We start from the raw sequence: 72,089 nt of genomic DNA, 5'->3' as shown, positions 1-72,089 counted from the left end.
TAGATTAACATGGGTTGCCTCAACCAACTCATGGCTTTTAAATTTACATAAAGCTAACAGCCTGTAAGAAGCTTCCTTTTTAATGAAGGACAACAATTATAAAAAAAAAGTGAGAGCAAGATTTAAGAGCTTACTTGATTTGTTTTGTGTTTCTGACGTTGATTTATTTTTTTTCAAAGGCTGTGTCCTGTTTAATAGAGCAAAAGAAAAAAACAAGCATAGTTCAGCTGTCACACCTGGAGCTTTATCCTGCATAAGAATAGAGACCGTTGAAGTTACTTTCTAACTTGTTTTAAGTTTAAAATGATGCAAAGTGCAAAGTTACTATCTGTCATTAATTACAACAATCCCAAAATACACGACCAAATGCTTTATTATGTTCTGTATTTTATTTCCCTTTTCTGTTGCATGTTGCTTGGACATGCAAATATAAATTTTTCCTGTACTCTGTACATGTGGTAATATTAATTCTACTACTGTTTCTATTTTATTTAACTTTCTCAATAAGACATTTTAAAAATCTACACTCTATTTGCTTAATGTGTTACATTTAATATACAAAACTAAATATACTTTTGAGTGTAGTTTGGGGCATCAATGTGCCTTAGGATTGATTGACGCTTCATTTCAACAGTGCTGGTTTAAATTCTGACAACAACAGCCTTTATTTATTTAGCACATTTTCATACATTTACAAAAAGAAACTTAAAACAGAAGAACAGTTATTTATAACAGTAGAGAATCTTAATTTCCAGCTTAATTACAAACTATGGTCGGATAGCCATGGAGGACAGGAAAATAAAAACTCCAGTTGGTGGGATGGAGAAACTAAACCTTTGGGGTTCCAAGGCCAAATACCCCTGTATGTGCCAACATTACCAAGTAATTCTAATACAGCTATCTTCATCTTCGCAGCATTGTAATCTCAGGTGGCTGCAGCATACTTAGGCCATGTTGCAGTGGTGAATGGCACCACAACAGTGTACCGGGAAAAAAAAAAGAAAACACACAAAAGGAGTTATAAGCTGACCAGCCTAATAAACAACAAGTACAACCCTTTACTTTGTAAGAGACTACGAGAAATTGGTGGACAGATCCATGGATTATTTTAAATAATAACAGTAATATCCAAAAAGAATTTACATCTGCAATTACGTTAAGATAAAACACTTAAAATAAATCCTGCTTCACCTCTAGATGCCTTACTTTTGGCATATCAAGCCATGGCCTATGCAGGAGACATTCTCGCATCAACTCTTGATTGTCCTTGTTGGTCTAAAGTAGACATCTTCTGCCAGTGGTGACAGCTGTCTGGACTCAGGATGACTGATTTTGAGCTTTCAAAGAAGTGCAAGCCAACAGGTCTCAAGTGTATATGATTTAATATTTTGGTCCATATGCAGGAGAGAATCAAAGGGTTAGGTTTGACATCCAAGCCCAGTTACGCATAATGGTAAGATCTTCTTCCAAGAGCAACCATCTAGTACCACTGGTTGGGCAATTGGTATGATATTGCTCTTAACATATTTGATGATGGGGCAAGCAAACAAGACACAAGTGTGACATAATTTATCGTCCATACTGATAAGGCAGGTATCAGTAAGCATGTTGTTGTGCGAAGATGATTGCAGAGTGCTACTTTATTAAAATCCTGTGTAAAAAGGGCAGCTCAGCACCTAAGGATAGTATTTATCTATTCTTGTGATGATCGATTCAACCAAGGGGGGCTACCGAGTCCCACTGACTGAATAACTGAGACAATCCAACAAGACTCAGGTTAGCATAATGTGAGTGAGTCAGGTGAATCTGAAGACGTCATCATACTTACTGATAAAACAAAAGCAAAAGAACAAGGTGAAAGCAGTGGCTGGAAAAAGAAAAGAAAAAAGGTCAAAAACGTGCAGCTCAAGAAGCTAGAAACACACTAGGAACACAAGACCTCAACAATGAGTGCTGAGTAATTGGAAACTGCAAGCTCCTGTAAAGCGCTCTGATTCGCATTGAGCCTCCACTCAGAAACAAGGTCATGCTTTAGCTCTACATAGCATCATGGGATGCCACAAATTGAAACTCTTGCTAGTAGGTGTGAGATGAATTGCAGGAAGGTAAGCAAATAAGGGGAAATTTCTTGAAAGTGTTTCCTGAGCTAATTTTGGATGAGCTGAGGGACTGGATTGAATCCTCAGTAGCTAAAGGCAGATACAGTATTGCGCAACTGGTAAAATGCAAAATGAACTTTTACCCATTTAGTAGGTGTAACATGAAGGTTAATCAAAAGCTGAGTAGCTGAGATCTAGGAAGCCTATAGCAAAAAACAGGTCAACTCAGTACTCAATGAAAATATTGGACCCCAGAGTGGGTCAACATGAGAAAAAGTCTGACGATTGCATGAAATATTCTGTTCAACCCTAAACTGATTTTTGTCTTATTATTGGAGCTAAACTGGCACAGTGAGTAGAGCTTGTGATTCAATGATCCAGCATCCTGCCAATTGATAATGAATGAAGTTGACGCCAAAGTAAACAAGACTGAAAGATGAAAGACTTGATGCCAGAACTTGCAAAGTTGGGTTTGATAAATTCTTTTGGAATGTAGCAAGCTTTTATGTATGTCCAGTATAACTGGATGATTTTTTTGTTATCATGGGTTTAAAGATTTTCATCATCGTTATCATCATTATGATTTAGGTTTTCTGGTTATTTGTGACTGCACTAGTGGGTCTTACACAGAAGTAGCCACAGTCTTTCATCATTCAGAGTCATTTACCCCTGTGTCCATTTCACTCCTTGTTAATTGTCATTATTAGGAAACAAATAAATGAGCAAAGTCCACAGCAAATGGTGAATTAATGAGAACATGATAAATGACATTTAAGAGCTTAAAACCATAGCAAAAATACATACTTCTAATATGTACTTACTATATTTCTTATTAATGAATATCTCACACTACTGCCCTTTTCTGTATGCAGAATAAGAGAAGAGAAAAAGACCAGCTAATTAAACGGTAAAGGTCAATCAGAGGAAAATTGACTCACTGATTTTAAAACTGGTTGGAAGAAAAACTGCAAGCATTGGAAGCCACAGGTCTGGCTCTGAAAGTAGCTCAGTATGAGTATGTGTGTATGTGCACAAGTTTGCCTTGTAATGGAGAGTGATTCTGCATAGTGCTGGGGTCTGCCTTGAGTCCATTGCTTCATGCAGCCCTGTACTAAAAAAGCAGATTAGGGAAATGGAAGGAGGATTTTGGCATCAAAAAATAACTGATATACTTAACCTAAATAATGTGCCAACCTTTTGGGTTATTTGCTCATTTTTCATTAAAAGGCAAATAGATGTCTGGTGATGCACAACAAAGTTAAATAACATTCAGAACCAGGTTTCATTTTTGTCTGTACAACCATGGCTCATATGTCAACTGTGGAGAACAAGCAAAGTTATTTTTCATTTGGAATTCTTCTGTTTTTTTTTGTTTTTTTTAATTGTGACCTCTCTGCATGTCTTTGTGCGTTTGTGGTCTGGGTGTTTCACAGTTTTGCAGTGAATTGTCACTGTCAGCTTTTATCTTCTTAGGTTTGCCTAGTAACCAAGGCAGGAAACTGTAACAGAAAATAAATTAATATTTATGTCTAATAAGCATTTATGAATACTTACCAAGACTGTGAATATGTGTGAGTAAATTCAACAACTCTAACAAGTGTCATCTGACTGCGCCAAATGTGTCTCAGCACATAGTCTTGCCTGTTTAATGTTCATTGTTGAAGGTGTTATTTGAAATATAGACTGATAATGCTAAGCAACAACAGTGATCGTGTGGTCAGCCATAGGCCATCTATAAAAGGAAGAATACTGTATGAGTATGTGCTCGATTGATTGGTCATCCAAAGGGCATCTGCAATAGAAGGGATGCTGTATGAATGTGTACTCTCCTCATAATGTTTATTTTTTATTATTTTATTATTGCTTCCTCTATGTTCCTTTTATGAGCCATCACAAGTTTGTTTTTGTATCTAAGACTTGGATCACATTATATAAATGTAATGTTGTGTCAAACTGACAAAGCATAGTGTGACTCAGTATTAAAAAAGGTCCACACCTCCATATTCTAAGCCACTTATATCCACTTACCTATCTCAGTAGCACTGGGAACTCAACCCTGAACAGGGTAGCAATAGATCAAAATGATAATATATTACATTAAAACGTTTGGCAGCATTTAGGTGCAGAGCTGAAGTATGGTCTGATGCTTTCTCCAAGTCCTTATTGGTTTCCATCTGGCCTGGGGTTTCCCATTCATGGTGAGAGCCAGCCATGGGTACAGCTGGCCATATTACTGTTTCTAAATGTAATAGGTAACTCACTGAATGCTTTGGTAAAACCCCTTTTGGTTTCATCTCAGTATTTGAATCAGATTTTTTTTCAACATCTGCTGTAATATTAATAGAGGTTGACAAGTAAATGCTAGGTGCCAGAAGAGCTCAGGAAATTGAATAGTTAGACATGTGAGATGTTATCTCACTCAGTTCACTGCTTAAGCATTATGGCACACTCAGTCTGTAAAAAAAGCCACCTCTACCAAGGTACTCACTGAATACGGAAAACACATTCAGTTCACTCTTTTAACTATTGTCTTTCTTGAAGGATTGTGTTTTATTTTCTGTCAAACAGTCAGTCCATTTTTGAATTTGATAGGTGAATAAATCCTGCGTTGAGCGCAAGGCAGGAACAAAGCCCCAGATGGGATGACAGTCTATTACATGGAACATTCACACAGCCACACTGGGCAACTTTAGACTTGTCAGTGAGCCTAACCTGAGTATCTTTAGGGTGTAAGAGAAAGTTTCTGGAAAAAAACGAGTGCAGACTTGATATAGACAATCAGGTTTCGGTTTTTATCAATAGAAATTAATTTCCAATTAAATGTGTTTGTTTATTCTAGGTTTTTGGCTTGCTATTATTTTCTATTATTATTTTGCTGATCTCATTTCAGTGATCATTATTCATTATTATTCATTTTGTGTATGTTTCTTGATTTGTGTTAGTTTCAGTTTTTGACTTTTGGGAGTCACCTTTTGAACCTTTTCAGTATGTTTCTTATTGCCGTGGCCGTAACTCCCGGAACTAAAAAGTTATGCCTCAGTAGGCAACCGAGGAGCTGTAAATCCTCTTCTTTGCTGTGCAGTCATTATCTTCAATACATACCTTCATTGTACTGCACAGCTAATTCATCATCATCATCATCTTCAATCAATATCATTTATTGGTGATTACCCATACATTTTACTGTATTTTTATTAAATTAAATTATTACGTATTTACCCTACTTATACAGTACCAAAGAAAATGACAGCGCACACCAAAGAAGATGCACTTGCATGAATTACAGTACATATAGGGGTAACATCAGTATTTTACATTCTAGCACTGCAGGAGGCATAGCAGTACAGTACAGAATACAGGTTTACCTTTACATAATTTTTTTTAGGATAATGTATTAAGTTTGAAATGAAATTAAAGTGTTTTGGATGCTGATATAGGGTTTAAACTATAAAAATAGACATTTTTTGACCACATCCAAAGTTCACAGTTGTTCACAATTTGCCTGTGCTCTAGGAACGTAACCCCTGCTAATTTCGGGGGTCGTCTGTAATTCCACAGTTGAGTCCTATTTAAGTCAGGCACTAGTAGGCTGTGTCTACTCTCTACAGCTTCTGATGGGCCCAGCTCTGTTCTTCATCCACAACTTTATTACCAGTCAGAGAAAGCCATTAGGCTATTGGTTTGTGTATGTTTTCATTTAAGAATGTCATTTCAGCCAGCCACAGGGTATAATTTATGAGAGTGGCCCCAGCCCTTATCACAATCCCCTTGCTTTAGGTGCCAGGCGCTTGCAGTCACATGCATATTAGTTGTAGGGTCTTTTAAGACAGAAAAATGTTTATTGGGCATACATTGAGAATACTGGGCAGCAAATACCCCCATGCCAACCCAATGGAGATCTTATGTTGTTTATATTATGGTAATATATTGGATTATCGGTTTGGTTTTGTTCTACTTATCTATAAGTTTTTGTTTAAACTTGTGTTTCTTTGCACATTGTGTATGGGATGAAGAACCTTATAAAAATGAATCTGTCTATCCAGCTATTTTCCTAATCTGCTTATAGCTGTGCAGAGTGATGGGATCTCCCAACAACATCTGGCTAAAGACAGAAACCAGTTCAAGGCATCATAGATAACATAAAATTTAAAATTTACTCTTGACATATAGCTGGGATTACCTGTGAAAGCAAAAGGTTGATGTATGAAAATTAGCCCAAAATCAGGACAATGTTGCTATAAAGTAAAAGTCTATCCAACTGTGGAATATAAATGCTGTGTGAGTGAACCGGGAATTTGCACTTCGTCACTCTGTTTATTTTTTTCACTGGCAGGCAGGGCTGGAAGTTGAAGAGATTTAAGATTTCCTCTCATCAGTAAAAAACACATGGCCTTTAACCTTGATAACTTAAGCATAGCTTTATATCACTTTGCTTGTAATCAGTTTTAATAAGTTTGATAGCTGACCTCAAATCATTTTTGTATTTTACAAAGAAGTGCACAGCTGCATTTCCGTCTGGCCAAGATTAAATTCTGTTTTCCAATTATCTATAAGCACTTTATTCTTTGCACTACAGGGTGTCTGTGAGACAGCATTTTTTGAGGAAGCAAAGATTGTTTAGATGACTTCTACAGAATGTCACTTTAAAACATGCACTTTTTACATCCTAAATCTTGTTTTTAGACTTTAAAATGCACATTTTAGCATTTTTTCTTTTAACAGTAAATTGTTACATAACTTGCATTACATTTAATGTGCTCTTATGCTCAAGCCTACATAATATAGCAATAGTTTCAATGTGAATGAGCAGTTTATTTTATATTTTCCTCTTCCTGCTCTTTCTGACAAAATGAGTTTATAGCTCTTTTTTATGTTTGACCATACTTTAGCACAACAGCGTCTTTGTGGTGATGAGGAGTTTGGTTGGGATCCAGACATGGAAGTGCAGCTGTTCACAGCTGATAGATGCAGTTAGCCCAAGTTTTATAATCAGTGTGTCTGCACGCTTATGGAATCTATGCAGCTAAGTACAAGCTACATCAAATGTAGATCCGCTAAAGTATTTGTGTGTTATTTTTTGGCCCTCGTTACAAACAAGAAATAATTTTACATTTTAGTTTGTAGTTTTTCTTTGTTCTTAATTGACAATGCCTGCTTGGCTGCTTACTATCATAGACCTTACTTTTGGATTATAGTGAAATCTGTAATCTGTGAAGTTTGCCTGAAGTTTCACCTATTAGGGTGTCCTTGTAGCTGTTGTATTCGATAGCTCTACACAGTATAATTTTTCTTGCAAGGAAAAAGTTTTATTTAATCATTACAACAAACCTTTAAATTGTGTCTAAAGCTGCTTTTTTTCCTTTTTTTGTATGTCAGCGTCTGCCACAAGACTGCCATTTGCTGTAGAGGTAACAAAGTGTTTGCTTTCTAGTTATATAAACATCCTAATGGAACTTTCTTTATCAGTGATTACTCTTAAAAATGTCACAGGCAGAAAAATGCACAAAGTAATGTATATGACATCATATTTAATAACAAAGACTGAGCCTTATTTGAGATGCACATTACAACACAGGAATTACAATGTCTTATTGTGCGTTTTAGCCTTGTGATCATTATGATCACCTCTTGTTTTATAACTATCTGGTTGTTTACTTTGTATTATTTTGTTAAGGTAATATTTCTTTTTTTTTATTTATTATCATTACAACATTTACAGCTACAACCACCATTTTGTAGGTCGTTCTTTTAATGTCCACTGCTGTTCTGCTAATAATAAACCATGGCCTGAACTAAAAGTTTAAAAAAAGGCAGAACTTTATTTGTCTCCACGGGTAAATTTGGCTTTTTTGCAGAAGCTTTTTAAATAAATAAATGCATACATAAATAGGTAGACACGTAAATAAATAAATTCTGTATACATGCACACTGTCTGAATGCATACCAGACTGACCATAAAAAAGAAAGAAAACTTCTGACTTGGCAGTCCCAGTCCCAGTGAGGCATTATACAGACATATTACTGTTGGTATAAAGGAGCCCCAGTAGTGTTTCTTGACACTTCTGCTGAATTATTTGTTGACTAAAAGTACTCAATGTTAGTGTGTCAAAGATGTGCAGAATTGTTCATAATCGCACTCAGCTTTATTTTAATTCTCTCCTTTGTCAAGTGGTGTATGCGGCAACGCACTGTATCAGTGCATGCTCTTAACCTTCTCCTTCTCCTCCTTTACTAAGAAAGGTTGAGCAGGAAATGGAGAGATACCATAGTAAAAAATAATTAGAAGATCAAGGCCAAAGTAATAAAAATACACTAAATTGCCAAACTTAAAACATTTGCCAAACTCATAAAAAAATCATGCACAAGACCTCAATCCCTGATTGTTTAAATTAAAAACAAAACGTCATGAAGGCCATTTAGAATATCCACAATCTTGGACGCCAGATACACCGTGGCATCAGTTTAAATACCATTGCATTGATGATGCAACATATTGTGACTTTTAAGTCACCATCATCCTCGCAAAAAAGTGTTTTTGATGGGAACTGAAAGCTGAACATGGTGGCACTCACAGGAAAGAAAAATGGTAGCCTGCTGAAATGAGGATGGTGTGATTTGCTTTCTTATTTTACATATAATGTTATGATAAAAATACATACCTAGAAGAAACTTGTCTTATAAAAAGTTTTGTGCTTACCATGTACCGGGTCAGAACTAGTATAAAATCTTAAGAAAACCTTGTTCAACTGTGTGTATCTGCTCCACTCACAGAATACCAGGTCAGAACTAAAATAAACTAAGAACCTGTACATTTAAGTTGTAAACACACAAAGATAAGAAACAAGTGTGACCTCGCCTAAGGGCTACAGTGAAATGCTGAGCTGGTAGAACCTTTTATGGATTTATGTCATACCTAAACAGGATTAGTCAAAGGGCATGAGGTCTGAACTAAGTGAGTTGGCCCCACACTACGAAACCCCATTGGTCCAAGTGATACATCAATATAGCAAAAATCAAGGCTAATAAAATAGCCCGGTTGTCTTTGTGTCGCATTCCATCATTCCATCCAGAGACCGTGACAAATCAGACACCAATCAACTTACCAAGATGAATAGCCACTTGATTATCTAAGCATATTGGATGCTTAGAGTCCTAGCAAGACAAACTGCTATCTGTCCAGGTTATATTGATATTATTTTGTCACACTCATTACTTAGCTTATGTTTCATGGAACATTTACAGTTAGAGAAAGTTAATTTAAAATATAAGAATAAAAGTGCTGTTAAGTGTAAATATGAGGGCTATAGTGGATATTTGGAACGCTGTGTTCAGGTTGATATAATGAAGAGTATGAAAGTGACAATAATGTCACTTTATAACCTTTGCCATGATAAAATACATTTAAATATAATGGGAAGTGTAAAAGCAAAAAAAAAAAAACAAAACAACAAAATAAAACTGAAACCAGAATCGGCAATCTTCAAAACGTAAGAAAAAAATAAAATGCCTCAGGAAAAACATAAAAAATCTTGAGTAAAAAAATCAAAGAATTTGACACATTTTGTCTGTCTTACATATGGACACGGACACATTGTTGATATCTACAACTCCTGTTGATCATCACTTGGATGTGGTGTATGACATGACAGTCTTTCAACTTTTAAGATGGTAACACACTGTTTTGTACTTTCTAGCTTTAACATTTTGCAATAAAAAGCATAAATAACTTTTATTTAGTGAAAGGAATTATTTTAGTTAGTCTTTGGGACCTTTTACTAACTACAAATCTTGTCTCTTGATTGAAATACTAGTGTTTGTTGAAGCCTCTGCCTAACAAAAGACTTCTCTTTTGTATTGTCCTTACAAATTAGTCCATAATCTGCTGATCTTTGACAAAATCAAACTTAAGTCTTCAGGACTTGTTGTTTCCCACCTCAGGTCATATCAGTGGTTCCTGCCTTATGCTGAATGTTGCCTTGATAGGTTTTGACCACCACAACTCCTATTGGGCTAAGCAGATTTGAAAAAAATTATGTTAAGGAATGTTGAGTTGTATTGTATTGAAACTAGTGCTGTTTAGAACACAATATAATAATAGTTACACTTAGAAGCAGTTCTTTAATTTTGTGTGGGCTTTCATTAAATACAAGTTATATGTGAATAAGGATTTATTTCCCTATGATGGGTAAGGAATGATTTCTTCATCAAGACTACACTAGGAGAATATTAGCATGATCCCAAACCTGCATAGTAGGCAGTACAAATCAGTATGCTTCATGTCAGTGCTAGATAGCATCCTGTGATATAACCAAGGATTTGCTACAGGACCCGCATTGGCACAGTTGTCTATAGAGAATATGGAGCAGACTTCCATTGACATCCTAGAACGTCTTCTATATTCTGTTACACAGACAGGTCCTGGGATACAGCTGACCAGGAGGACATAATTTAGACTTCCTGACATATTTTTACCCAGTTACATTTCCCCAGAGTGACAATAGAGGTACTGTATTTGGTGCCCCGAAAATATTGCGTAAATTTTACTCTCATTCACAGTGACACCATGTGTGAACCTATGAACAATCATTGAAGAAGAAGAAGAACTGTAACAAATCAATGAAGTTAACATAAGCCACATGATATCCTGTTTCACAATCTAGTAGGCCTCCTGTTGTCCAATTTTTATGGGTCTACCAGGTGCATTCTGACAGATGATGCAATTCTCCTGCAAACATCATTAACAGCATCATTTCACTGTCACATTTTTGTGGCCATAATGTGCTACAATGTACCAGGATAACTGCTCATCTTAAGTCCAACAATATGGCCCCTAACTAACTCCTTTGTGTTTATGAGTAACAAATGCATAGCCAATACATTCATGATGTGCTATGACACCAGTGTAAACAGGTCACCATAATTCATCACTGTTTTGGTATTGCCATTTTCTGGTGAGTTTGATGTGCAAGTATCGACTAATGGGCAAGAGGGCACCAGACTTGCAGAGCTAATAATTTTCAAACCTGACCATATTAGCCTGTCATACAGTTTTTCATTAAAATGTGCAATTTCTTTTAGATGCAACCTTTTTTTTTGTCATAGAATCAAAATTACAATGTGTTTGTAGTTTTGCAGTACAAAAGCATAGCCTGAAGGTCACTTATACTAGGTTAGTTCTCATGAAGAAGTCAGTAAATGTATAATGTGTATACATTCGCCCAGTATCTCCATGAGTTTTCTGTGGGTATCTGGATTTCTTCTGATGGTGTAAAGAAAATGTGATAGGTAGCCTGGTAGATAAAGGGTTAATAGGAAATAAAGTGCTATACAGAGTAAGGATTACACCTTATAATGCCTTCGAAAAAGAAAAAGAAAAAGAAATAATCACACAGTGCTGTGATGACACATGCCACTGCCAGGTCGTGAGAGGTTCTGTAAAACTCCATAGGGTGTCTTGGAAGGAAAACACAGGGATACCTGTTAGGCAGAGATGGAGATACAACCTGGTCAAATAATACAGTTTTCCTCTAGGATGGTAGGAAGAATATGACCTAGCAGATGCCAGTGGTTTCTAACCCTCTGATGAAAGAGAGAGTGAGGCCGTAGAGTACAGTCCCATATTAGCCCTTTTGCAGATTAGGGATACAAGAGAGAACAAACAGTTGCAAAAAATAGCATGGTGTCTAACCTTAAAAGGAATGAGATCAAAACCTTTGTCATAGCCAGATTTCCTTTGAGTCAAGAGTGGAGGGGTGAGTCGTTCAAGAGCTCACTGGCAGAAGGAAAAGAGAATAAGTGGGTAAGCCACACTCTCTGCAAAGTGTCATGGCCAGTTAGAGGGCAGTTTGTCATTTCATGTTATTTTGGTGATGTTGTGTTCTCCCTTTGTTGCCATCACCCTTTGTTCACTTATTGAATCTCTCTCTTATAGTTTTCCTTCAATACCTTCTTTTAGTTTCAGTAATGCTGTGTTTTTGACTCTGTGTATAGTAGTATCTGGAAGTTAATCTGAGCCTGTTATTTTATGAAGTAGCCTGCCTTGGCCACACAATTACGCTCACAAGGAACTACTCTGTCAAAGGTACAGTAGGTTTAATTTTGATTATGGAAGAGGAGGTGAAGATCCATGTTTTTCAAACAGAGCTTGCAATGATAAATCGTCACCCTTTTCAGACATTATTTTATCATGTGCTTTTCTTGTTATCTGCAGTAAACCTGTAGTAAATTAAATTTGGGATAAGTGTAGAATACTTTTAGAAGCACTGTACACTAAATCAGATTTGCTGTTGATGCCCGGTCGTCCTGATAATGGAGCCAGGCTCTAACATTTACTGCTCTGTTACAAACCACATACATAAATGACTTAACCAGCTGGCCTATGAAATGAGTCCTTCAATAAAAAACATAGGGACACAGAAGGAAACTTCTTAAGGGCAATTTTTTTTCATGTAGAGGACATGGAATAATAACCAAGTAGTGTAGTAGGAACGTGGGACTTTGCAAACTTTTCAAAATCGACTCAATGTTACTTTTGAGAAATGAAGTGAATGAGATTGGCATGCTTGTTAAAATATATGATCTGTTTTTGTCAAAATCTTTCCACTGTTCTAATGTTCTAACATTATTGAGATCTTCTCTAGTTCCTAGACAGTTTGAACATCACCTGTCTGCTTGGCTGGTGCTGTCACTTCTCTGTAACAATTGTACATGGTTGCATTATTAACATGAATTCAGTTATAATATTTTGTCTCAGTAGTAGTAGAAGTATTGCTACATGTGCACTGTACCTTGAAACTCTTCTTTGCACTGTTTTATGTTTAAAGGCATTGAAAATTGCTTTCAGATAATTTCTGTGCATTCGTGGATTTTTTTATTAAAATGATTGAATACATGTAAAACATGCGATTATATATTATACTTCAAACTTTTCACAATTGTCAAACATGAAAACATTTTTGTTGAAAAATGTCAAGATACTTTACCTGTTTGTGTTATAAATGGCAGTCCTTACACTAAAACTATGAATGTCAGGTATACTAATGCAGCGAAGACATACTATTTTTCAGCACTAAAAAATATTTTTGATAAGTTAGCTAAATGGAACCTTCAATATCTTGTATTTTTACCATTTTACAGCAATTTTTTACCACATTCCACCCATTTCTACAGACTTAATCTTAGTGTACCATGTATTTATATTGAAAGTTAGGTTGTCTATCTCCAAATGTCAATGACACTCAAAATATTTTAATTGCAGGATTTGTGTGGGAATTAGCAGAACTGTTATGGCCACTTGTTCCACCTGCTTGTTGTTTTCTTTTCATACAGAAATGAAAGCACATCATGCTATCAGTCCTTTGAAGCATGAATTAAGGAGTGAAAGCTTCATCTGTCTCCTTTCTGACCTCACAGGGTCCTTCTACGGATGTTTCCATGCTACCAAAAAATTTATAACTGTTGATTCTTAATGTTTTTCTGTGCCATTAGTTAAAAAAACAGTTCAGACTAATAGTCACCTATTTATCTTTAAAACAAATACTGCATGCTTATGTACCATATTAATGCTTTTACCCAAGGCCATCCATCTCCAGGGTTTAAAGCTTCTAATTGTGCATCAAAAGGTTTAGTCCTATAAACCAAGATATTCACTAGTGGACATTTGTTTTTTTTGGATGTAACCAGTATTATATGCTCAAACCCAGTTAATACAATTCTGGATAATGGAGGGCTAGTGCCTGTTTCAGCAGCATTGGATGCATGGCATTAACAAGTCCTATACAGGGTGCCAGTCCATTAGAGGGGCCACTAATGCACACACCCACATTCACACTCACAGAGATGCCAACTTGCATTACCAATAAAACTCTGGGTTGTGGTAATTAAAACCCTTGCAGATGCAGGAGTAGCATTACAAATTGCACGGTGAGCACATGTCTCTCTATTATAAACAAAAAATCTTTGAAGGTGACAAGACACGATTGTCTCAGAGACACTTCCACGTCCCGCGAGACAAGTCTTCATGCCAAGCGATGTAACCACATCCGGGGCCAGAAACCCTGTGAAACAAGAGCTTATGCAAAGAGATTTACAAAAGTCCTGTGTGGTCATGACACATTTCTTGTAGAGAGAAAGAAACGATATTCACTCACAGGCAGTTATACGTTGCATTGTCACAATGTAATTCCAAACACGGAATCAAAATTCAATGCGATATTGATGAAAAGGTAAAAGCGAAAAGAGATCAAATATATGGACATAGGTGATATGACAGAAGTGCGACGTGCAAAATGCAGATCACGTGGCATGGCAGCAGCAGCAGCAAGCCAGCAGCTGATTGAGCAAAGAGGAGGTAAAATAAAAACTGTATGTGTTGCCCATTGTATCACTGTTTAAAAGGGGGTGTCGCAGGAGCAATCACGTCTCCATGGGGTGCGTTTAGCCCCAATCTTCACAATGCGAGTGGCAGAGATGCAAAGTGTTTGGCATGTAGTGCAGGCAGAGGGGAGGTGGGTGAGCGAAGTGAGCAGGGGGCAATGCCTCCTAGTAGACTTTAAATTCAGACATTGGATCTATGAGACATTGTCACCCCGGATTTAATTAAGCTTGAAAATGCAAGTTCATGTGTTTGTATCTTGTTATTGTTCATATAATTGTGTTGATTATATCTGACTGTGAGAAAAAGAAATGTTAATTTCAGTTCTCAAGTCAGTACTCAGTAACTGGTGGAGTAAAAAGTAGCTACCATATATACTCGCGTTTAAGTTCTCCCACAGATAAGTCAGGGCTTGATTTTACCATATATTTTCTGGCATGTTATAAAGTTAATATAAGTCAAATGCAGAAAACTCCCGCTATTGGTCCAGGAGATTATGATATGCTAACGCCCACCTGAGACAGTGACCACGGAGCTCACTGCCTTTTTTTTCTATGTATTGTGCCTACATGACCACACAGTAATATTCAAGTTTGCACTGTTTCATGTTTTTTGTATCTCCCACCCTCATACACCTTTATCGTAAGAGCATCCTTTATCTACGATGGAGAGTTTGATCAAAAGAAAATATGAATTTGATTTTAAATTAAAAGTCGTTGAAGTGGCGAAAGAAATTGGTAACTGCGCTGCTGCAACAAAATTCGATGTGTCTGAGAAACTGGTGCAAAATTGGAGGAAGCAATAAGATGTCAAAAAACAATGTAAGTGTTGTATTTTTGAATGGGCATATAAGTCAGGGTTTGATTTTATGATCGATTTTTTGGGTTTCAAGACCCAACTTATACGCGAGTATATACAGTATATCAAAGATTTGCTACCATAGGTTAAAGTACCTCACTAAATGAGTGTCCAAGGAAGAAAGAAACCGTAATGGTTATGAAAAATACGTTATCCTAGAAAAAAAAGTTGACAATGCATGCAGCAGTGTATTTCTTAGTTTATACTCTATAAAAATGCAAGAATCCCATTGTGGCAAATCAAGTTTAAATTACTGATCTCCCAAGAGGTGGACTCTGCACCAGTTAATCTCATGAATGTGTGGTATGAAGGTAATTGGACCGATGCCAGCAAGGAGTACATTAGACTGACGCATTGCTGGCTTCTGCAGGAGGCTGGCTAGACTCTTCCACCAGATGTTGGTCTTTGGTTAATATGGTACCTGATTTAAAATATGTTATACAATTCATCCATCCATTCGTTCATTTTCAAACATGCTTAAGGGGTCACAAGGGCAGAAATCTATAAGAGCAGCACCTAGTACAAGGCAACAATTAGTCCATCTCAAGGCAATTTCACCTAAACACACACACTTGGACATTTAGGGTTATTTTAGAGTAACCCAACAACTTGCTTGTACTGTATTTAGATTGTGACAAATGAGAGGAGACCACACAGTCCGTCAAGCTTGTTTGTTGTGGGAGGAAACGTAACCCCCTATACTTGTCTTTCAGTAGTATTTAAAAAAATGTCCACTCATCACAGAGCTAGAAAAAAAGAAAAAGGAGAAAATTTGGAATTAATACAAGAACTGGCCTGTTTGATGGCAGGCCTTTTGAAGCAGCTCGTTTTTTTCTACATTACTGTTTTGTTCATTTTGTGGTGTTTTTTGGTATGTTTGTGTACATGAGCCAAGTATATTAATGCTAAAATTCTAAATTTCATCTGGTCTGTATAGATTATTAGTGATTTTAGTGTCATACATGGTCAACTCTTTTACATTGTATTCAAGAATGGATTATCTGGTTATATCCAGTTTACTCATCATAATTCTGAATACCAGGATAGTTGTCATTTGCACTGTTTATCATTGTCTTTTATGAGTTAGCTGAAATGATTACTTCAGTTCGTGGCCATTTTAACATATACTTAGACCACATTTGATTTTACACTACAAGTACTAATCAAATGAAGTTGACATTTCAAAATTAATAATAAGTAAATATCCAGTGTTTCCAGGTATGTACATTACCAGATCGATTAATATACTAACCTGATGACACTGTGTCCCTGAAGAACTAGTTTCCCACACTTGCTAGATATTGTATGATTCAGCTCTCATGTCACCTTGTTTGAGTTACTTATTTACTCCATTGCATCACTGGCTGACAAAAGCAGGATGAGAAAGAAACAAATATAGTGAACTGTTATGTCAAAAGGTCAGCACTGCATGTATCTCACCTATTAACTAGCTCTGACATGTAGCTTACCATGTACAAACATACAGGGCTCTTACCTCATTGTACATTATCTCCTCATTAGTCTATGATGAGTGGTTTTAAACAATAAGGCAGTAAGTCAAACTACATAAAAAGGCATTTAAAAAAAGCAATGCATCAAAGACATACAGGTTTAATAAAAAGCAAGACTAAAGCAAACTGAAAAATCATAATTTGTTAATAAATGAAAAAGTGAATGAATAAAAAAGATTAAGAATAATCACATTTTTGAACATTACTTTGATGGGAGAACAGAAGAGTAGTGACTCTATCACCTTTGTCTATGATAAAGTTTTAGAAGGTTCTTTCTTTTTGTTAAAGGAATTAGCTGTAAAAGCAGCTAAGTCTATTATGTGATGAGTATAGCTAAAGGTGGGAATCTAATAGAAACTGACTATGTAGCCTATTGTTAATTTCCCTTTATTCATTTTTAATAGACATCTTACAAAGCCTATATGTAGTCCAGAGTCTCATCTAGGATTTTCTGTTCCTCCATTATTATTTTTTTTATTTGCTTTAAATGAAATGTGTTTACTGGCTGAGATATGCCCCAAAAGTATACAAAAGCTCCTGTTTTCTTGTTAAACTTACACATGCAAATACATTTTTCCTTCTGCTCGTCCATTATCTAATCTCTTATTCAGTTCAGTCATGAGAAACAAACATTGGATATGGTGATAGTGAATAACAAGTTGAGCAAAATAATATATAACACCTAAGAAACAGAGAGAAATCCATGACATCTAAATGAAAAATATGAAAATTATTAGAGTGTACTTTACATAGTATGATTTTTAAAATGGCAGTATACATAAAAATGCAGTGTTTTCCAGATGTTAGCGGGTCACAATGAAGTAAACCATCTCATAACCTTGAGTCAAAAACATCTAGATTTTACCTTGAAGGCCTGCTTGATCATCTTGATCAGTTCTTATTTATAGGCTGTTATGCACAGAGAAAACAGATGTGCCGTGTTTTCAATGTGTGATTTTTCAAAACATGCTAATTGAATTGGGCTATAATGTAGTACAGTAGCTAGCAATGCTACCTCACACTTTCAAAGCCTTGGGTTTCACTCCAAATCTGGAGATGCTGGTTGTGTGGAGTTTACATGTTCTCCACATTTCCTGGGTACTCTGGTTTAATTCCTGTATCTCAAAGACAAACAGTTCAGCATCTTTGTCACATCTAAACAGGCCAAATCAGAGTGAGTCAATGTCTTCTCCTGTGATTGTCTGGAATCCGCTCCAGGCTTAAATGTGTTAGAGGATGGATCGATACTAAACATTTTTAATAAGATTCCTTTAGTGAAATTTTTTATTTAAAAATATAGATTACCAAATACATTAAAAGAAAATTTGGAAATCAACACAGTTTAATGCAATACATTTTTATATAGTGCCCTCCTAAGAGAAAATGTACAAATATAAAATGTGACATGTAAGTCCCTGTCTTGCACCCCAAAACATGAGGCTGAGTCTCAGTACTTTAGAAAAACCAACTTTATTCAGCTTGAAATAGGAACAGCACGGTTATTTATTTTAGCGTGATCTACCACTCTCTTATACACAGACACAGCAATCATGCAGGGTTTTGGTCATGTTAGTGGCCAAATAATACTGTTCCCTCCATTTACAATGTTCCTTGCATCACTCATTGACGGCAGGTCAAACCTGTGTGGACTGGCGAACGTGGTTTTTTCACAACTAGACTCCTCCAAGGGGACCTGCCAATAACCCTTTGTGAGGTCAAATGTAGAGATGTATGAAACCTTCCCAAGCTTTTCTAACAGCTCATTTACACGTGGCATCAGGTATGGATCAAACCTGGAAATCTTATTCAAATGCCAAAAATCAATATAGAACCAAACCGTCGAACTTTGAGACAAATGTGATTGGGCTTCACCATTCACTTTTGCTCGGCTGAATAATTCCTAATTGGAGCATCTGTTGGACCTCCTCCTGTATCACTTTCCTTGTTGCCTCTGGTAGGCAATATGGGGGCACTTGTATAGTCACACCAGGTGGAGTGACAATCTTGTGTTCTGCAATTGTCGTCCGGCCAGGTGTTACCTGAAAAAACGTCCGGATTCCCATCGATCATTAATAGCAATTCCACTTTCTGGGTGTGAGTTAAATCATCCCCAATGGTGACCTCATTTGGGGGAACCACTACGGTTGTTACCAGGTGTCGCAGGCGGCTGGGGGTGGAGCCCAGCCGGGACGCCCAGGAGGACCGGAGGAGGGCTTGTACCTCCTCCAGACCACGAGGGGGCGACCGCCCTGGTTGTATTGGGGGCCACGGGTAGAGGGCATGGAGGCCCAACCCTGTTTGGGCCGGTGGCCACCGCCAGGCGGCGCCCTGGTGCCTGAAGAAACCTGGAGCCCAGTACTTCCACCACACCAGGAAGTGCTGGGGGGAAGAAGACAGGGGACACCCGGAGGACTTCCGGGTGTGCAGCCGGCACTTCTGCCACACTGGGGCGTGTCTGCGGAGGAATGCTGGGAAGCAGCTCGAGCCCATCCGGGTTCCTATATAAGGGGCTGCCTCCCTTCATTCAGAAGCAGAAGTCGGGTGGAAAAAGGACGGAGCTGGAGAGAGGACTGGAGGCGGCCAGAAAGGCATTTTGACTGTGAGGCCTGGACTTTGGGGGATCGGTGCTGGAGGCACTGGGACGTGCACAGAATTTGGTTGTAAATAGTGTGTAAATAAATGTGTGTTGGGTGCAACAAACGATGTCCGTCTCTCTCTGTCCGGGTCAAGGTTCACACAGGACAACTCCTTTAAAAGATTAATATGCAAAATCTGTACGGGTTTCAGTCACCTGGGAATTCTGACATTATAATTCACTGGGGATGTACACTCTTCTGTCACTGCTGGCCCTTGCCATTCGGGCCAAAACTTCAGATGGGATCAACACAAACACGTGATCCCCCTTCTTAAACTCACTGAGTTTACTTGTTTTGTCATAATTATGTTTTTGTGCCTCCACCGCAATTAAGGACAATCTAGCAATGTGTTCTTGCAGTCGACAAACTTCCACCCAGGGGTTGCCTCGTGAGTCCGCCTCCATTCATTCCGAAAAATGTCCAACACCCCCCTTTTCGCCGGTCAAATAATAGAACAAAAGGACTCATGCCAATGGAAGCCTGAGGGGGCCTCACAGACCGCAAACAGGAGGAAAGGTACTACAGTGTACCAGGAAGTTGGATAGTCATGGGCTACCCGCCGACTCATCTGTTTTAGGGTTTTATTAAATCAATCAGTCAGGCCATTTGTCTGCGGATGATAAACCGTGGAGTTTAACTGCTTAATTCTGAAACATTCGCATAGCTGCTTCATGATGCGAGACATAAAGTGTGTGCCCTAATCAGTGAGGATTTCACATGGGATACCAATATGTGTGAACAAATCCTAGAGTGCTTTTGCAGTAGTCCGGGCATCTGCCCGTCCCAGCATTGCTACTTCTGGGTATTTCTGTCAGGGTGCCAGTCTCTGCTTCCTCCATGCTTGATGCAGAGTCGCCCTCACCTCCCACTGTTACCATGTCCGATGCAGCATCACACTCACCTCCCACTGCTATTTTGTTTTTGTCTGTGTCCATATTGAGTCTCCGGTCTGTGGAGGCTGCTGATGCGTGTGGCAGCGCGAAATATTTTACCAGCTGTCCTGGATTCATCCCCCAGCTTGCTGGACAACTCTGGTTCAATTTCAAATCTGTTTCCTTGACTGACATTGTCTGGGGTGATCCCCTCAGTATCCACAATGGGGTTAGGTGTTCTGCAGCTGGGAAGAGGGCATTCCTTTTTCCTATTAGGAATGGCCAGGGTAAGGTCTCTGATACGGCAGTCCAAACCTTAAAGTTTTTCCATTTAAATTTTAGGGGGAGTAATATAGTCTCAGGTTTTAATGTTACCATGGACGCAGTGGATGCTTACTTTGTCAGTGGCCTTATAAGGGATCTGCCGGAGCAAGTCACGAAGGACTACGCAGAGGTCACTACCAGAGCCCAATAGCGCAGAGAATTCCCGTTCGGCCAGCATAATAGAGACCTTAAAATTGTCCTCCTTTAACATCTTGGGGGAAACTTGCAAGCCGCATACCTGGGCTAGACCGATAGCCATTGTTTGCGCAGGTGGGAGGTAACACCAGGTGTCCCAGTTGATCACAGTGAAGCACGCATTTGTTTTCAGTCGACTAGATTACTGTAACGCACTCCTCTCAGGACTACCCAAAAAAGACATAAATCGTTTGCAACGAGTGCAGAATGCAGTTGCTAGAATCCTAACTAGGAAAAGAAAATCTGAACACATTTCTCCAGTTTTGATGTCACTACACTGGTTACCTGTGTCATTCAGAATTGACTTTAAAATTCTGCTTATGATTTATAAAGCCTTAAATAATCTCGCCCCATCGTATATATCGGAATGTCTGACACCTTATATTCCAAATTGTAACCTCAGATCCTCAAATGAAGGTCTCCTTAGGATTCCAAGAACAAAGCTTAAAAGAAGTGGTGAGGCGGCCTTCTGCTGCTATGCACCTAAAATCTGGAATAGCCTGCCAATAGGAATTCGCCAGGCTGATACAGTAGAGCACTTTAAAACACTGCTGAAAACATAGTACTTTAACATGGCCTTTTTATAACTTCAATTTAACTTAATTTAACTTAATCCTGATACTCTGTATGTTCAATTCTTCATAATAACTATTCATGGTGGCTCTAAAATCCATACTGACCCCTACTCTCTCTTCTGTTTCTTTTCCGGTTTCTTTGTGGTGGTGGCCTGCGCCACCACTACCTACTCAAAGCATCATGATGCTCCAACAATGATGGATGGATTAAAAGGCAGAAGTCTACGTGACCATCATCATCATCAAGCCCTTCCGTGAGAATCCTAAATCCAAAGAGGACTGTTTCATTTATATTAGGTAGAATGCCCAGAGGGGACTGGGCAGTCTCATGGTCTGGAATCCCTACAGATTTTATTTTTTCTCCAGCCGTCTGGAGGTTTTTTTTGTGTTTTTTCTGTCCACCCTGGCCATTGGACCTTACTCTTATTCTATGTTAATTAATGTTGACTTATTTTGTTTTCTTATTGTGTCTTTTATTTTTCTATTCTTTATTATGTAAAGTACTTTGAGCTACTGTTTGTATGAAAATGTGCTATATAAATAAATGTTGTTGTTGTTGTTGTTGTATTTCCTTCTGCACACCACAGTTGTAAAAAGCTGTTATCCGAGTGTTTGTAACTTTTTTGTTAGCTTAAATAAGTCCCACCATTTTTATCTGACAATATTGGAAATAATATGGTGTGGCTGCTGCCACATTAATGCTATTTGATTTTGCTTTTGTCTCTTACCATCCTCAATGTCAACCCTGTAGCTGCCTATGCGCACTTAATATGGTGGGGGTAGAGGAAAGAAAAAAATTAGGTGCATTGGGCAGAAGGTTGTAAAGAAGAACTTGTGGAGGGGTGTGGTCTGTTGCTGTGGTTTCCAAGGATTGTCATGGAGAAAGGACACCAGGATATAGATAAAAAAGACCACGAAAGCTAAGAAGAGGAGGAAAAAAGAGAAGAGAAAAGGTTTTCAACACACACTAGTAAACGGGACAAAAAAGTGGCAAACTTTGACTATCCCCAGTTAGAGAAAGGATTGCCTCGCCTGCTTATGGAATTGGCCACCTCAAACGCATAAACAGGTGGGAATGTCAGGAGAAATTAAAGTAGTTGAGATAAGAGCACCTTATCTGGGGTAGCATGTTTGGAGACTGGTGGGGAAAAAGAAAGCAAGGAAAATGGACTAATATTATTATAAGTGTCTGGAAACTGCCTGGATTTTGGGGTTTGGCTGATGCAAAGGTTTTTTTTTTTTAATTATTTACATACTGTATTTGTGGGGATGTGGGTTGAGTGAGGTGTGTTAATGAATTTGGTTGTTGCCATTTATATTTGTATTTTTTTATATATAGGATTAATCTAATACAGGTTTTTTCACCTTGCCTGTTTCTCATGGTTATTGTGCTGAGATTGTGTAAATTATATTAGTTATCATATTAGTATCGCAGGAAGGGGTCCGAGGGCATTTTGAGGTTGACCTGCTATCCGACTCACATACACCACTAAAAGTGACGTGTAGCAATATTGGCCAGGAAAGGTCGAAGTGTTATAATGGTATATGGCAAAAATGATCCCAAAGTAAACTATTTTGCCTCATAAGATACAGGAGCAACCTATGACTACTTAATATGAGGGATGGTCCATGTGATGACGGTGATAATGAACTTGTCCTTAGGTAATGTCCTTAAGATACCCACTATGCTTCTGAATTAATAAATATTCCTCTCTGTAATGTTTTCCTTATTCCTATATAGAATTACACCAAACCTTCTCAAACTGAAATGTGCATGTATTTCCCCCAAACTTATATACAACATATTTTCATGTGATTTAATGAATATACTGTTTAACTTTTTACTATATTTTTGAAATAAAGAAAGGAAATGCAAGCTGTATACTACTTAACATGTAAATTATTTCAGCTGTCGATGACACTACATTATAGTTGTAGTTGTTCACTATTCGGAAAGGTAAAAAAAAATTTTGCAAAAAGCCAGTGATTTTTTATAGAATGCCTCTGGATTTCAGTCAGTAAAGGCAAAAATTGCCTGTTAAAAATGATTTCCTAACTTGACCTCTAACTTCTCATATTAAAAGATGCATTTTCTCCTCAAGAAATGCTGCTCTTTGAATGTCTTTTGTTGTTCATGCTGTAGCAAGTAAAAATCCAGAAGATAGAACCACTTCCCTGGGACCAAAAGTCATACCACGGTCAAAGTTGTTTAGGTCATTTTACCACCATATTGAATTGCAGCCACATGATTGGCTGTTTATATTAACAGTCTCATGATTTGGTTTTGCTGTTGGTTCTTTTTTGCTCATTTTGATAGTTGAGTGGTGGGGTTTCGAGGTCAAGGACTTCTTTCTTGTCATTATTTGTTCAGTTTTCCTTATAGGTTTAGGTGTTGTGTAATTGTTTATAATGTCTTGGCCACCATTTTAGTTACTCGCTGTATAGCCTGGGTCCCACATTTCTAGGTGAGTAGCCTCAATGGTCATGATCTATTGGTAATTGGTGTAACAGGATTAATAAATAGACTGTTGCGGTTCACTTCCTTATCTAAACTGCAGATACCTAAAGACTTTGAAAGACCTTTGCTAATTTTTTCTCATAGGTACCATTACATTTTGATCTTGTCGCTTGTACCTTTTGACTTGAATTTTTGTCTGGTTTACACATAGATTGCTATTTTTGACCTCCTCGCTTTAATCATTTTTTAATATCTTTATATGCATCTCCTGGTTTTTCTCAAATGTTTTACCTCCCAGTTCACTGTCCGGACAAATTGTAATATATAGAGGTTACTGAGTGTATATGGGCGAATAGAAAGATTTATAATCATCAATGGTAAAACAGGAATAACTAAAATTCTCAAATTTAAGCAAAAGTTAAGGAACCCAAAAATATACGCAAACTAGAAAAAGAAAGAAAGCGAGATGGGACACCACAGCAGCATCAATAAGCATCAGCAGTAGCAAGGGGACCAAAAAGAAAGAACTGACTATGCTAATTATAATAATTCTTTGCATTTATATAGCACTTTTCTCACTACTCAAAGCGCTCAGCAATTGCAAGTTAAGCGCCTGGAGAAATATTGCGGACAGTGCACTTTTTTATAGTATGCATAAGAATGTCATGATTGTTACTAAATAACGTGAATACAATGAATTGAACATAAGCTTGTCTTGTCTTCTACATGAAACAATTTGACTCTTGCATCAGCCGAGGACGACATAAGTGTTGAGTCACCAGCAATATGAGCTGGAATTCCATATTGAAATGAGCAGCTTTAGTGACCAGTCTATAAAAAGGGCAAGCCTGTGACAGTCGCATGATCTCCATTCCAAGGCAAGCCATCCTTTTAAGCATAGCAAACTAATAAGAAAAACAACGAAATGAGCAAAAATCTGTTATATCAGCGCTCGCATACACCACACATCACTACATTAATATTAAAAAAACTCCATCAATACGCGCAGAGTTTGAATGTTTTACTACAAAATAATTTTAGAACTAAAATAAAGTACAGAGAACATGTCCACAGTATTATGTAGAATTTACTCAGCTCCTCAATCATTATTTTACGTTTTTTGTACAACATTAACTATCATCAAATAAACATAACTACAGCACATATTACTATGTATTTAAGATTAGTAAAGAAAAGTGAAACATTATACTGACAACCCCACCATTTAAAATTCAATATGTAGTCTAATAAGGGTGAGCAAAATATAAAGATAATGGAATTGTTAAGAGTAAACGTAATAGACATGACAAGAGGCTCAAGTATTGTTAATGATCAATCAAAAGCAGTACAGAGAACACTGTATGTAATGAATGTTAGAGATATAATAATAAAATGAAAGTTTAGAAAGGCAAAGACACCAACAGTTGAAATATATGCACTGATTTACAAACTTTTAATGCCGATAATGGATCTAATTGAAGACAGTGGGCCTTATGTTTAAATTTAATCATAAGTGAACATATGGTCAGTTTCTGGCCTAATTCCAGATTCATCAATATAAATGTCAAAGCATGTCAAGATCAGATCTCCTGACAGTTCCTGACCTGGCATATGCTCATTTCTGTTGGTGAAAAGTTGTGTCTAAATGTGTATCTGTTTGGACTTAATCAGTTGTTTGCATTGCTTCAGGCATCAAAACGAGATTTTGCTCATTCTTTGCTGTTGTTCTGTTCACTTAGCCCTTACTGACTGTTGATGACCTGCCATTCAATAACATATCCAGTTTTCTCTAGCAGGAGTAATTCCTTGCAGTTCATTAAGTTGCTTTTCAATATTCTTCAAACTGATTTTCACACCCTTGTTTTTTACTTTCTCATTTTTTTTTACTATTGACTTTTTACAACCTCGACGACCTATTGATTTCCTTTTTGTCATAATTTGACCAAAATATTTCGGCTTCAGAGAGCAAAAAATTATTCAGAACATCAGGTTATTTTATTTAATCTGAAACTGCCTTATTTGCCAATCTACCTGTCCATTATACAGGTGACCCTCAGATAATGAACAAGCTGTGGATGATTGTAACCCAGTTTTGAATGTACAGTAAGTCGAAACTTGTCTGTACATCTGTCAATAGAAATATCAGCAAAAACTGATTATCTTCATTACTTATTCTACAGAAAAATGGGTTAGACTTATTAGTAAAATAACAGTGAACCAATATTACAGTACTTTAAAATATAAAGCACAAAAATTAAAGTAAAAAGATTCATTGGTATGTTCAACATGTTGATATTATGCTAAAATATCCTACTGTTTGACAGTTTTACAGTTTTTGAGTACCTCATTGAGTTGAAAAGACATCACGATGGTATGAAAACCCACCACAAACCGATAACTAAACCTTCAGGACTGATACGCTGTCTTTGCTAAGGGATAGCAGAATGTGACCTCCCCTCCCAGCAGCAGTACTCCATGAGATGGCATGGCTGCAATGCATACATACTGTATGACCCAGGGAATTACAAGCAGCGGCCTCAACCATTCAGCTAAATAGTTATCGACTTGCTTATATGTGACTGACCTACCATGAAGCTTCCTCTGGTGCTGTTTATAATTGGCAATACATGTGCGCAAAAGCACAAAATGATAGAAAAATGGTGATCAAGTCTGTAGTGTGCAGTATATCTTCTCACCACTTCTACATATTCATCAGCGTAAATATGAGCTTGCTTTGATCGTAAGTTTAAAAAGGAAGTCAATTGAAGAAAACAAATTCAGTTGATGGTTTTATGAGCTCGTTCATATCTTTGGAGTTGCCGTAACCAATTGTATTTGTAATAATTTTCATTTGCAAAACCATTCACAAGTACTGTGTTTACTATTTAGTCTTATTTTGCATCATTATTTTAACTCGATAGATCTTTTTCCAATATCATGTTTTTATTTTTCTGTCTAGCTTTTCGGAAGAAGGTAACTTAGTATAGTCACCATCCGCATGAATTCTCAGGGTAAGAAGATTAATTGAAAACATCTACTTTTTTACTTACTGTCACTTGCTTTTTTAATATCACTTTCTAAAATGTAGATCTTCTTAATGCTGCGAGCATGAAATTCCTCCAAGAGCGACTTGTCCCTTGTTTACCTTTTTCATGGACAGGATATCAAGGGGAGACTATGATCTCCAGTGCACACTTTGACAGATGAGTATGATGTGACTGGAATGAGAGCACCCCTAAATCAGAGTTCATGAAACATCCCTGAAAAGCTAAGCATGTTCCTTGAGGCTGCTCCAAGTAGGGGATTTCAAATGAAGTACCTTCATGAAATTGGGTTGAGTGACCATGAGATTAATCTTCAGGCAGTTTCATGATGTTTTATTGGACGTTAGTGGTGCAACAGAAGCTAAGCTAACAGTTAGTATGCATCCCCTCACCTATGGTCATAGCTCTGGCTAGTGATTGGAAGAATGGAATGAAAGTTCTGGCATGTCATTGTGCAGTGTTGTTGGGCTTGTTCACTATGATAGGGAGATAAGACGAGGAGTTTGGCAAAATGGGAGGACCTCAGAGTTGAGTTAATGCAGATGATTTCTACAAATTGAAAAGAGCAGGGGCCATAAAACTGAACCCTGTGGTACATTTAGCATCACATCATTTGTGCCATAACCCATAGCTTTTATGCCTAAGTTAATTTTACATAGTAGTGGTGCATTTCATGTTTTATCAGTATTTACTGTAGCTTCATTATAAGTGCAAGCTTCAGGAAAATGTAAATTGATAACATTTGGAATTTCCTTTTGTGTATATTTTATTTGCTGTTCTTCATATACAATACTTCACTGTCTCTACAGGCTGATGTCTGATATACCTTTTAACTTTTGCTACTAGATTTGTTTGCCTTGTACATGTTGTAAGGATGTGTTTTCTTTGCTTTTCCTACCTTACCTTGTTATTCATCGATTTAATGGTTTTTTCAAAATTTCTCTTTGTTCTGTCACCACAAAATGAGTTGTGGAGGAATGGTAATAGGAAAGAACCAAGAAATATAGTATTATTCATTAAACAAAATAGGGCTCTAAGCTCCAGGAATTTAAGCCTATCTTTTTGTTTCAAAAACATGAACCAGAAAATCAAAGTCAGAAGCCCATATTTTAGATTCTTATGAAAAACAAAAGAAACTTGCAAAAACTTTCAGTAATTACCCACACAGATGGATGACAGGCAGCATGAAAAGTGTTAAGAACCTCATAAGTTCCCTATCCCTACAAGTGATAAATAAAATGATTTGCGCAAATGTTCACAGCAAAACCTAAAGTTTTGCTTCACAAATTCTGTCAATAAATGGTGTTTTGCAACCACATATATTTCCTCTTATCTGAGGCCTTGTTCTTTGTGTGCTGCAGTGGGAAATTTATTATGATACAGCAGTTACCCTCATGCATTTCAGTAGCGCTTCTTCGCTTGTAGAATCTGTTGGGCTGGTTGCATGGTTGCCTGTAACAATTAGGATGGATCATTGTATAAAGCTGGGGGAAAGTGAGCATAAATGATGTTACGTCAGACCACAAATGAGCAATGCGAGGCAGAACCAGTGGCAAGAATGTGCAGACAAGCTGCGCGCAAGACAGTGTGAACGGGACCCGGACACAGACAGACAGACATCGTAGTTCACCCAACACACGTTTATTATTTACAATATTTACAGTAAATGTTCAGTGCACGTCCCAGTGCCTCCAGCACCGATCCCCCAAAGTCCAGGCCTCACAGTCACCAAACGCCTCTTCTTCTGGCCGCCTCCAGTCCTCTCTCCAGCTCCGTCCTTCTTCTACCCGACTTCTGCTGTCGAATGCAGGGAGGCGTCCCCTTTTATCACACCCTGGATGGGCTCCAGCTGCTTCCTGGCATTCCTCCGGACACGCCCCAGTGTGGCGAAAGTGCCGGCTGCGCACCCGGAAGCCCTCCTGGTGCCTTCTGTCTTCTTCCGCCCAGCACTTCCTGGTGTGGCGGAAGTGCTGGGCTCCAGGGTTCTTTAGGCACTGGGGCACCACCTGGCGGTGGCCATGGGCCCTTACAAGGTTGGGCTTCCAAGCCCCCAACCCGAGGCCACCAACAAAACCAGGGCGGTCGCCCCCTCGTGGTTGGGAGGAGGCACTAGCCCTCCTCCAGTCCCCTTGGTTGTCCCGGCTGGGCTCCACCCCCAGCCACCTGTGACAACACATAGGAAGTCCTGGAGATGCAAAAAAGGACATGGAGTGGTTGTAGCAGCAGTTAAGGGAAGCCAAGGAAGTAGACAACAGAATGACCCATAAGGAGCATCATTTCTTGACTTTAACCTCATACAAGTTTAACCCCCTCTTCTCCAAAAAAATAAAATAACTCACTATAATGAATTTTGGCAGCAATTTTGTGAAACTGAAACTTATCTGTTAAGCTCATCCCTACACTAAACTAATAGTAGGCCCATACATCACAAGCTTTGCGTATATTCTCCACAACTATTACATCATGTATTTACTTTTTTACTTCAGGGATGAAAAAATTGTCAAGGCAGACTGCCCTTTATAGTGAATACTCAATGATTGTTCTTGCCATTTCTAAGCAGTTTTTTTTTTTCATTCACTTTTAGAGTAAGGTTAGAAGAGCCCATATACGAGTTTGCTTTAAAAATACAGATTAAAACAAGATGGTGAAGTCCATCATCCAGCAGTATTTGAAAACTTGTGAAGTGCCTGGAAACTTTTGCAAGTCACTCCTACATTAGCGAAGGATTTTTTTTTAAATGAACTTTTATATTAAATGTATTACATTAATGCTTTATGTGATATATAATTGCAGTGCTCTGATCAAACATCCTTGACAGTTTCTGTTTCTGCATTTGTGTTGCAGTTTTCAGATAAAAAAATAATGTGTTACATTACCTTTAAAGTATTTTTAGAGTAAAAAAATAGGATGCCTTTAGGTGATGATCTGTTAAGTGAAGCCAAAATATGTCAAATGTATTTGGATCCTTCCTTATGCCAGTTTCATGAAATCAGCGGGGGCCTGCTACGGGACCCTGTGACCTTCCAAATGCAACCATTTGTTTTCAATGGAGCTAAGCTCCCATTCTTCTATATCCTTGACTAATCAGAGGATAACTCTTAATGTAGGCATGAGAACTTGACCTCTAGTGGCTACTCCTTTGACAAGGAAAGAAACATGTGCCTCCTCTCACTCATCTGTAGCCCAGGCCAATTTTTCTCTTCTTATGTCATGTCAGCACCTACTCCCACAGAACAAAGGATACAGGAGACAGCAGTAACGGCGAAAGGAATGCAGCTTGTGCTCTTAAAGGCCTCTGTGTCTCTGTACCTTTGAAAGCACTTCAGGTTGAATGAAACAATTCTAATCCATATAGCCCATAGTTTTCAGGCCTTTGAGACCACAGGGCAGGCTTTGGAAAGCAGTGTAAATTGTAAATAATGGATACTTAACACAACAGAAGGAAATAGTTGTATTTGATATGTTAATAAATATTTTCTACATTGTTTTAACAACATGTGTATATACAGAGACCTATACATAAATGACAGATGCAGACTTGTCTGTTTTTTTCTTTGAACGAAACCAATTAAATATTCTATTAAATCTTAAAGATTACAGCAATGCCAGTACTCCTTACTGGTGCATTCTTTTATATTTATACATGTTTTTCATTACATGAATGTGATTAAAGTCCCAACCCATAGTTCATTTGTGTGTTTCAGAAGACTGCATTTTTTATTCTATATAATATTCATTTTTAAATCAATTCTGATTCAATAAAATGTATACAACTGTGTACAACAGCAGTATTAGTCGGGAGTTGATCGCACCGTCATTTATTTATAAAGAAAAGAAAACACTACATTTAAAAGCCATTCTATTAAATGAAACATCATATTTAAGCCTATCATTTTGCACATTTTATATGAAACAGTTAAAATGTAATTTATATGAACATTACTAACATCGAGGATAGTGTCGCTGCCTCACCTGTTATGTATTTTCCTTGTAGAGAAAAGCCAAGCAAAATGACACCTTTTATTGGCTAACTAAAAAGATTACAATATGCAAGCTTTCGAGGCAACTCAGGCCCTTCTTCTTGCCTGAAGAAGGGGCCTGAGTTGCCTCGAAAGCTCGCATATTGTAATCTTTTTAGTTAGCCAATAAAAGGTGTCATTTTGCTTGGCTTTTCTCTACATTCATAATGGCTAACAAGGTACAACACCCTTGTATTTTCCTTGTAAATAAAATAGTGGGTCTCTACCAAGATAGGACTGTACTCGAATAACAAAACCAGTAAAACAAAAGATTTCACTTCAGGAATCAGTAGCTCACCAGGTAGATACATATCCTGTCTTTGTAATCGCTCACTTACACAAAAGCAGAACATCTGTTCAACTAGCTGTGGCCTGTCTGACATTTGGCATTTTGCTTTCACTTTCCAGTGATTCAGCATTTTGGAACTCACACTAACAGAAAGCCCTAAAAGGAGCATGGTGTCTACTCACTGTGCATCAGAGTAAGGCATAAAGTCACAGACCCTCCATCATAAAGGACCCAAACCTTTTGAGGATGCTGGACATTTTAGGTGAAACGGCAACCCCGAAAGTTTAATTAGTGGCCTGAAAGTTGGAAACACGTTGCAATAGTGACCAGGTTTTAAGAGGGACAGTGGACCCATAGGTGTTTTCTGTGACGTTGTAACATGTAAACTTGAAAGTCACACCTTAGACAACTTCATATCTCAATTTCACATTATTCTGGGCACAATTGTCATTATGATTTCCAGAGTTTTGTTTTTTTTTGTCCGCATACCCTTTACTTTTTTATCAAAACTTTCTTTATTTATTTTCTTATTCAGATGCAGGAGGTATTATTTGTTATTGCTTGTATGCTTTAATGGATGGTTAATGCTCACTATAGGAGTAAAGTTTTTGTGTGCTTCACGATTAATATTTTGCATTGCCTATGTGTTCCTGCCTATAAGGGCTGGGTGCCTGATGATCTGTCTAACCAAACAGGACCACCATAAGCTCATTACCTTAAATTACCTTGTGAATTTCCCCTTGGGATTAATGAAGTATCTATCTATCTATCTATCTATCTATCTATCTATCTATCTATCTATCTATCTATCTATCTATCTATCTATCTATCTATCTATCTATCTATCTATTACCTATTTTTATGGACATTCACATATAATGTGAGAAGAACATAAGTACTGTTCAAATGCATGTATTTAATTTAGTCTATAAAGTATGTAATTGTATTCTGTTATCACTTGTACTTTTGACCAATTGTTACAAAAGTATTTTATGAATGGAATGTGATAACTGACTCCTTGAAGTAGCTAAAAAATGTAAAATCCTCTCACTTTCAATTCAGTTAACTAAGTCCCTGAATGCACCTGAATGTTGTACCATGCGTACATTTTTTAACTTGTTTACATAGCCAAGATGAGGCAGCAGAAGCTGAAATTATTCCAAAGCACACAGACAGTGATGAATATTAAGAGTCCATAGTTTACAATTGTTGGAGCTAAAAGGAGAAAGAGAGAAAGATTCAGAAATGAGGCAGTTTGTGTTTGTGGACTGCGGTGGTAAAGCTGACATGCTGTTCTACCTAAAAATCATGAGAACTGCTGTTTGGTCAAACCCTTAGTGAAGTACTTATTATCTTATATGTGTATTGTGTGTAACCCCATCTAAGGGTATGACTTAAAACAAATAAAAAGTGCTCAAACTGACATCTTTGCAGGGTGGCAGACTATGATGACTACTTCCATTTGTAGGAATATAAACCCTTGAAAACCAAAAATGATTACATATTCAACACACAGGGCAATAAAGGAAACTGACAGTGACTGTGACAATAATATGTCAAGTTTCACGTTAATGGGAAAATGATAATTATTGCATTGGGTTATAACAAAGCATGACATCTTATGTGAGGTTCCCTTCCCAGGACAGCTCTTTCACCTGATGCAGGTTCCATGACCCTGAATTCAATTGAACAGATAAAGAAGAAAGAAAGGATGAAAGGATAAACCATATGTGTCTAGTTCATAATGTATTGATGTATGTACTGTATGTGTGATGTATTTAGTTGACATCAATACCCAATCGCCATGAATTGCAAACTACCAACACTGCAAAATAAGAATGTGGTGGGGTTCCAGCCAACTTCCTCATTTATTAGGTTAGTTGATATTAATTTTAGTATTTAGCAAATTACAGACCTCTCAGATTTACTACTCTTGTGCTGTCTGTGCATTTATTTCTCTTGGCTAATCAGATAATCTTTATTGTAGTAGGGAAGGGTTTTTAAAATTGTACTGGTGGAAGACTATTACTTGTCTTTTGGTACTTTGCAAGACAAGTCTGTGCCATTTCAGAGGAGGGAGGGAAGGGAATGCCTATCATATTTACTATGCCCATAAACATTAGTTCCTGATCTTAGCCATGCAAGCACACTATATAACATATTTGCATGTTTTTCAAAAGAGTGTAAAGTTAGAAAGCAATAGAAGGAAAAATTTACAGCAGGGAAAAAGAAGCTTATTACGACAGTCTTCCAGTCTTCTTCTTCTTTTTTTGGCTGCTCCCGTTAGGGGATGCCACAGCTGATCATCTTCTTCCATATCTTTCTGTCCTCTGTATCTTGTTCTGTTACACCCATCACCTGCATGTCCTCTCTCACCACATCCATAAACCTTCGATTAGGCCTTCCTGTTTTCCTCTTCCCTGGCAGCTCTATCCTTAGCATCCTTCTCCCAATATACCCAGCATGTCTCCTCTGCACATGTCCAAACCAACGCAATCTCGCCTCCCTGACTTTGTCTCCCAACCGTCCAACTTGAGCTGACCCTCTAATGTACTCATTTCTAATCCTGTCCATTCTCGTCACACCCAATGCAAATCTTAGCACCTTTAACTCTGCCACCTCCAGCTCTGTCTCCTGCTTTCTGGTCTGTGCCACCGTCTCCAACCCATATAACATAGCTGGTCTCACTAATTCCTGTAGACCTTCCCTTTCCCTCTTGCTGATACCCGTCTGTCACAAATTACTCCTGACACTCTTCTCCACCCATTCCACCCTGCCTGCACTTTCTTTTTCACCTCTCCTCCACAATCCCCATTACTCTGTCCTGTTGATCCCAAGTATTTAAACTCATCCACCTTCACCAACTCTACTCCTTGCATCCTCACCATTCCACTGACCTCCCTATCATTCACACACATGTACTCTGTCTTGTTCCTACTGACCTTCATTCCTGTCCTCTCTAGAGCATATCTCCACCTCTCCAGGGGCTCCTCAACCTGCTCCCTACTATCGCTACAGATCACAATGTCATCAGCAAACATCATAGTCCATGGGGACTCCTGTCTAATCTCGTCTGTCAACCTGTCCATCATCATTGCAAATAAGAAAGGGCTCAGAGCTGATCCCTGATGTAATCCCACCTCCACCTTGAATGCATCCGTCACTCCTACCACAGACCTCACCACTGTCACACTTGCATTGTACATATTCTGTACAACTCTAACGTACTTCTCTGCCACTCCCAACTTGCTCATACAATACCACAGCTCCTCTTGAGGCACCCTGTCATATGCTTTCTCCAGGTCCACAAAGATGCAGTGCAACTCCTTCTGGCCTTCTCTAAACTGCTCCATCAGCATCCTCAGAGCAAACATCGCATCTGTGGTGCTGTTTCATGCCAAGAAGATTTTTTAAAAGGTGTCACAGCAAGAACTGAGAACCAGCAGCATTCATAGCTTGTCTGGTGACAGAAGGTACAGTATCATTGACACTTGAGAACAATAAATAAATTCATTAGATTACATTGTTGGGAAATGTTCACATTATTGTGATGACTACATTGTGGTTCCATTTTGCAAACTTGCTTCTGCAATGATTACCACCATTTTAAGATATACTCATTCTAACTCTGCTAAGTTGGCTTTAGTAAAGGTGCCATGGCTAGTCACCTAATTGAATATCAACATACTGTACATGTGACAGCATCTTCGCTATTTAACACTAGAATTACCAGAGCCTACGAGAAAACTCGTAAATCCATCCCACCTTAAATCCCATCACACCTCTCCGTCAGTGTCTTTTGTTTTGTAAATGTGTCAATAACAGCAAGCAGCCTGCTATCCCATCCCCCCCGCCCACCGCGTAGTTCAATTCGCAAAGAAGTTTCTCAGCACTCAGTTTTTATCTTCAAGTGAAGTGCTGGAGCTGTGAACGTGGATGTGAGTGTTGTGTGTGACTGAGAATGACTGTGGATGTGAATTTTTTTTATTCAGTTTTATTGTTGAGTGTTCCTGCTCACGCTGAAATAGTATGCACCTTCTGATCCATGATGTCAAAGCCGCGCTGACAAAAAAAGAGAGACTTAGGTATATATGACATTTGGAATAATTAATTTCATGACCTGTATTGTACATTTCGGAAAACGTTTTTGCACTAATGTAACATTATATTAATTTGCATACCTTCATGTGGTTGTACTCATGACGTGACCGCGTTCGTTGTTGGCCAGTGTTCTCATGTTGCTGCATGTTGGTATTTCTTTTGAACTCCAGGAGATGCAGAGTACAGAATAGTACACAGAGGTCAATATCCACGATATATATAAATTCATCAAATTCAAATGTCAATAGTTCCCACACACACCCAAGGCCCGTCCTTCCTACATTAACGACATGTGTATAAGTTGTGAAGCTTATATACCTAAGTCTCTCCTTTTTGTTAACTTTTTTTTTTTTGCGGCTTTGACATGGATCAGAAGGGCATACTAATTCAGTGTGAGCAGGAACACTCAAGAATAAAACTGAATAAAAAAAATTCACATCCACAGTCATTCTCAGTCACGCACACTGCTCACATCCACGTCCACAGTTTTTCCAGTCCCAGTCATGTTCGCGCACAAGATCTGACATGGTTTTCAAATAAAGAGGGGGTGTAACAAAACAAGTTTGTTTGGGGTGGAAGCTTGAACGTGAGTGAGAGAATAAAACTGAAAAAAAAAACTTTGACAAGTACCATAAATTGACAAACGCAAATCAAATGTATGTTTTTATTGTATGATATAAACAATAAGAACAGCTCACTATTCAAAATGGTAAATTTGGGAAGCAGTTGATATCAAAACCGCGACCTCTTGATTGGAAGGCAGCAGTTCTTAGCATTACACCACACAAGCTGTCGTATGAACCACCTACAGTAACCTGCTTTCTTTTATCTTCGGTTAAATTATTGAATAAAAGTTGTAACAAAGGCGCTATATAGGCGCCTGACCCGACACAGATGGACACAGAGGCACGTATAAAAATAAACAAACTTTTATTTTTCTTCACCCGTGGGCACACGCACAAGCAATACACAGTTCCAAACAGCAATCACAACACAAAACACTCTCTTTCTTCTCTTCCACCACTCCTCCTCAAGCTTAGTCCTCCTCCTCCCGACCCTGGCTCCTCGAGTGGTGGTGGCTGGGCCCTTTTATAGCCCACCCGGAAGCGTTCCAGGTGAAGACTCGTCCAGACGGGCTGTTGGAAGCAGACAAGCCCCCCCTAGTAGCCACCGTGGGCCCCAACCAAGATGTGGAGGACTCCATCTCCCATGGAGCCCTGCGGGTGGTTGAGGAATCACCGTCGGCCAGGGAGGCTGCCACCAAGCGTCCCGGGGGAGATATTGGACTGCCCATGGTGGCTCCCCCGGAACATAAGCAGCAGGGGCGTCACTGCTGGGCATGGGACCCAGCTGTCCTTCACAAAGTGCACTTGTTTTCTTGTACTTTTTGTGAAAGTGTTTATTTCATATTTCTATTTCATGCTTCACACATTATACATTTCATGTCTACATTTTGTCAATTATTATTAAAACATGAAAAATTTTTCTGTGTTAACTACGTTTTTACATAGATTGTTGATAAAACAGAACATACATGAAATGTATGTATTCCAAATGATGATGTACTGTTTTACCCTATAAAGCTCCAGCACTTCACTTGAAGATAAACACCGAGCACTGAGAAACTTCTTTGCAAAATGAACTGCAGCAGTGGGCGGGGTGGGGGATGGGATACCAGGCTGCTTGCTGCTTATCGACACATTTACAGGATAAAAGACGCTGACGGAGAGGTGAGAAAGGATTTAAGGTGGGCCGGGTTTATGAGTTTTCTCGAAGGCTCTGGTAATTCTAGTGTTAAGATGATAACGCACAACACACAGCATTAAAGCTTTGGAGTTATATAATCAGCTTCACAATGATCACTAATGAAAAACTTTGTTAGGGAAAGACTCATTTAGTTTTAGTTTTAATCTCATAGCTTTGTTAACACCACTTTGGCATTTGCCAGATGCTTTAGTTTTGGGTTGTGACTCTTTTTGAATGTCTCTGACCTTTATGTGTTTTTTTTCACTCATAGCTAAAGCACTTTAATATTCTTCATTCTCTTTCCCATTTCCTATGTGCAACTCAGGACAGTCTGTTTTTTCTCTTTGTGGACATAATATGGTGTATTTGCCAATGAGAATAATAAATTTAGGGGAATTTGGGCACTGAATGTGTATCAAAATCACTATCTAATAATCTGCAAACTGTGTTGTATACATATGTATTAGATATATAGAAAGTGCACAATCTGTACAGATAAAATCATAAAGTTTTTGTTTCTTTCCTTCTTCTCCAATCATGCAAAAACTGCATTAAATTTTACATATGCATTGCCATTTACCCCAATTAAAATATAGGCTATATAACATATTGTGGTTGTAAGGGTAGAGTGGCACAGCGCCGACACAATGACTATAATTCCTATCAGGCATCATGATATTGGTAAAGTTGATGGGAGGACACTGTCATCAGCACGTGTTACCGGCCTCAGGCCTAGGGGAACCTGGGCCAGGTACAATTCACTGTTGCTGCGGGGTGTAGCCACAGCGATATTGTCAAAAGCATAAAAGAAACAGGCAGCAGTCCTGAGTCTCAGACCATACTTCTCTGTTCTGCTTTATTCTTATTTTACCAGATATATATATATGCTTCAGTTTCTGCATAGATCAACATGGCAATCAGTGAAAACAATGGTGCAAGCCAATTTCCTCCTCTAGAACAACACATTTACTTTTTGGTTCAACAATGGTATTGTGGCCAGCTATCGAAAAGTACTTAATTAGAAACCAGTGTCCCCAGAACTCATTCATTTTCAAAGGAAGCAGACAGTTCTGTTATCACCACATTGTGTGTGGATGAGATAATTAATCAAAGCAGGTGATAGATAACCATCAACAATAACCTGTAGCAGAATGTTCTGCCTTTTCTTTTAAACGCTGGTTATAGCTCATTACACTAAGTAGCACACAGAAATGTCATTTTCTTTAGAATACTGAATTCTAGCCCATTACACATACAAAGGTTTTTTCACAAGTAATCTTTGAAATATTTTGTTGTTATTGTGATTTTTCCATATACTGTATATAATGTGAACAATCAGCCCTGACACAGACAGACACACAGACTCAGGAGTCCCAAAAACACATGCTATTTATTATTTTTCTTTTCCTGCAAACACACAGTGCACACACCCCAATAAACTCAGTCCTTTCTTCTCTTGTCTCCTTATTCTTCTGCCGCCTCCATTCCTATCCCACAAGCTCTGAGCTCTGCCTCCCAACTCCGGCTCTCCGAGTGAAGTGAGGCGGCCTCTTTTATACTGCACCCAGAAGTGCTCTAGGTGCTCCTCGATCAACTTCCAATAGCACTTCCAGGTGTGGTGGAAATGCTGCATGGGAATCCAGCTCCTCTTCTGGCAGCACTTCCAGGTGAGGCGGAAGTGCTGCATGCCACAGCTCCGGAGCTGTCCATGCTCCCCCTGTTGGTGGTCATGGGCCCCAGCAGGGTTAGGCTTCTAAGCTCCAAACCCATGGCCATGATGCAACCCAAGGGGACTGCCCTCCTATGTCCCGAGGGAAATACTGCTGTTGACATATCCTCTCCTCCGGTCCTCTCCTCAAAAGGGCATCCTGATTAGGCAAGGACCTTGGCCTTCTGTCACAATATATATAGCAAAGTTACTTGCTAGGTGCTTCAGACATTTCTTAAGGCATGACATTGTGATGTTACCTTTATAAAGGTAATAGCTTTAAGAACTCAAGAAAAACAAAACATTGTAAAGCATATATTTGGCTTTGTATTTATTGCTTTGTTTTGGCTTTATGTTTTGGTTAACATTTTGGTTTTGGGGAACGATACTACAGCCCTTTATGCATCAGATTCCTGCCTATTATTGATAATTCCATTGAAAACATACCTGAAAATAATGTTTACATAATGTAAGTAATGTCTTATTTGATTGGACTTCAACTCCCATTCAATACAAACATAACACTGAACAACCAGTTTCAATTTTACTCTGGAAAATATATTGGAAGACTTGATGTCACCATTCACTTTTTCAACAATTTCCAATGCTAAAAAATCTTTTAAAAAATGGTATGGGAATGTGAAAAAATATCACTGATTCTTTCTGCTTTTTACATTATGTTAATTTATTGCATCTTACACAGATTAAGAACATAGACCAGAGTTGAGCAAGAGGAGAGTCTGAATGGGCAGTTGTTTGGTTTCAGTCATCCATTTACTAGTTTGAAAGGAAAGCAACAGAAGAAGTAAAACATGTGCATTCAGTGTTGTAGTGTGCAAAATTCTTAGTATCAAAATGGTCTTAAAAATGGAGATGTAACCAGCAGTACCCAACTAGTCTGAGAGAAAGAGCAACTGCATATTCAGGCCAGATTCTGATCTAATTCTGTTAGATTAGCAACTGACAGACAATGTTCTTCTGTAGCGGTAGAATTGTGAGCTCTGATTCCAGTAGCCAGTATTTACATCTCCTCTTTGTGATTCCTGTTGATAGGGAGTATCGCCATGATTGATTTCTCACCAGTGACATTTGGGCACTTGTCTGAAATTGTTCAGGAAGAAAGAACACCATTATCCAGGTAACCTTTTTTAGAGAGCAAGTTCTTGTTTAGTTAACTAGTGGAACTATTGGCTCTCATTTTAGCAACCTGAATGTGTATCTCACCTTCATTGGACAACACAAGAGACAGTAATAGCTTTGCACTATGTGATTCCTTACTGGTGACAGGAGAGAAAGAAAAATATGGACTGTTATACAGCTTCATTTGAAGACATTCTGTATTGGTGGGAGGTGGCAATTCAGTACTGTGTTAGTGATAGGCATCTTCCAAGTTAATGTTTTACCCATGGTGCACCACAGTAGAAACAGTCGTATGAAAAAGTTTGGGAACCCCTCTCAGCCTGCATAATAATTTACTCTACTTTCAACAAAAAAGATAACAGTGGTATGTCTTTCATTTCCTAGGAACATATGAGTACTGGGATGTTTTCTGAACAAAGATTTGAATGCATGTAACTGCTCAATAATGATTACTTGCAACACCACATTGGTTGGATTAGCTAGTTAAGCCTTGAACTTCATAGACAGGTGTGTCCAATCATGAGAAAAGGTATTTAAGGTGGCCAACTGTAAGTTGTGATTCCCTTTGACTCTCCTCTGAAGAGTAACAGCATGGGATCCTCAAAGCAACTCTCAAAAGATCTGAAAACAAAGATTGTTCAGTATCATGGTTTAGGGGAAGGCTACAAAAAGCTATCTCAGAGGTTTAAACTGTCAGTTTCAACTCTAAGGAATATAATCAGGAAATGGAAGGCCACAGGCACAGTTGCTGTTAAACCCAGGTCTGGCAGGCCAAGAAAAACACAGGAGCGACATATGCGCAGGATTGTGAGAATAGTTACAGACAACCCACAGATCAATACAATACAATACAATTTATTTCTGTATAGCCCAAAATCACACAAGAAGTTCCGCAATGGGCTTTAACCAGCCCTGCCTCTTGACAGCCCCCCAGCCTTGACTCTCTAAGAAGACAAAGAAAAACTCCCAAAAAAAAACCTTGTAGGGAAAAAAATGGAAGAAACCTTGGGAAAGGCAGTTCAAAAAGAGATCCCTTTCCAGGTAGGTTGGGCGTGCTATGGGTGTCAAAAAGAAGGGGGTGGATACAATACAATACACAGATCAGAACAAATCCTAAATACAGTGTAAAAATAAAAATTTTACAAGTACGGACCAGAATTTAACAGTAGATGATATCACATAATATGATTTGGATTTGTTTAGAGTCCTGGAGACCTCATTCCTCAAGCTGCTTCCCCAATTTGGCCCTTCCACAGCTGAAACACTGCTTGGCTAGCCAATCCGATGAAAGGACCCCTCTACCCCACGATTCCTGTGATCCTCCATCAGGGATGAGTTTACCTTAGGCAGGCAAAACAACTTGGCAGGTGGACCGTGGCACCAAGTGCCACATTTGAGTACCAAGAAGAGAAACAGAATAGGTGAGGGTTAGTAACAAATTATAACTATCATGTTACTTGTGTTATAGTGCTAATGACTAACAACAGAGATGCAGTATGTACAGTTAATCAGAAGCTCTAATCAGGATATGCTAAACTGAAGTAGTGAGTCTTTAGCCAGGATTTAAAAGCTGAGACCGAAGGGGCATCTCTTATAGTAGCAGGCAGACCATTCCACAGTTTAGGGGCTCTCAACCTCCCAACTGTTATTTTATTAATCCTTGGAATCATAAACAGACTGGCATCTTGAGATCTTAATGTGCGCTCTGGTTTGTAAGTCATGATAAATTCAGACAAGTAAGCCGGACCTTGGCCATTTAATGCTTTATATGTTAACAGGAGCATTTTGAAATCTGCCCTAAACTTAACCGGGAGCCAGTGTAAGGATTTAAGAACTGATATTATATGTTCATCCTTTCTTGTTCTTGTAATAATTCTTGCTGCAGCATTTTCGATTAACTGGAGGCTGTATAAAGAACAGTTTGAACATCCAGTGAACACCACAGTGCAGTAGTCAATCCTAATAGAAATAAATGCACGCATTAATTTCTCAGGATCCTGTTTATTTAGAAAGCGCCTTAATTTACTTAAGATCACCTCCAAAGACCTGCGTGGCTAGTTCAAGGAATGGGGCCCTTGTTAAAGTTGAGGTTCGGATGAATTCATCCCAATATCAACAAATTCTTCAGGATAATGTTCAAGCATCAGTCACAAAGTTGAAGTTACGCAGGGGTTGGATATTCCAACAAGACAATGACCCAAAACACAGTTTGAAATCTACAAAGGCATTCATGCAGAGGGAGAAGTACAATGTTTTGGAATGACCATCACAGTCGCCCGACTTCTATAGGATAATTTGAAGCAGGCTGTCCATGTCCGGTAGCCATCAAATTTAACTGAACTGGAGAGATTTTGTATGGAAGAATTGTCAAATATACTTCCATCCAGAATCCAGACACTCATCAAAGCTATAGGAGGCGTCAAGAGGCTGTTATGTTTGCAAAAGGAGGCTCAACTAAGTATTGATGTAATATCTCTGTTGGGGCGCCCAAATTTATGCACCTGTCTAATTTTGTTATGATGCATATTGCATATTTTCTGTTAATACATTAAACTGAATGTCACTGCTGAAATACTACTGTTTCCATAAGGCATGTCATATATTAAAAGGAAGTTGCTACTTTGAAAGCTCAGCCAAACAAAAAAAAACAAAAATCCAAAGAATTAAGAGGGGTTCCCAAACTTTTTCATATGAGTGTATATCATCTGTGCAAAGGAACTCAAATGTTTAGGGAAGCCAACACAGAACAACTATATGAAATACTGTTGGAAAAAGTACTACTGTCTCAAATTTATTGACTCAAAATTACTCCATTTTCTGATGTCACAAAATGAATTGTCAGCAGGCCCTTTGAGGGCTCAACTAGTCTTTTGTACAGTTGAAAGGTGATGTTCATACTTCTGGAGCTTGGTGTGCAGCAAGTTTTTTTTGGTGTTTCTGACTAAAGCTAAATGCTGCTAGGAACACTGAGTAGGAGTGCGCAGGAGCTGATGAGAAAGTAATGCCCAGTAAAGAGTTTTAAATTAGATGGGAGGTTAAACAACAGAATTAAAAGAAGTGAATAAGGGTAACTGATTACTAAAGAGAAGAATGATGTATGTGATAAACATTAATAAAGAATGCTGGAGAAATGTCGTGTGGATATCTGCTGTGGAAATATTAGAAAGGTGAAGTCAATGGTGTGTAGTGAGAACAACTATGAGGTATATTCAGTAACAGTTTCTTGGTTAGAAAATACAAGCAAATGTGTAATTAAAAGAAATAGGATTCTACTACATCCCCAAAACAAAAACAAAGGTCTGTACTTCTAAGACCAAACATTATTTGTGTTTTGATTTTTCCTGTATCTTAAAGTTAATTTAATAGTAATAGGCAAAAAAATAGTGGAACTGAGCACAAAACAATTTATTATGTGTACACAAATTATGTGAATATTTTAATTTATTTACTTGTATAGTCCCTGCAGTGGGCTAGCGCCCTCCCCAGGTTTTGTTTCCTGCCTTGCACCCTGTGTTGGCTGGGATTGGCTCCAGCAGACCCCCGTGACCCTGTAGATAGGATATAGCGGGTTGGTTAATGGATGGATGGATGGATATTTGTATAGTTTGTTATTTAATGCATTTATTGTTAAGGTAACACACAGAAAATGTCAAAGAATAACTTGTCAGCCAGCCTCCAAGAAATTCACCTGCAAACTTTTAAAATATCCCCTACCATTGTGAATGACAATTCAAAGAAAACTGACCGACAGATTTGGAAAAAAAACAGTAAATTCAGAACTGAAACAGTGCTATAAGGCACTACATTCTTGACACTTAGACCTGCAAAGTGCCAAGCACTGTACAGTCTCCAAGTGAGTAAGAATGCAAGTTTGGAATGGATTAGGGGTATTTTCTGTTTTGCTATTGAACAGCAAGAGCTTAGCATCATTTTCACTGCATTAGGCCCAGATTTGTTCTGTGTGTAGGTGTGAGCATGAGTGGTCCCTGCAATGGACTGGTGCCTCATCCAGGATTGGTCCCCCATTTTGAGCGTCCTAGCAACCATGAAATGACTTCAAAAGGTTTCAAAGTGTTTTATCGCAAGATCTCATAGGAGAGGCTGACAATGGCCCACATTCTTTTTCAGAGGAGAGGCTAAACATCACAACTCTTACTATGAAATGAACTTTATTTTATAACATCTAAAGTTAAATAAACAACTTACTTAATTACATAATTATGGACTCTTTTGTATAGTCTACTACTTGTATATTTGCATTATTGAAGTGTATATTGATGTGTTTTTATTTACTATTTTTTATATTTCACGTACTTGTTCATAGATTAATCTGTTTCCAATGTGTTGTTTTTCTTTTCTTGCAATCTTTTTTCCTTGACATGTTGTAAAGAATTTTGAGCTACATCCTTTGTATGAAAATGTGCTATAGAAATAAATGTTGTTGCTTCTGTAAAAGGAAATTTATAGCTAAACCTTAATGAATTATCTAAACCCCTCACTCCCATATGAGGCTGAAGCTGATGCTTCCTATATGGGAGTGAACAGACTGGCCTTTAATGATTAGTCAAAAGAAAAAAATTACACATACAGTATGTGCTTATTTTTCAAGTAAGCTCCCAGTAACAAGAAGAAATCATCATATGAAGAACATGATGCAATTAAACTTGACTGCAAAAGTACAGGCACTGGTTGGAGGGTATCATGTACCCTATTCCTTATTTTTACAAGTTACAAAATAGTATTCTTTTTCAAAGATAAGGAAACAAAATATTTAACCCAAGAATGGATGGAAATTTCTTTTTTCACTTGATTTTCCATTTCTTCTCTTGGCCAGGCATGAATAATGTGGAACCAGACAAGGTATTTAGTTTGCCATCTAGTGTTATAACTGTTTGCAAGCTGCTCCAGTTTTTCAGTTTATTGCACTTATTACTCTTTCACTGCATGTAAAGAAGCAAGTGGTGCTGCCATCCAAGTAGGGTTACCCAAAGTATTTTGTTCCTTTAGTCTCTTAGGTTTCCATCTCTCAGTACATTGGATCTAAGAAAGAAAAAGTTTAACATTGACTTACAAATATTTCCTAAAATAGCTACTGTTGTGCTAAGTAAAAGCACTAGCATGAAAAGAGAGGCAGTGATCAGAGGATGAAATGAAGTCAGAAAATGACAGCAAGGATCAAAACAGAGTAATCAAAAATACTTTTGTTAAAGCCAAAATCATATTGTGAAATCGTAGGCAGCAAAAACAGAATTAGAAGTCTTTTTAAAATAAGTGTTTTCATTAACAATCGCACTGTGAGTAAAGATTTTTGCTGCAGACTGGGATGGGAAGAGACGCTGAGGCTGAGCCTTTAACCAATCGCTGCAATGACGTCTCATTCCATGGCCTTCTGACTTGTTTCCCAGGCAACAATGAAACAAATGCTCTGAAATGACAGTGCCCATGAAAAAAACACAAATACAGTGGAACTTCGGTTTACAAGTAACTTGGTTTACGAGTGTTTTGCAAGACAAGCAAAATTTTTTAATAAATTTTGACTTGATAAACGAGCGATGTCTTGCAATACGAGCAGTATGGATACACTGATGAGCATCATATGATCACAACTGAGCTGATGGTTCTTCTCTCTCTCTCTCTCTCTCCTTATCTCTCTCGCTCACGCACAGTGCATCTCTCTCTCTCTCTCCTTATCTCTCTCACTTGCGCGTATCTCTCTCTCCTTATCTCACTCGCGCACGCGTCTCTCTGTCTCTCTCTCTCTCCTCTTGAGGTGCAATCGTCTGCTATTCTCCGTCTGATTCTGTGTGCCTCTCTCATATAGTAAACATCCGTACGATTGTATACTGTGTACTACAGCATTGTGACTGTGTGTGTGTGTGTGTGCGCGCGCACGTGTGTGCAGGGAAGTGCGAGTCCCCATCTTGCACCCCAAAACACGAAGCGGAGTCTCAGTACTTTAACAACACCAGCTTTATTCAGCTTGAAACAGCAACAGCGCTGTTATTTACTGTAGCGGGACCTTTATAATGTTCCTTGTATCACCCATCGACGGCAGGCGCTTATAGCATGTCTGCGATCTTATTGGATGCGCCTAAACGGCGAACTGCTACAGCACTGGGAGACTGCGATTGCTTTGGGACACTCTTCAGCGTGTTGTTCCGTTGGGTGGAATCCCACAACATTTTATAAACTCACTCACACCAGCCATGATTCTTTTTAAAGGTAAAGTGCAGGTTAATTTGTTTTATGTATTTTTACTTTATATTTTGTATTAATCATTTTTATATGAATAATTTTGGATTGTGGAATGAATCATCTGAGTTTCCATTATTTCTTATGGGGAAATTCGCTTTGATATACGAGTGCTTTGGATTGCGAGCACATTTCCTAAACGAATTATGCTCGCAAACCGAGGTTTCACTGTATAATTATCACATCTAAAATCATTTTTTAATTCAAGAAATAAATATAATTTTGAACACTACATGTGTAAAAGTCCCCGAAGGGTGCAAAACATAATAGCTAAACAAAAGAGAAGTCTAAAAAAATTCATATATACTTTATATAACCATGTCATGGCAGCTACCGTCTTCATATGAAATGCAGCTACCAGTCTAACAGTCACTGGAGCTGTAGGAAAAGGAGCCTGAAGCAGCATATCTGTTCTGTCAGGGATGATCAGGTCCTTCTAATTTGGTGTCACATTTTAACAAGTAATATCATTGTATCATTTCTTCTTCAGTTGGTCCGTGGATATTTATGGACATGAATTACAAAATATAGTGAGAAAGGATGTAAACCAAAAGTATGTTGTTTACAAGATGCAAGTTCAAGACATTTGTAAAGGAATGTGGAGACACTAGCATAAGAGCAGTATGGAAGTACGTTTCTGAGCTTAAGTGAAAGTAATAGAACAAGAGATACTGTCAGTATCTGACTTGTGTTTTTAATTTTTTGCAGTCCTTTCTTGGCCTTTAAAAATTCACCAATTTTTTATTGGTATTGTTTTGGGGGTTTGGGGACCAAGGAATTCAGTTTTTACATTATTTTTTAATTTAGAAACTTTTTTAACAACGTTAATAACTAAATATATCCTGCTACTATATCATTTTGTTTTAGATATAAACATTGCTATTCTGTCCATTTTATTTTTTCTGCTTGCCAAGCTGTTGCTAGGCCAGACTACTGTAAGTGTGTGATACGCGATTACCACAGTAGTATGAAAGTGTGCATTGTGCACTTCCTGGTGATCCAAGTTTGTGGATCCTCACTAAAGTACGTTTTGTTAGTTTGTTAATGTTTTTCTAATTTACTGGTTATGGCCACTTTTTGTTGTCAATTTTTAATCTCTCTTTGTCATGTTCAGCATTGTTGAAATGTTCCATTTTGAATTTCTGGTAATGATCTTGGACAGTTTTCTATCTTCAGTTCATCTTCCTGTGTCAATAGAATATGTATACAGCTGACACTCTTGGTAGTCAGTACGCTTACAGACATAATATTGTGCCACAGATGAAACAACTGACAGGCCATAAAATTAAACACTTAACATATATTGTACCAGAAAACTTACCAAGTTCAATGCTGTAAATACTTACACTATAAATAGTCAAAATGTAATATATAAAACCAGGTTCATTGTAAAAAATGCATTGCAAAATTCCTGACTACCTGAGATTCAGAAACTAACTAGAATGAGAAAGGTTTTGTAAAGACAGGTTATCCACAACCAAGAGGGAGATGTGATTCTGGTTTAAATACATGTTCTCTAACAATGGCTACCCATGTCATAGCAACCAGCACTGGTGATGCCCACTAAAAAAGATAGTGCCTTGGGGTTCTAGCACATAATGAATAAATCCTAACTCAAAATAATAGAAGAAAATGAAAATAAAACGGAATTTTACATACTGTATTTCAAAATACAAATAAAAAATAAATAATTCCCATTAAAAAAATATATTTAGTAAAAATGAACCGATGATACAACATCATAATGGACAGAGCTCAGCAAATATTATTGTTGAATATATAAGTATAATCATCATTATCATTATTATCATAGTTTAAAAGTTTTAACGAAGTTAGTTGGTTGCCCCAAATCTTTTTTTTTTCACTCTTCATATTCATCGGCACCCTTTGAGAAGAATCCAGGGGCAGTGCCAGAAGGTTTTGATAGAGCTGGCTGTGAAGTAATAATGGCCATTTAGATCCACTTTACTGATTTGATTCTTTCAAACCACCTGATTAAGTGAAACAATTCATTTGATTCATTTCACTGAACCATAATACAATACCTTTCTGATGGTGTCCCCTTTGAATTAAATGTAAATTAATTATTTATTTAACTATAATCTTTTATATCCATCCATCCATTATCCAACCCACTATATCCGACTACAGGGTCATAGGGGTCTGCTCGAGACAATCCCAGGTGCAAGGCAGGGAACAAACCCTGGGCAGGGCGCCAGCCCACCGCAGGGCACACACACACACACACACAGACTAGGGACAATTTAGAATCACCAATGCACCTAACCTGCATGACTTTGGATTGTGGGAGGAAACCCATGCAGACACGGGAAGAACATGCAAACTCCAGGCAGGGAGGACCCGGGAAGTGAACCCTAGTCTCCTTACTGCGAGGCAGCAGCGCTACCACTGTGCCACCATGCTGCCCTAATTTTTTATATATCTATTAAATTATGTATTAAACATTTCGTAAAATATGAAAATGTTTGAACACACTAAGCATGACAATATATAAAATATACTAAAAATATATTTTTAGAAATATAATAAAAGACACCTAGGTTTAAGAATCACAAGTGAGCAAGAGTTGAGTGACTTGGTCTTGGGTATTGATTCGGTTCATAAATCAAATGAATGGCAATGATATTTATCACTCACAAATAAAATGAACGCATGACTCCTTTGTGAATCAAATGTATGAGAATGCTATGACTCATCCTTGGGTAATGATTCAGTCTGAACTTGAAAAAATTACTGAATGCTGCATGCTACATGCATCCAATGAACCATAAACAGTACGTGCTAAAGTAAAGAAGAAAGCAAAAAATTGTTATAAATAAGAATATTTTATAATGTTTGGTTTTGTACACAAAAGGACAAAAGCCTATTAGTTTAAAATTATGTTTACATATTCATGTTAAAAATAATTTCACTAATAAATTGTACAAAACGAACAATTCAAACATTCTAGTATATGATAAATGTGTTGGTACTGTTTTGTACTTGTATGATGAACGAGAGAATGACTTATAAAAAGTCTCATTCACTGATAAAGATTTAGTTAAAGCTACTAAAGAATCATAAGTGAAGGGGATGAGAATCATGAATCAGACAGATGATACTTGCACAGGCACTTTAAACATCTATGCAAAAGAAGCTGAAAGCATCACACATGCAGTACACTTTAGCACTTCCGTTGAGGTCCAGTGAAAAGAATCATACAAAAAGATTTATTCATGAATCGCCCATCACTGCTGTGGAGTGGGAAGAAATAGCCTCTGGTAGGTTGATAAATATTTTTCTAAGAACAAAGAATTCACTCCAAGCAAAACTTTAAACATCTATATTCAGAGTAAACAATTGTAGGCTCAAAATGTGTGAGAAAAAAACGTTTGATTTGTGTGTGGTAGCCTAATAGTATTATATACCTGATGGTTTTCTCTTTCTTTAGGAACATAAGCTTAATGTGCAAAAGCTATATCATTTCCAGAATAGGCTTAAACACCCACAAGTCCCCTTTGGTGCTTCCTCTGGGTGTATCCCATTCTTTTAATAATTGAAGACATCAACAAATTATTATAAATAAGAGAAAATAAAAGAACTAAATAAAAAATGACTTGGTTACAATAGTGTTGAATGAGTGACAGAAACAATTAACTTTATTTAATAATGATGCTGATGAGTTTAAATAAGCCTCAGGTGATAACTGAATAATTAGTGTTGATGTGCAATGGCTGGTATGAGAATGAGTAATGGCCGTGGTTTATAGTGGGGCATAGCATGACAGCTGTCTGATGGTATCGGTATCCATTGCTGTTTCCTCAGCTCACAGAATGATTAGGAGAAATCAAGCAGAATGTGAATAAAGTTACCATGTCAGACTCCTTTTTTCATCTCAACCATTTTGACATTTCAACTAGAAACTGAGCTGTAGTGGCCAATGACAATATCTAATCATTGCTAGTAAAAGTTCCATTTAAGGACGTGCTGTTCTCAGAGTAACCTAACCTGATGTTCTGCATGTAAAATCAAGACTGCCTTCACCAAATCTAATGCCAGTTGATCACAGCCAAACCTATCGAATTCCATGTCTGTTCTTGTAAAGCATTTTTAAACTAAAAAAAAAAATTAAATGAAGGGCAGTGTCGATTGTTTATCAGAATCCTATTACTACAGGTCTGAGTTTGCTGTGTGTTTGCTTTTTTATAATTTCGCTGCAGTTATTTTTGTGGTTACTATTTATGATCCAGTTTAAATGTGTGTTGATGTGTGGTGTTTAATTGTAGAATTATTATTGTCTTTTTTAGTTGTTCCAGATTATTGTTTCTTTTCATGAGTGCAGTCATTCTGTTGATAGCAATGGCGTCATTATTGAGCCTTGAGAGCCAACAACTGAAGCCTGACTGCAACACAGCACAAAACAAAAAAGACTACATTCACACTGCAGCACAGTTCCCATTTCTTTGCTTATTTGTCACACAGATCTGATCTTTTTAGAGAAGTATGAAGAGCAAAAAAAACACATGGAATCACAACTTTTCTGAAAGGATTTAGACAAATTGCATAACCATGTTTATGTATCCATAATCTCGTTCCCACCAGTCCTGGCTCCTCTCTCATGTACAAAGTTTTCTCTTCCTTGACATCATAAGCTGACCAATTTTTACCTAAAACGATGCAGCATGGTTTTTATTCTTGGTGTTTCATTTGGTCACATCTATGTGGTAAAATGGTGTTTCCTCATTTTACCCATGCAAGGCACATTCTAAAGGATATCTGTACACACTCATGTCAGTTTTGAATCATTTGAAAAATTAATTTGAACAGTCAAAAAAGAAACCAGAATTAGGAATTGAATTGTTTTAGGTAGAGCTCGAATGTCGCCCTTAAAGAGTGGTGCTTGTTCAGACAAGCTTTTATTTCAAGAACATCCAAATTAATGTTTAATTCAGAAAACTAAATACTGTATGTTAAAAACGATATCTGCTATAGTGGGTAAACTTGTGAAACTTGCACAATTTATTAAAATACATAACGCTACTGTATTAAAAAAAAAAAAAAATCAGCTTACCTGATGTACACCTTGCTCATCTTTCCATACCACTAGTTCAATTATGATCCCTTGTCCTGAAACCTTGTCGAATGAAATCCTACAAAACCTACAGGCATTTTTTTTAAAATGGGTTAATTTATACTAAAATGTGTTCCAGGAATTCTTCCTTTAGTAGATGGAGATAAATGGAAACTATTGTTTTAAAGAGGAACAGCATCAACATTTAACAGTAATATTTAACTTTAAAGTAGCAGTAGAAGTAGTCAAAATAGTAATAGTAGTAGTACAAGTGCTATAAAATATAAAGGAAATTCTGATCAGACTCTTATAATGCATCAGTGAGGCTACATCCACCTGTAGAGTCTTCTTTGCAGTTTTAGTCACTTCACTACAAAAAAGACATTGCCACTTCAGAATGTATACACGGAGAAGCAATAAAATGCCTCCTTGGATTAAGGACAAACGGTATTAAGCCTCTAATGTTTGGAGTAAAATTCTTAAAAGCTCCAATGAAATTGATCCTGCAAAATGAAGTACTTAACCATATACCTGAACACATCCATGGAAATTACACTGAACATCAACCAAGACTGAATGAAATGGAAGCAACTATCCAGTCATAGAGTTGATGCAGAAACCTTGAGAGCTTTAAGGAACAGTCTGGGTAGTGTTCTTCTCATTTGTTAAATGTGTAACTGTATGTTCTAATTTAGCGAAATGTAGCAATCCCATCTTTATTTAATGTAACATGAAGAATCAGTTTATACATAATGCAAAGTTAACTGACTGACTGACTTACTCATTCATCAATTTAAGTACTATTTCCCATTTAGCTGAAATTTAGCAGGATGGTACTTCTAAGGCAGTAGGTGTCCACTAATATTTTGATAGACAAGGACAAATGTGTTGATACCCCTCCACAGGAAAAGAGGAACCCACAATTGTCTCTGAAATAACTTGAAACTCAAAAAAGTAACCCATCATGGTTTATTCCATATTTAACAAAGATCAGACTTTGATTTAGAGATTTGATTCAACAGAATATTTCAAATAATAACCCAAATGAAAATGACTTGGACAATAATTATGGGATCCTTAACCTAATATTTTGTTGTAAAAGCTTTCGTTGCAAAAAAGTGATTCCTGTGTCTTTCAGTGAGACTTTTTCTCCTGTCAGCTGGTAGTTTGGCCAACTCTTTCTGAGCAAAGTACAGCTGTGTCAGGTTTGAAGGTGCTTTCTCCACACTAAATGTTTCAGTTCATTCAATAAATTCAATAGGATTCAAATCAGGGCTCATAGAAGGCCACTTCAGAATAGTCCAAAGTTTTATTCTTAGCCATTCTTGGATGGTTTTGGCTGTTTCTTTTGGGTCATTATCCTGATGAAGGATTCATGATCTGCGATTGAGACAAAGTTTTCTGACTCTTGGCAGTACGTTTTGTTCCAGAATATCTTGATATTCTTTAGATTTTATTGTTCCCTGCACAGACTCAAGGCATCCAGTGCCAGAAGCAGCCCTAAAACATATCTGAGACTCCCCCCATGTTTCATAGTAGGTATGGTGATCTTTTCTTTGAAAGCTTCATTTTTTTATCTGTGAACTTATAGCTGATGTAACTTGCCAAAAGGCTCCAGCTTTATCTCATCTGGGCACTCCCCCAGAAGCATTTAGGTTTGTGAATATGCATTTTAGTAAATGTGTTTCTATGTTTTTCTTGCAACAGTGGAGTCCTCCTGGGTGTTCTTCCATTGAGAATACTGTCATTTAAAAAACGAGGGATGGTGCAATGGACAGACCTTGACCCTGGAATTCACTTTGTATCTGTTTGGAAGTTGTCCATGGCTTTTGTCTACCATTCTCACTATCCTTCTGCCCATTCTGGGATCAATCTTCTTATTGCAGCTGCATCCGGGGAGGTTGGCTACAGCCCCATGGACCTTAAACTTCTTAAGAATATTTGCAGCTGTTGTCACTGGAACATCAAGCTGCAACGATGTTTATCGTGGAGCAACGATAATACCAAACAGCAGAGTGACTACTTTTGTCCATTTAAATAGGCTGAATGACTGATAGTACGATTAGAGACATGTGCATACTAATTAAAGAAAACAGCTAGTACTGTACAATTACTGTACTTTTCTAGACATACAAACAAATGTGTTCAGGCCATGATAGAATATTTTTGTAGAATAAGCAATACTTTATCTCATTTAATACTTGCTTTGTTTAATTCGATGACATATCAAAGACATGCAAGAAGGAGAAGAAGAGGGGGGAGACATGTCCGGAGGCAGGAGAAGAGGAGAAAAGTAAAGAGAGTGGAACTGAGGGTAGGAATTTTAAATGTTGGCAGTATGACTGGTAAGGGGAGAGAGTTAGCTGATGTGATGGAGAGAAGGAAGGTTGATATATTGTGCATCCAAGAGACTAATTGGAAGGGGAGTAAGACCAGGTGGATTGGAGGTGGATTCAAATTGTTCTATTATGGTGTGGATGGGAGGAGAAATGGGGTTTGGGTTATTCTGAATGAAAAGTATGTCAAGAGTGTTTTGGAACTGAAAGGAGTGTCAGACAGAGTGATGATTGTGAAGCTGGTAATTGAAGGTTTTATGAAGAATGTTGTTAGTGCATATATTCCTGAAGTTGGGTGTGCGATGGATGAGAAAGAAGATTTCTGGAATGACTTGGATGAAGTAATGAATAGTGTACGCAAAGGACAGAGAGTGGTGATTGGAGTGGATTTCAATGGATAAGAATTGGCAAAGGGAACAGAGGAGATGGGGAGGTGATGGATAGGTATGGTGTCAGGGAGAGAAATGAAGGTCGATGATAGTGGATTTTGCAGAAAGGATGGACATGACTGTGGTGAATACATATTTTAAGAGGAGGGAAGAACATAGAGTGACGTACAAGAGTGGTGGAATATGCACACAGGTAGATTATAGCCTATTCAAGAGGGTCAGTCTGAAGGAGATTGAAGACTGCAAAGTGGTGGCTGGGGAAAATGTAGTTAAGCAGCATAGGATGGTGGTCTGTTGGATGACGTTGGAGATCAAGAAGAAGGGGAGAGTGAAGGCAGAGCAAAGGATCAAATGGTGGAAAAATGAAGACTGCAAGGTTGAGTTGATGGAGGACATAAAACAGACACTGGGTGGCAGTGAAGAGTTACCAGACAACTGGGCAACTACAGCAGAAGTAGTAAGGTTAACAGCAAGAAGGGTGTTTGGTGTGACATCTGGACAGAGGAACGAAGAAAAGGAAACCTGGTGGTGGAATGTGGAAGTACAGGAAAGTATACAGAGGAAGAGGATGGCAAAGAAGAAGTGAGATAGTCAGAGAGATTCAGAAAGTAAGCAAGAGTACAAGAAGATAAGGCATAAGGTTAAGAGAAAGGTGGCCAAGGCTAAGGAAAAGGTGTATGATGAGTTGTATGAGAGGCTGAACATTAAGAAGGTAGAAAAGGACCTGTAATGCTTAACTAGACAGAGGGACTGAGCTGAGAAAGATATGCAGCAGGTTAGGGTCATAAAGGATAACGACAGAAACATACTCATAAGTGAGGAGGGTGTGTTGAGCAGATGGATAGAGTACTTTGAGAGGCTGATAGATGGAGAGAATGAGAAAGAGAGAAGGTTGAATGATGTGGAGATGGTGAATTAGGAAGTGCAATGGATTAGCAAGGAGGAAGTACAGACAGCTATGAAGAGGATGAAGAATGGAAAGGCCGTTGGTCCAGATGACATACCTGTTGAAGCATGGAGGTGTTTAGGAGAGATGGAAGTTAAATTCTTTACCAGATTGTTTAATGGAATCTTGGAAAGTGAGAGGATACCTCAGGAGTAGAGAAGTGTACTGGTACCGATTTTTAAGAATAAGGGGGATTTGCAGAGCTTTAGTAACTACTGGGGGATAAAATTGATGAGCCACAGCATGAAGTTATGGGAAAGAGTAGTGGAAGCTAGGTTAAGAAGTGAGGTGATGATTAGTGAGCAGCAGTATGGTTTCATGCCAAGAAACAGCACCACAGATGCGATGTTTGCTCTGAGGGTGTTGATGGAGAAGTTTAGAGAAGGCCAGATTGCGTCTTTGTGGACCTGGAGAAAGCATATGACAGGATGCCTCGAGAGGAGCTGTAGTATTGCATGAAGAAGTTGGGAGTGGCAGAGAAGTACGTAAGAGTTGTACACCATACATATGAGGTAACACAACTACTTTAAGTATAAAATTCTGAAGACCATAAGCCTTCAAATTTCCCCAATGTGCCCCATCTTTAATGCTAAAATATTTTTCTTACCTAATATACAGTAATATCACAAATAATTAACATGGTTTACTCATTATTTTATAGAGAAACCATGCAGCTTACTCTTGTTTCTATTACTTTGAATGAGGCAAGGAGTTTAAAGTACTCCTAAAAAAAGTCAAACGGCCAGTTCAATTTATGAGTGTTCCAAACTGTATTTTTTTATTGTGACGTCTCCCAAAATAGATTTTCTGCTTTAGTAGCAAGCCATTTTTAAGCACACCATTCAAAGTTTCATTCACAATACATCTAACACCTTTCCTGCCACTGCGGCAAGTAACACTTCCAGGAAATCTAGCTGCTTTCAAGTCATTAAGAATGCGCTTACAGTAAGCAAGATGTAGAGCAGGGGAGAATTGGTCTACTCGATAAGGAGGTGTCTTCCCCATTCATGAACAGAAAAATTCCAACATCCTCTGCACCGTGCCAGAGTGTGTGTGTGTTTTTTACTTGACTTCTGAAGTCAAGAGGTCTTTTCCTGCCAAATCAAAAATAGAAAGTTGTGGTTAAGAAATAGGAGCACCAGCTATTTTTAGATCATGTTACTTGGCTTTTTGTTAAGGTAGTAGTTTCTTCAAGGTTTTCTTTTGTTTTCTTTTAGCTGCCCCCTTTCCTACCACCTCTCAGAGAAAAACATACATTTACATAGTGCTCTGACAGCTGCTATTAATAAAAGTTTCAACTTAAAAAAAAATAATCCTGCACCTACTGTACAGTCAAATAGTGAAATGGTGGTTTCTTAACATTCCGATACCCTTTCTCTTATGTTCACGTCACTTAATTCTGGCTGTTCACAGGCCATCTTTAGGACACGTGCTAAGATCCAATACTGAAGACCCCTTGCAAGAACACTAAAATGCTAACTGACCTGCTGAGTTAAAAATCAGTTGCATAACTTATAACATATAGCTTCTGCTTTTAAAGATGTCGCTTTGCTTGATCAGGACATGCATTTAACTTGAATTAAACTTTCTTTTTTTATTATCCATGAAGTGAAGGTAGTGCCCCTTCACAAAAAAAAAGTAATTAAACCTTTCAACAAAAGAGATTATCACAGAGAGAGCAATAAGTATGTTATCATTACAATAAAAATACTTTAAATAGCATGGTGATTCACTTTGAAGTTTATGTTCTTTTTTTTCTAAACATGAGTCATCTTTAAAAAGATGTTATCATAGAGATCTTTTAATAACATTATGTCTTGCAATCAGTTCTTGCAGCTTAGAGCAGCTCATTTGTCAAATACTTTGTTCAATTTCTGTAGTAGATCCAGTGCCACCCAACCCCAACTCTATCATCTGTTCGTCCACTTTACTCAAAGTACCCAAACAAAATGTCAAGTCAAAACAAGACTGTGTTTTTTTTTTTTTTAATTCTACTGTTTTGAGGAAACACATTTTGTGATTGTGTATCCAGGAAGAATTACCATGGAACTGGGACTAAAGGAGCTTTGTTTCAACAGTTATTTCTTTAATGATCATTTGTTTAAATCAGTGATCTCACTGAATCTTTCTGTTACTACAAACATTAGTGCAAAGTAATGAACTGCTATCTCATCTATGACTGGTTCCTAGTCAGTGCTGCCTGGATTGTCCTCACACTATCTATAAGATATTTTCTCTTCTTCTTCTTTTGGCTGCTCCAGTTAGCACATCTTCTTCCATATCTTTCTGTCCTCTGCATCTTGTTCTGTTACACCCATCACCTGCATGTCCTCACTCAACACATCCATAAACCTTCGCTTAGGCCTTCCTCCTATCCTCTTGCCTGGCAGCTCTATCCTTAGCATCCTTCTCCCAATATACCCAGCATCTCTCCTCTGCACATGTCCAAACCAACGCAATCTCACCTCTCTGACTTTGTCTCCCAACCGTCCAACTTGAACTTACCCTCTAATGTACTCATTTCTAATCCTATCCTTCCTCGTCACTATTTAATAATAATAATAATAATAATAATAATGTATTTTATTTATATAGCACCTTTCCCATGCTTAAGGTGCTTATTTATAACATCCCTTTCTGTAGTAAATCTGTACCAAACAATTACAGCAAGCATAGTGAAACGGATTCAAGGCAATGTTGTTATCATTAACAAAAAACTGTTACCAAATGTCTTGTGACATTACATGCTTTTTCAGTGACGTTCAGTTGCATGGGAGTTTGCCCAACCAGTCTACATGTGTTTTGTGGACTTGGAAAAGGCGTTCGACCGTGTCCCTCGGGGAATCCTGTGGGGGGTGCTCTGGGAGTATGGGGTACCGTACCCCCTGATAACAACCGGTGCCAGAGCTTGCTCCGCATTGCCGGCAGTAAGTCGAGCCCATTTCCAGTGAGAGTTGGACTCTGCCAGGGCTGCCCTTTGTCACCGATTCTGTTCATAACTTTTATGGACAGAATTTCTATGCGCAGCCAGGGTGTTTGGTGGACTCAGGATTGGGTCACTGCTTTTTGCAGATGATGTTGTCCTGTTTGCTTCATCAGGCCGTGATCTTCAGCTCTCTCTGGAGCGGTTCGCTGCTGAGTGTGAAGCGGCTGGGATGAGAATCAGTACCTCCAAATCCGAGACCATGGTCCTCAGCCGTAAAAGAGTGGAGTGTTCTCTCAGGGTTGGGGGTGAGATCCTGCCCCAAGTGGAAAAGTTCAAGTATCTCGGGGTCTTGTTCACGAGTGAGGGAAGAATGGAGCGTGAGATCGACAGACGGATCGATGCGGCATCCGCAGTGATGCAGGCTCCGCATCGGTCTGTCGTGGTGAAAAAGGAGCTGAGCCATAGGGCAAAGCTCTCAATTTACCAGTCGATCTACGTTCCTACCCTCACCTATGGTCATGAGCTATGGGTAGTGACCGAAAGAACGAGATCGCGAATACAAATGGCTGAAATGAGTTTCCTCCGCAGGGTGTCTGGGCTTTCCCTTAAAGATAGGGTGAGAAGCTCAGTCATCCGGGAGGGGCTCAGAGTAGAGCCGCTGCTCCTCCGCATCAAGAGGAGTCAGATGAGGTGGCTCGGGCATCTGATTAGGATGCCTCCTGGACGCCTCCCTGGTGAGGTGTTCCAAGCACGTCCAACCGGGAGGAGGCCCCGGGGAAGACCCAGGACACGCTAGAGGGACTATGTCTCCCGGCTAGCCTGAGAACGCCTTTGGATTCTCCCGTAAGAGCTGGAAGAAGTGGCCAGGGAGAGGGAAGTCTGGGCCTTTCTGCTTAAGCTGCTACCCCTGCGACCCGACCTCGAATAAGCGGAAGAGGATGGATGGATGGGTGGATGGTTCAGTTGCAGACTTTATTTACGAGTTAGGTCCATTTTTGGTGTGCCTCCATGACCCTCCATCACGACTCAGTCATACTAATCTGTGACTCACCCTTGTGTCTTAAGTCGCAGGAGCAGGTTCTGTGTAAGCCAGAGCTGACAACCAATCAGCTGTAATGCAGGTATGTGGAATAAGGATCATGGGTGGTTTTGACCTCGCAAACAGAAGTAAGGCTTGTTTGTCTGATGTCTTTTTTTACATACCATGACAGAGTGGAAAACAAAAAAAAAAAAGAAGGTGTGAGATCCTTCCGCCATCCAAGTAAACCCTTCACACAGCACCAGCTCCGTCAGAAAAGGGGCAAGCACTCAATACTTTGGAAATGTAAAATTGTGCTGGAAAGTTGTCACAGAGTCATCTTATTTGACATACCCTGTGATTTCTAGTCAAGTAGTTTGATATCCTCAAACTGCATAATGTTAAACTCCTCTTGAGGATAAATAAGTTTAATCTATCAGACTTAATCTAATCTAATCACAGTCGCCAAATTTGACATTGCATCTGACTAAAACTTGTATAACGTGACATTGGCTTAAAGTGATCAAAAATTAATTTAATTAGTCAAAAAAAACACACATGAATAATTAAACTGAAATTAACACCAATTTGGCATATGGGGGGCCACCAACCTTCAAACTCCAGACACAACTATATCTAAACAGTCACAGGTTCAAATGAAAGTTCTTTTATTTATGACAACACTTTTAACAGGTTTCCTCTGCCTTGATGAACACCACACAGCACAATATGATTAAATACTTCCATTTTCCTCTCCTTCCACACCTTCCAACAAGTGTTATTCACTACCTCCCAACTCTGACCCCTAGGTGCAGGTGAGGCAACTTAATTTGTGCTGGACACGGGAGTAGTTCTAGTGCCACAACACTGCATGACAGAAGCACTTCTGGATCAGGTGGAAGCCCACCAAAGTATAGACAACACTTCCCTGCAGCTCCCTCTGGTGGCACCCAATTACCCCAACAGGGCTGTCCATCAGGATTACATCCCCCAATATACACCAAAGGGAGTGCCAACTAGAAGGATGCTGCCATGTGTAAAGTGGGAACAAATGGCCCCAGGAATCAGTCTCCCTTTAACCTTCCGTTATTATGGCCTTGCGATCAGGAAAGGTGCCATCAGCAACCCTAGCCAGGTTGCCTATTCATACATGTCTTTCCATAATAGCAGCTTTCTGGCTGGGCAAGGAACCATCCATTTTAGCCAAGATGCCAGCTAACCTGTGTCATCTGTGACAATCACATACTCAAAAACTAACTGAAGTATAATTAAAATGGGTGGAAAGAGAAAGCTGTTGTCTCTGTTTTTTATTTTTTTTCATAAGCCAATCCCAGTAGCCTGCTGTTAACTTCTGTTATGTTATGTTATCTCTAAGGTGCCCACATGAGTAGGCATATACAAATTTTATAGTTTCAGGGCACAAAATTTGATGTGAGTCAGAAAATCCGCTAGTCAAAAGTTTACAAAGGAGACATGGCACAAATACTCTCCTCCTGGTAATCAACTATTAAACCTTGGCAAGGAAAGCCCTGAAGTGAATAGTTTAAAATGACCCAATTCGTAACACATATACACACTGGTGTGCAAAGTGTGTTAAATAAGATGAACTGTGGAGCTTGCTGAATGATGGTAGAGGAGATCATCCTATAACAATAAGCTTCTTTAACAGACCCTGTTTATTATAAACCTAAACATTTTCTTGCTTTACTCTCTGTCATTAACCTTTTTTGAAGGTGACTAAATACTTTTTAGAACATTAGAATTAACTGGATGAGAACAGGCCATTCAGCCCAAGAAAGCTCGCCAGTCCTATTAACTTAATTCTCCTAAAATAATATAAAGTCTTAATGTCTACCACACTACCTGGTAGCTTATTCTGTGTGTCTGTGATTCTCTATGAGAAGAAAAACTTTCTAATGTTTGTGTGAAATTTACCCATAATAAGTTTCCAACTGTGTCCACTGTTCTAATTCCCTTCATAATTTTAAACATGTCAATCATATCACCTCTTAATCTTCTTTTGCTTAAACTGAAAAGGCACAGCTCTTTTAATCTTTCTTCATAATTCATCCCCTATAGCCTTGGAATCAGCCTAGTCGCTCTTCTCTGGACCTTTTTCTTGTGCTGCTATGTCCTTTTTGTAGCCTGGAGGCCAAAACTGCACACAGTACTCCAGATAAGGCCACACCAGTGCATTCTAAAGCTTGAGCATAACCTCCTCTTTTTGTTGTTATGCAATGTTTTCTTTTGTTTTGTGTTTCCTCACTTTCTTCTACAGTATATTATTTTTGTATTTTTGAGAACTAACTTCTTTGTTTCTGATTTTGATTTCTGCCTTGCACCTGATGCTGTTGGGTTCAGATAAATTAGACAGATTTGATCATGAGAGAAAGGATGGTAAGAAAATATCATTTGTTAAAAGACTAATCGAACCAAAATGAAGTTTAAAAAAACTGGAGTCAACATAAAGAAGCAAGAACTCCTGATCATAAGTAAAGATGCTTTTCCCAAAATTTTATAAAATTAAAAAAACTGCATTTGAAGCAAGTTTTATCCAAAAGCTTGTATGCCTGATAATGCTCGACACCATCTTAGATATGATTTATGTAGTGACATCAGACACAGTGAAGGTATTAAACCATAAACTTGATTATGAATGAAGCAACCATAAATAACATGGTAGCAACCAGCAATAAAGTCGCAAAATGGCATTAGAATGACATCACATAAAAAAGAATGGCAAATACATAACAAAATGAAAATGAATTACATTAATTCTAGAAGCTAAAAAATAATTCATGACACTGTTTCCCGGTATTCATGCATTTATTATTATTTCTCTTTTTATATACTTTCCTGTCCTTTACGTTATTTGAGATTTTTGGCTAACTCAAGACATCCTCCAAATAATGAAGATAAAATGCTTTACAAATATTTTCTAAAGAAAATCTTTTAATACCCCCTTTTTCATCTTGTAAACCCACAATGAAGCTGAATTTTTTGCTATGATGGGGACCCAATCTGGGACAGTAAGGGCTCGTTTATACTTCACGCTCAGAATGCGTTTGCGCCCACATCATGGCTGCCACGTGTTCCCAGCGTTCATTTGACGCTTCCTCTGAGCAGGTCCTCAGAAATTAACTTGACGCGTGCATGAGTTGCAGTACCAGCAAAAAGTCGGGGGCGCAGTGTGCTAAAAGTTGGAATGTGACGTCAGAGTCTCTGGTTACTATCTACTTGTGACAGAAAACCGCTTTGTGGATCCTACGAGATCGATGTGCGCGCTTCAATGTTGGATGAATGGATCGATGTGGTGAAGCAAAATGCCGACATACAAATGCATTTGTGGTGCTTTTATATTCAAGCATCGCATATTTCCTGATCATAATGACACGATACATTTTAAGTCTCACATACAGTCTTCTGTGCCGTCTCCGGACCTGACAGCAGCGGCAAACAGCAATAGATCGCCATACTGAGCACATTAAATGCTTGATATTCCAACTCTCTGCACATTTAGAATCCTAAGATGTACAGTATACTTGATATCACTTTCATGATGAAATGCAATAAAGTATGTATGTTACATTTTACAGATAACTCGTTAATTAATTTAAATAATGAATACTGTTAATAATTACACACATGGGGGTGACACGGTGGCAGAGCGGTAGCACTGCTGTCTCACAGAGAGTCTCGTCGCTGGTATTCTCTGCCTGGAGTTTACATGTTTTCCTGCTGGGTTTCCACACTGTGCTCCAGTTTCCTTCCAAAGATATGCAGATTTGGTTACACTAAAACAACACCAGTGTATGTGAATGCTTGTATTCACCTTGCGATAAACTGATGCCCATCCAGGGATAGTTTCAGCCTCGTGTCCAATGCTTGCTGGAATGGACAAATCCCTGGATTGATGGATTTAATCTTTAAACATCCTTTTCAGAGATATTGCAGTAAGGTGTCATTGGAATTTAATGGGCGTCCCAGGCAATTCACAACACAGAGAAGCCGAACCTGTTCTCACCATAATAATATCTCACTCTGCCACCTGGTGGATTCCTCCAGATTTCCGTAAAGTACAAGCGCAAGTATAAACAGTAAAATGTTTGCGCATCAGGAGTGTCTGCTGCAGCATGTGTCGCTTCGCGTGAAGTATAAACCCGGCCATAGACCTGATTATCTTCTCAATCATTCTACGTACACCTCTGTACAGCTTGCAGAACAGAGCGGACTGAATATTTGAAGTGGTGCTGATTATTGGGGACGTGGCTGGATGTTGGCGATGCACAATCCCAGTTTCAGTCATTCTCATCATGCTGATTCATGTGCTGTGGTTCAGTCAAACTATCAGTATTTTGTTTGTGTATCATCTCACATTATATTTAGCATCATGGCTCCAGAAAGTTTGTGAAAGTGTTGGAAAAGCCCAAGAAAGAGCAAAAGGTTATTCCTTTAAGTACGAAATACAAGGTGATAGACCAGAGAGAAGAATATGACTGAAAAGGGGGGACATCCATGGGGCTGGAAGTCACTGGGCAGATATCCATAGACTAGATAACTGGTATGCAAATGTTGAGTTGTTAGTCTTGGATCGCCATTACAGTGCATTGATCTCATCATCTGCTCTGAAGAACCGAAGCATGAGGAACACTAGAGACTGTAAACTTTGGCATACATGCAGTAGAGATCTCCATGGGTACTAAAACCTTATTCAGGGAGGTATTCACAGGTTGTCTTGCTGGGCTGCAAAAAAGTCCCATTCATCAGTCTGAAAGATGACTGTGTGCCATGTTCGGCAAGCCTCTCCTCTGCTCCTGTGGACACGCAGCATATTTTGTTTCTAGTGATAAACTTATACATTTCTGAAGTTTCATAATGAAAAGTTAGCATATGCTTTGGAACATTTGTTTTAGATTCTGATATTTTTCACATTGGACTAGAGAATTTTGAGTAAGCTTCCTCCGTGTCTGGAGGTAAACAAAACAGTTTCAAGGACTGGCATGAAAAATGATTTAGAAAGTAAAGGTTTAGATAAGTCCATAACTATACGTACATAGTTAGAAATTGTTTACTTGTTGCTTCTGAGTGTTATAAAGTGTTTATATGTGTATGCATATTTTTTGTCTAAAAATATTACTGCAACTGCAATACTTGTTTTCAGAGATTTAGGTTTAGGTGCAAGAGGTTAAATGTTTTCAAACAGTGAGACATCTTGTGCCAAACAGTCTAACTTTGTACTGTATAGGATATGACATCTAAACATGGTGTAATGTTAGTGGACAGATTGGGGCACAAAAAAAACTTGATTCCAGGGTTGTGCATCATAAAAGGTCTTGGTTATAGAAAGAAAACACCAATGCACCATTTGTTTGTGTTTTATTTAGTTGACATTGATGTAAATAAAACTTTAATCATATAAATACTTTCTTTTAAACATTTGAAGTGTTGCATTCACTACGCTTAAGCCACTTTGCAGCTCCTTTATTACATTAGCAGAGTAATAGCCATTTGTTTTTGGGTAACTAATTTTGACCCAGTAATGCCAAAAACCCTTTAGTGCACAAGAAGTTAAATCTTCAATGGCTGCATACATTATAATCTCTTATTGCTATGTAACACAAACAAAGCCTGTGTTAAGGTCTGGTTGAATACCAGTAAATGACTAATAGAAGTGCTATAACTTGCCCTTTTTTATTACATAGCAGTAACTGACTAGTAGATGCATCTTTGTAGCCCAAAGGCGATTTTCCAGTCCATACCTGGGCTGTCTTTCTCACACATCCACTCTCACACTCACTCTAGGGCAATTTAAAATTATCAACCAACCTAGCTTGCACCTTTACTCTGGAAAATATATTACCCAGGGAACAGAGAAACAATATGATGACCCAGGGAGAATTTGCAAACTTCACACAGACAACACCCAGGTATCAAATGTACTGCTGTCCACTCTGTTACCATACCGCTCATTCATAAGCTACCTCTTCCAAAAGAAATGTGCACTTTATATAATTATGCAATATTTTATTCTTTTGACCTGAAAACTCCATAATGAAACTTCATGATCCAGAGTTGGATTCTGTGAGTATTACAACCGTATATTTGGTAGACAGGAACCTTACAAGATCCATAATATATATTGTAATTGCTTACAGATTTTTATTTATAATTAGAGGGTAGGTAGGCTTAGTGATTTGCTGGGGGTCACACTGTGAATTGACTGCAGGAACTGAATGTTGTGGTTGCGCACCCCACTCAGTATTGTATGTACCCAAAATGATACTGTTTAGATGGTGTAACATTTCTGAAAACTTTCAAGGTTTCTCAAAATTTCTAATTGATGTCATTTTTAATCCAAGACTGCAGAAACCATATCAGTAACACTTCTGCGGAACGGCCACCAAATTACTGAAGGAGTGGTTTCAAGTAATGTGTGAACTCGAGCAAAGGGTCTAATTATGGCCTAAGTGATGTCATAATTATATTTGACTGCATTTAAGCTGACATGAACCTCATCAGTTAGATCTGGCATAAAAATGCAGACCTGCTCAGCTCTGCAAAACAATTCTCTGTGGTAATCCATAGGCAACAACTCTACAGATCATTCAGTTTTATCCTAAATGTTTTGAGCCTAATGTACAAACTAAAGGAAAATTAAAGGACTGGAGTCTCTAGCCTAGAAACATTTGTCATTGGAAGACACCAACATTTAAAATTTCAGATGCACTTGTTTGATAGCTTGGATTTTTTCCTTAAAAGTTGTAAAACTTGTGTGACACTCTTTTTTTTTTCTTATGTCATTGTACTTTTTTTTTACTTTTGACCATGTCTTATCTGAACCAATTAGTAATGCTGCTGGCCTCTTACCCTCATCATGCATGACTGGTTCCTTCATGTTAATGAACAGCCCCACTCACCAAAGCAAATTGGCCATGAGTTTAGAAGATAAAGAACATGCAATGGAAGGTCTTGAAAGCTGCCTTTCCAGGATCACAATTAGTGATGAGTGAAAAATGTTGGAGATCTGTTGGTATCATATCTGCAATTCAAAAATATGAACCACTGTCAAAAATGAAATTTCTTTTTCCAAAAGTGCATCCTGAGGTAATTTGAACATAACGTGACATCCGTGACACCCCATGGGGTGTGTTTTGAGTGTTTGAAGGTGAATATTGCAAAATAGTTCACATTTTAGGTCTTGATGTCTGTTAGGAAACAAGTCTCAACTGATTCAAGTGTTTCAGTTTAGCTGTTTTAGAAGATAAAAAGATTCTCCTGAGAATTAACATCTGTTTTGCTGTCTCCTCATTATTGATAGCATATTCTTTTTAGATAGTAAAATAGATAGAGATAGCTAGATAGATACTTTATTAATCCCAAGGGGAAATTCACAATTAAATTAATTTAAGACAATTAAATTGTTTACCTTAAAAAAAATTTAGGATATAATATTTCTACAAGTTGAGCATTCGTCCATACTTTACATAACGCTTGACACACTTGTACATCATGATCACAGTGAGTGGCATGTAAAGATGTGATTAGCATTTTGAATAACAGTGACTGAGCACCAGTCATTTACTGGATATGTTTTATTAAATGGATTAAATTCACATGTGATTGTACATTTATAGCTAAATGCTTTCCTAAGAGAAGTAGGTGGGAGAACCGCACTTGTAAAAAAAAAAAAATCCATTTTAAAAAACAGTTAAAATTACCACAAAAAGATAAAGCTTCTAGTATTCTTTATATATCATGTTAGTATATGGAAATACATATTTATTTGAAATTTCCATCCCTAATATTTACGCTTTTCACAGCAGGACACCCAACATTACTTTCAGGGTATACAGTGCATCAGGAAAGTATTCACAGCGCATCACTTTTTACATATTTTGTTATGTTACACAGCCTTATTCCAAAATGGATTAAATTCATTTTTAACTCAGAATTCTACACACAACACCCCATAATGACAATGTGAAAAAAGTTTACTTGAGGTCTTTGCAAATTTATTAAAAATGTAAAAACTGAGAAATCACATGTACATAAGTATTCACAGCCTTTGCTCAATACTTTGTCGATGCACCTTTGGCAGTAATTACAGCCTAAAGTCTTTTTGAATATGATGCCACAAGCTTGGCACACCTATCCTTGGCCAGTTTCGCCCATTCCTCTTTGCAGCACTTCTCAAGCTCCATCAGGTTGGATGGGAAGCGTTGGTGCACAGCCATTTTAAGATCTCTCCAGAGATGTTCAATTGGATTCAAGTCTGGGCTCTGGCTGGGCCACTCAAGGACATTCACAGAGTTGTCCTGAAGCCACTCCTTTGATATCTTGGCTGTGTGCTTAGGGTCGTTGTCGTGCTGAAAGATGAACCGTCGCCCCAGTCTGAGGTCAAGAGCGCTCTGGAGCAGGTTTTCATCCAGCATGTCTCTGTACATTGCAGTCATCTTTCCCTTTATCCTGACTAGTCTCCCAGTTCCTGCCGCTGAAAAACATCCCCACAGCATGATGCTGCCACCACCATGCTTCACTGTAGGGATGGTATTGGCCTGGTGATGAGCGGTGCCTGGTTTCCTCCAAACGTGACGACTGGCATTCACACCAAAAGTTCAATCTTTATCTCATCAGACCAGAGAATTTTGTTTCTCATGGTCTGAGAGTCCTTCAGGTGCCTTTTGGCAAACTCCAGGCGGGCTGCCATGTACCTTTTACTAAGGAGTGGCTTCCGTCTGGCAACTCTACCATACACAGAGGACCTCTGGAGCTCTGACAGAGTGACCATTGGGTTCTTGGTCACCAACCTGACTAAGGCCTTTCTCCCTCGATCGCTCAGTTTAGATGGCAGGCCAGCTCTAGGAAGAGTCCTGGTGGTTTTGAACTTTTTCCACTTACGGATGATGGAGGCCACTGTACTCATTGGGACCTACAAAGCAGCAGCAATTTTTCTGTAACCTTCCCCAGATTTGTGCCTTGAGACAATCCTGTCTCAGAGGTCTACAGACAATTCCTTTGACTTCATGCTTGGTTTGTGCTCTGACATGAACTGTCAACTGTTGGACCTTATATAGACAGGTGTGTGCCTTTCCAAATCATGTCCAATCAACAGAATCTGCCACAGGTGGACTCCAATTAAGCTGCAGAAACATCTCAAGGATGATCAGGGGAAACAGGATGCACCTGAGCTCAATTTGGAGCTTCATGGCAAAGGCTGTGAATACTTATGTACATGTGCTTTCTCAATTTTTTTATTTTTAATAAATTTGCAAAATTCTCAAGTAAACTTTTTTCATGTTGTCATTATGGGGTGTTGTGTGTAGAATTCTGAGGAAAAAAATGAATTTAATCCATTTTGGAATTAGGCTGTAACATAACAAAATGTGGAAAAAGTGATGCGCTGTGAATACTTTCTGGATGCACTGTATGAGTAGGGTAGTGGGCATCTTCTTACCCATTATACCCAAAACAACAACAGTGTAAATCTATACATTCAAACCATTTAAAAATCCCAAACATTAAAAACACATCTCACCAAAGTATTCCAGATTGCGCATTGAGAATTATTGAGCTAATTAGCTAAATTGTGGAAGGTCATCCTTTTTATTATTTTGTAGGGTGATTTAATGGCACAGTAGTTAGTGCTGCTTTTTCACACAACATGGAACCCATTTGCATGCCTGGCCAACGGGGCTTCCTATGTTTGTGAACATATTTTCTTTTGAGAAATCTGGATTCTTATTGTCATCCATGACAAATGCCCTTACACCCCTATAAATAAAAGTGCCAGAGTGTTTCTTCAGAGCCATGCCATAGGGGAACCATTTTGGTTCCCAAAAGACTCATCCATGTGAAAAGAATGGGGCAACAAGGAGCCACACATTATGGTAAAGGACCATCTTAGAATCAGAATCACATTTATTGACCAAGTTTGCACGCATACAAGGAATTTGACTCCAGTTTTGATGACTCCCTGATGACTTTGAGTATAGGTTGCATAATCAACATTCACACGCAACTGTTATTCATACACCTAAGATAAAAAACAAGACAGAGAATGAAAATATACTGTATATATTCATACAAAGTCCTACTTGCATATCAGTGCAAGAACTGCTGAAATAAACACTGGAAACAAGTATTAACAATATGTAAACAGTATTGCAAGACCCTAGAAGTCCTGGTGGGTAGGGGTCTCAGCCTGATTAAGCTGAATTAAAACCATTTTTGAGGTTGATGGCCTGTGGGGAAAAAACTGTTGTTATATCTGCTAGTTTTGGTGTATATCATTCTATAACACCTGGCCGATGGAAGTTCATAAAAGTTGTGGTCTGGATGTGAGGGGTTGGTAATGATATTTCCCGCTGATTTCAAGACTCTAGAATAGTACAGGTCCTATAATACTACCAAGAGATTTTATGAAGTAACTGTAAATATATGTAGCCAAAAGCCAAATTGATTTTAAAACCAGAAAGTTCAAATGTAAAGATACGTAAGCTAAAACACAAGGCAAAAATTAAACCAAAATATACAGGCAAAAATTCAAACACTAAAGATTCTTAGAATGAATAGCCAAAGCTATAGGCAAAAATGTTTGTTTTGGAATCGATCAGCCATTTAAAATTCATGGATCTTTCCGAGTGACCTTTTAACCTCACCAAGTAATGGATTGGTGGTCACAACTTCTGAAGACATGCCCATAGACACACAAAGCTGGCCCTAACAGCTAAAGCAGAAAATTGTTCTGATTATACCCTCACAAAAATGACTAAAACAAAAATAAGTTGTAAAGGGGCATAATATGGTAGACAGAAGGACCATGAGAGCTGTGTATTTATTAAACAATAATTAACAGCAGTACCATATCTCCAAAGTCTAACAAGTCTTATTTCTCTTTTGTTTTGTTACCAGCCATGTGAAACACTTCACAAAACAACAAATATGAACAAGTGGCAGGACACGACTAGTCCTGGGATGCCCTCCTGTAATGTGAACACTGCCAGGATCAGCAGTCCTTAACACACTGTTCAGCATCACTAGGACCGAGAAAAGATGACAACTCCTGCCAAGGATCTTATTTATTATTTTTCTTTGAAATCCTCTGCATCTTTCTTGAATCCTCTCAAGGTTTCTTTTCTCTCCTGCTGTCTGGGTGGGACACTGCCATTCAAACATCTGTCCACACCCAGCCTGAAGAACTTGCAAAACAGCTGCCTCCCCGCCCAGCCTGTGATGAGCTGATACAATATGAAGCTCTTTATTGTTCTTTTTGTTTGTTGTAGTTTCACAAAATTATATAAAAATGGATGCAGCGTATTATGCTATAGTCATGATGGTATGAACTCAGTGTCAAAGGACATTTGTCATTGCTTTGGAAAACTAAAAGAGAGGTAACCATCTTATCGCAGAGACAACCTTAAGAATATGTTCATTTGTGTAAGGTGGCATCATGTTTTTATTGATAAAAACAACTACAACTCCTTGATTATCAAGAACATTAGTAAATCATACTGGAGCAGTTAACTGTTTGTGAGTTTTTATTTTAGCTACCAAAATCAGGAAACACCTTATGTATCTCACCCACCTAATAAAACAGTGGTATTAGTATTGACAGCTAAACTTAGGTGGGAGAGCAGCCACACCTAAAATTAAATAAACAAACTTTGTTTTTGTAATCTCAGAGTTTATTCAGGCATATCTACACAAACAGGAAGCAGATGAGGTTATACAGTTCTATACAATTTTAATATTTGCTTCAGTAATGCATGGTGGTGTTTATTTGGTAAACGGCTCCAGTTATAACCTGAAGGAATGCCATTGACTTTGCAAATTAAAAAAAAAATATGTAAACTCCATGAAATCAAATTTTATAATATAAAATAGCACAAGCCATACAAGCCGTACTCTAAGCTTTGCTTGAAACATCTTACATTGAAGGGGCATCAAGCTACTGAAACTGATGTTTAAATACTTCATCCTTTTTCTTGAACTTGTTTATGTTTCTCCGCTGTTGACTGGAGACAGAAATTGTTCCAGCCTTACTAGATATAAGGCAGGAACTAGCCCTAAAGAGACCACCATTTCATTTTAGAGCATTGACACAGACCGCTCATAATATACTGGGATACTCATACATATACTGTACTCACACTGGGATAGTTTAGGACAAAACTAAGCAATGTGCACAAAAATCCATGAGAGCATAGGGAGGACATGCCACTCTTTGAACAGTGAGACAGCCACTCTAATGGGCTTGAGCATTTTAAATAATCTAGTTTTATGAATAATGAATCAATTTTTACACTGATTTTCCTGGAAAAAGTCTCATAAGAGGCAACCCTTCTACTCCAATACATTTCCTGTTGAGCCCTAGCCATTTACACTTCTGATTATTAGTCAGTAATAACAAACATTTTTTTCACTGTTTATTTCTGGATAAAAGCATTTTTTGCTAATCTAAGTTAATGAAACATTGACCTTGAATGAGGATATTGTTCTGAAGGAAGACTTTCAGAGATTTTTTAAGTTATGGGACACTCCCTACTAGTCTTTCTTTATTAATGTGAATTTAAAAAGTCTCAAAACATCCTCACAGATTATTTTATTATTAATTGGGGTTTTCCAAGCTTTTAAATCTTCTTTGATGGTGTCACTGCAGCATAAGTAACTCCCATAGCTTGAGCATTTCATTTTTTCCCCACCTCTTTTTATACATGAAGATCAAATAATATATCACAGACACTGTGCTCCTGAAGAACTCCTATGTGCAACATCTGGCTCATACAGTAAGTGTCAACTGGTTGACCCCCAACTTGTTTTGATATGTTGTTTCCCACTGACCTTATAGAGAGCATCATCTCACTTGTTTGAGTCCTATTTTGACCTGCACAGTCATTAATTGTACAATAGTTCCCTAACCTTATGACGACCTTGGTCATCAGAGTCATTTTACCAAATTGTGACAGCATAGCTAAAAAGCTGCTGAACGTGGAAATCAGCAGTTTGCATGCAAGTAAATGTGAGACTAGATTGGGAGGAGCAGTGCTACTCTCAATTTGACTGCAATTAGGGCAAAAGAGATTTAGTTTGATCTTTGCATCAATAGCAATTGGGTGTATTTTAGTTCAGTGGCCATATTGTGCTGGTAGGAAATATTAACCACTCTCCTTGAGAGACTAATGGTTTGCCATGCTGAGAAATTCA

This window comes from Polypterus senegalus, chromosome 8 (assembly GCF_016835505.1).
Source record: "Polypterus senegalus isolate Bchr_013 chromosome 8, ASM1683550v1, whole genome shotgun sequence".
Lineage (NCBI taxonomy): Eukaryota > Metazoa > Chordata > Cladistia > Polypteriformes > Polypteridae > Polypterus > Polypterus senegalus.
Note: the sequence above shows the minus strand (reverse complement) of the source record.